Raw genomic sequence first — 66517 nt, forward strand, 5'->3', positions numbered from 1 at the left:
AATAGGTTAGGAACAGTAGCAGGAGACTATGTAGCAAGAATCAACATGATCCAATGGTCACATTGAAAACCCCCAATTTGAAGCCTTAGGTTCAAACTTGCAAGACTCATGTTCATTAATGAAATCGATTGCAATTGCAAAAGAACTTAGGAATTCAATTAAGGGAATGATGGGCAGTAGATTAGAGATATATACTAACATATAATCAGACCTAATTGAAAGAGAAAATCAGATTAAGAGATGAATTCATGTTGTAAAGAAGAGAAAAATCAAAATAAGAAAGCAAGAACATCATGTATGAGAATCATAGCATGGAAAGGGTGAAGAGAGGTTTAATCAAAGCAAAAGAGCTTGTAGAAGAGGTGGTTGCAAGGTTGCAGCACCTTGTTCACGAACTCAGTAGCAAGAACAAGATGAGGTAGAAGTAGATTAGAGAGAGAGTGAGAGATTACATACCTTGGAGAAGAGATTAGAGAAGAGAGACAATGATTTTTGTAGAAGATCATCACCCAAGCCAAGGAGGAGCCTAAGAGGAGCCTTCCCACGTTCTCAGGTGTTGAAATGAGTAAAATATCGTTCTAGGTTCGAGGTTTCACTTAAATAGATGAAGGAATATCCAAAAAGCATCTTTTTCTCGATTCTGGGCAACTTTGGTCGATGGTCCTTGGTTGATGGCATCAACCAAAGAGCATCGACCAAAACAGGTAACAAGTTTCAGCAGAAAATCCAGAAATAGTTCAGTAACTTCGAACAGGGATTCGGAGGTCTATACAAGGTCAAATTGAGTGAGGTTTTCTCCTACAAGTCAATCAAGAAGTCTAGTTTCCAGAAATACCTTTGGATCAAGCATGGGAGGTCATTAGGTCCACAAAATAATCTCACCTTCTTTGATGCGCAAGCAGGATTTGCCAGACACAGTTCAGCAACTTCGGACAGGGATTTGGAGGGCTATATGGGGTCAAATTGAGTGGGGTTTTCTCCTACAAGTCCATCAAGAAGTCTAGTTTCAGGAAATATATTCGGATTGAGCACAGGAGTTCATTTGGTATTTCAACTAATTCACCCCTCTTCGGTGCGCAGATTCAAAACTAACACTGACAATGCTCTCAAGTGAGGGGCATCATTGTCAATGTCCAAGGGCTTGGGTTCCGACACCAAATCAACAACCAAAAGGGCCCACAAGTATATTTTCCCCCACTTTGGGTCTTTGGACCTATAAACATAACAGGTCCCGGGCCGGGTCAAGGTTAGGATAAGGCCAGACAGTACAGGTCTACCCTAAGGGAAAGGTCTGGCATGGCTTCCTAAGGTTTTCAAAGATAATAATATTGAAATTAAAGTCCAAATTTTAAGGTCTAACATTGAACCAGTCTTTCTTTATCCCAAAATAAATAGGGTGTCCGGGCTAGGTTTTGGCTGGATGTTACAATCTCTGGCTCGAATATGCTTGGGATATCAAGTTCCTCAATATATACAGCCTGCGGTAAAGAAGTAGATTTTGCAGATGCTAATTTCGCCAGAGAATCTGCCATCGTATTTTGATTTCGGGATATTCTCATGATCGAGAATTGTGAAAACCATCCTTTACACTCCAACACCTTCTTAAGTTAAGTGATCATCCGATCATCTTTCGCATCATAAACTCCTGTAACTTGACTGACCACCAACTCAGAATCACTTTTTACTTCAATGTTCTGCACACAGAGGGATCTGTCCAGTCGTAAGCCCGCAATGAGAGCTTCATACTCTGCTTCGTTGTTTGAAGCGTGAAAATTAAATCGAAGTGCATTTTGAATTATAAATCCGAACGGACTTTGTAAAATCACGCCTGCTCCTAATCCCTGAGAATGACTTGATCCGTCCACATGTAGAGTCCACCCAATAGATATTTATTTGGAATCTTTTTCTTCCTCTGGTGGTGAAATACTCTCAGCAATAAAATCAGCCAACACTTGTGCCTTTATCGCAATTCTAGGTTTATAATCTATATCATGTTCTGTCAACTCTACTGCCCATGATACCATTCTCCCCGCAAGATCAGGCTTATGCAATATTTTCTTTAGAGGCCAGTTAGTAAGAACAATAATTGGATGAGCCTGAAAATAGGGCCTATGCTTCCTGGTCGCTATTATCAAAGCTAAAGCCTGTTTTTCAAATTCCGGATATCTAGACTCTGCATTTAACAATGTATGACTTACAAAGTAGATAGGATTTTGGATAGTACCTTCTTCTCGAATCAATACCGCACTCACTGCCGCTTTCGAAGAAGATAAATATATCTGCAAGACTTCTCCTGGCTTTGATAGAACTGGTGGACTGGTCAACCTCCTTTTTAATTCTTCAAACGAACTTTGACAGTCTTCTGACCACCTGAATTCATTAAGTGCATTTAAATTCTTTAATGCCTTGAAGAATGGTGCGCATTTATCTCCTAATTTTGATATAAATCTGCTCAATGCCACAACTCTTCCTGTTAGACTTTGGATTTCCTTCATACTACTAGGTGCTGTCATATTCAAAATGGCCCTGATTTTTTATGGATTCGCCTCAATACCCCTCTGTTTGACCATATAACCAAGGAATTTACCAGATGAAACTCCAAATGCACATTTTTCAGGATTGAGTCTCATCCCATTCCTTCTGAGTACATCAAAGCACTCCCTTAGATCAGTGAGATGATCAGATCTAAATTGACTTTTTACGAGAAGATCATCTACATAAACCTCCATATTTTTTCCAATCTGGTCAGCAAACAATTTATTCATTGCCCTTTGATATGTTGCACCAGCATTTTTTAATTCGAAAGGGCATAACCTTATAACAATAGCTTTCCTGATTTGTCATGAATGTTGTATGGGGTTGGTCCTCCTTCTTCATAAGTATTTGATTATAACCAAAATAAGCATCCATAAAGCTTAACATTTGCTGACCTGATGTGGCATCGATCAACTGATCAATTCGTGGCAGAGGATAACAATCCTTAGGAGATGCCTTGTTCAAATCAGTATATTCCATGCACATTCGCCATTTTCCATTATGCTTCTTCACCATTACAACATTCGCCAGCCATTTGGGACATTCAATTTGCTCAATAAATTTAGATTTTCTGAGCTTTTCCACTTCAACCTTGATCGCATCATGCTTTTCTGATGAGAAATTCCTTCGCCTTTGTTTCACCGGTTTGATAGATTTATCTATCCAGAGACAATGTTTTGCTACCTCCCTGCTTAAACCTGGCATATCCTGTGCTGACCAGGCAAAGACATCTGCATTTTGCTGAAGAAATTCTTTTAACTGGTCCTTGTCTTGATTGGTTTGATCAGCCCCAATCATGGTTCCGCTGTCTGGATTTTCAAGACCAAAACAATTTTTTTTCCAGCTTTTCTATTGGTTCTCCTCTTTGAATTTTTTCTTCATCCCTAATATCCATGACCTACACAGTAAGAGCAAGAGCTTTACCTTGTGATTTTGAATCTTTCAAAAAAGTTGTATAGCTTTGCCTCAAAGTTCTTTGATCAGATTTGCATTCTCCAATGCCTCCTTCAATTGGAAATTTTACTTTCAGATGTCTCGTTGAAACTACAACTCCAATAGCATTCAGTGTTGGTCTTCCCAAAATTATATTGTAGGCTGATAGATTCTTTATCAACAAGAATTTAGTAACCGAAGTTACTGTTTGTGGATGTGTTCTCAATGTGATTGTTAACTCCACAGTTCCCTCCACCGAAGTAGATTCTCCAGAAAATCCAAATAATCTTGTCCCGCAAGGCTTTATCTTGACCGTATCCATCTTCAACCGTTGAAAGGCTTCATAAGACATAATGTCTACAGAAGACCCCGTATCAACTAAAACCCTGTGAATATCCCTGTTTGCCACCTCAATGACTACCACAATGGCATCATCATGTGGCTCTTGAATTCCATCCATCTCCTCTTCTGTGAAGACTATCTCTTTCATCTTCTTGATTCTTTTAGGAATAACATGAGATTCGACAGCATTGACATACCTGGCATGTGCCTTAGACTTTGAAATTGAATTCAAATCTAAACTCCCCAGGATGGTCATGACAGGAGACTGCTTCTGTTGAACCTGCTGGTTTTCCTGATGTTTAGCATTTTCATCTGGAGAGTTAGATTGAAAATCTCCTTTTGCCTGGTCCTCCCTTACTTGTCCCCGGTTATCCCATCTTCTCGGTTGATCAGCAACATTTCTCCGGTTACCTCCATTTCTCCTTTGAACATAGTGATCCAGTCTCCCTTGACTGATTAATCGTTCAATTACATTTTTCAAGATTCTGCAATCATCAGTATCATGACCATGATCCCTATGATATCTACAAAATCTGTTTGGATTCCTCTCATCTGCCTTTTCTATCATTGGTAATGGCCATTTTACAATTCCCTGATGTTGAATTCTCATCAGAATCTCCGACCTTCTAGTATTAAGAGGAGTGTAATTTTCTTGAAATAGCCTCGGAATATCCCTTCTGAATTGACGATCAGGACCATTTCTTGGGAAATTTCTATTATTCCTTCAATCCCTTTGATCAAATCTCATGACTCCATCTTCTTTCCTTTTGCCTCCTTCGCCATCAGTCTCCTTCCTCGCCTGAAGGATATCTTTCATATTAGCATACTGATTACAGCGAGTTGTCAACTCTACAATGTTTGCTGGCTTCATGATCAAGAATTCTAACAAATGATCATCCGTCAGACCTCTAAACATAGCATCATACGCTACTACTTCATTCAAGTTCTATATCTAAATTGATTCTTGATTAAATCTTTTCATATAACTTCGAACTAATTCTCCTGATTTTTGGCGAATTGCAACCAAATTATCCACAGTTTTACAACTCTTCCTACTACTTTGGAATCTCGACAAGAATATTTTTGTCAGATCTCTGAAATCTCTAATAGAATCCGATAATAAACTAAAGAACCAAGTTGTTGCAGGACCTTTCAATGAAGATGGAAAGGATCGACACTTTAAAACATCAGAATTACCTGCCAACATCATAACGAAATTGAATTGAGCCATATGTTCCATCGGATCTGTGCTTCCATCATACATCGTGAATACTGGAAGCTTAAAATTGTGTGGCAATGGCGCTGACATGATATCTTTAGAAAATGGATTTTGATTCATCGCTTCTTCCACTTTTTCTCCATTATCTTTGTTCGTCAATCGTTGAATTTGATCGTCCAGGATACGAAATCTTTACTGATTTATGATCCGTGAACTTCAGATCTGCTACTTTCTGACCTCCTTGTTTCTCTTTTATCTCCTCAATCTCCAAGACTTCTGCTCTTTTTACTTTGAATGTGGCTTAATCGATCGTCTTTGGATGATCCTTGATCTTCAGATTCTAGAGGAATATAATTCGGATCCGCACTTTCTCCCAATCCTTCCCTGAGAATTGATCTTCTTTGGCCTTCCCTTGACCTTTGGATCCGAGGATCCGGAACAGAAATTGTCTCAGCTCAAGAAAGAGTTCGAGATCTTCTAACTGGCGAGATTGGAACTCTTCCTTCTGGTTGAATTCCAACCTGCTTGATGAATGTCCTCATCAAATTTTGAGTTTCCAGTATTTGATGTTGCATACTTTCGAATCGCTCAGTAATTTGATTTGGATCTAGCTCCAGATGTGATGCCGTCATCATTTCTGCCAGTTGCTTCTCCTGTCTTTCGAACATCTCAGCAGGATGAGGCGAGCGATCTTCAGTCATCCTTTGTCTTTGTCGAGTCTGCATAGTCGGAATTTGCAGTGCTGGAACCATTTCTCTTGTTCTCCTTTTCGGAATTACTCTCCTTGGTTCCCTCTGGCTTGTTTCTGCCATTTCAACTGGTAATACCTCCTCTCACTCAGGTGATTAAGCCATAACCTCCATTTTGAACTTGTTCAAACTACGTTTACAACAGACGACGCCAAAATGTTGGTGCTAATTTTGCCTATAGCCTTGAACTGCCACCTTCGCACCGAACTCCTTAGATCTAGATTGATCTGGTTGGTTTGATTCCTTTGTCAGTCTCTCGTTCACTGGAAAAATGAAACACACCGGTTAGAAACGGAGCCGATCGTCTTGATCGGCGTCGCGTCTCCGATGGTCTAGTCAGGTATGAGAAGATAATTCCTTCCGAGCTCGAAGGAGATCTTGAGGTGTTTTAATGGAGTAAAACCAGGAAAGAATCCAGTGTTTTGATTGATCTGAGAGACTTACCCTTTACGAATCCTTCTTCCCCTTTCATATAGATTTTCCCGCTCATAATACTTTCAATCATGACCGTCGGATCATTGCTTCTGATTGGATGGTGTTGATCATCCTTTCTTTATAATCTTGGGCGGACCCATAGGTTCTTTCATCTCATTAGCTGAATCCGGTTATACCTGATTAGATCGGTATAAACCGGAAATGGATATTTTAGTCACAACAGATACTAACTATTTGTAGACACATAAGTATGTATATAGTTTGTTTCTACTGTTGATTCATGTTCTTTATGTTTTTTGGCTGGAATTTGGTAAGTACACCCACAACAATAAGATCCTAGTTTGGTTGGAGATCCCTATGAGATACCGAGATCCGTAGTGAGTATCTCAATGTTACACCTTATCTGGGGAGTCCGGATCAGGGGTATAACAAAAGAAATAAAAAATAATATAAAACCAAGTGTAAAAAAAAAACTCACCGGATCATAATGACTTAGGGTCAAAATGAGGACTTGAATCAAGGCTAATATGATGATCAATATTAGAAATAAATCCGTGGTTAAAGTCAAGGTTAGGGTCTAAGGACAAAATTAAAGTCAAGATCAAGACAAGAATCAAGGCCAAAATTAGGAATACTTTAGGACAAACAGGGTGGCCCTAATTCAAGACCAGAATATTTTGGCCCTAGCCTGCCTTAAGGGCCAGAATCTTGAACATAAGCCCTGCTTGGGCTCAGGGCGAGTCAAGGCTACTAGGGGTGTAAATGGATAGCCAAAATCAGCTTCCGAATTCGTATCCGCATCCGTTTAGGGTATCCGAATCCGTCCAATTACTAATAAGATGCAGATATGGTGTGCCCCTTTCTTAACGATTATTATCCGTCCGTTAAAATTATCCAATTAAGTTACTTATTTAGATTTATTTTTTCTTATTTTAATAATTTTTTTACCTGTGATGTGTGACTATTTTTTTAGATTTTCTACTAAAATAGCTACCAAAGTTGCTAAATTCTTAATTTTCAAACCTAGTTCTCACAAATAAAATGGTAAAGATGTAAATAGGTAGTCGAAAACTTGTATTCAATCTGTATTCATTATCATTTAGAAGAATCTACTTAAGAAAATAACTATTAGAAGAATCTACTTAAGAAAATAACTATTCGATTATCATCCGAATCCGACTGAATCCATCTGAAAACCGATAGGATATTATCCGAATGCGTCCGAATATAATAGGATGCAGATATAGTATTACCACTATCCGATCCATATCTGGTTCGTTAACACCCCTAAAGGCTACTAGGGCCAAACTTGTGCCACTACACACACACAAAATGTGAAATCCAGCCCTATCCTAACCCTGACCTTGACCCGGAAACCCGGTTGTTTGTAGGTTCGAAGACTTGGAGTAAAGGAAGTAGCCAACTATGGGCCATCTCTATCACACCCCACCTGCCGGTCTCGGTTATCCGCCCGACAACCCGTGGGAGTGAACCATCACAGGATCCACGGTCTTACCCATCAATAATAATAAACACAAGTATTGACAATCAAGAGCAAGAATAAATGCAATAATCAATAAAAAGGTTATAAGAGTCCAAATACTCCAATAAATATCCAAGAAAGAATTAAAGGAAAGAATCAAGAATCAAATATAATATCGAGTTCAGCGGAAGAAAAATAAATAATCTTCTTTCCGGTTTTCTTTTCTAAATCTTAAAAACTGGTTTTTCTAAATTAGCAAGTAAAAGAGGTCCTCCAATCTTTCTCCATACGATCATCAGAATCCTGGCAATCTGCCTCCGTTGGCCATCAATGGGTGCTATAAGCGCACACCAAGCATCTTCAGGAGGCTTCGCTGCTCTGCAAGTTCATGAACCATTGTCTGTGCCACATCCGCTTCATACAAGAAGGCTCTTTCATACGAATCATCTCCAACTTCCGATGTTGTGCCACCATCTGTACAACTCATATAATATATACAATGAAAGGAATGAGTTCTGACGAACTCAATAAGGAACAAGCAATTCTCATATATATGTCAACACAATCCACGAATGCACATATGAAATGATATGGATGGTATGCAAAAATATGAATGCTACTAAGATCTAACTATGCAAGTCTCTAAAAGCTGACATGCTTTAAGATATACACCAGCCCTCCTTTGGGTAGGTCTAGTCACTCTGATCCGGCAAGGACTGGTTAACTCTGTAGGGATCCTGGGCAAAGGGGTAAGTCCACACCTGGCTCTCAAACCATGGCTGGGGATAAGTCAACACTCTCTCACCACGACCATTGGCAATGAGTATTAGCGCATGTCGGGGTTTCTAATCCAATGCAAGTCATAATGGTAACATACTATATGAAGTCCAGAAACTTCCCTTATGGCACCAACCAACTCGGTTCAGTATCATTTGCAACCTAGGAGTGAGAACCCTCATAGACTAGCTACCGTTGTTGCACTCCACTCCTTAACCCTATGGTCATCCACATATTATTGGGGCGGATGCTCTCATGACTCCTCACGACACCCGGTCCGCTCCTTGGACGTCCATGAGCCCAACCCTAACATATGCAACCCTACCATTGCATGACCAATAGTGGATCACTGAGTCTCCGCACGGGACTGGTTATCGCTGTAGGATGAAACAAAGTCACGTCACCATTGTCACGGGTCACCCGGCTTCAATTCCCCTGCCGAAAGGGTAATAGCATGTGGGGTACCTAGCCATGCAATTCTAGACTCTCCTAGGTATGTCATCTAGTAATCATGATAGTGCTAAAGGCATCAGTGAGCATGTGTCCCATACCACAGCCCTCTGATATCTCTAGCCAAGATATCCCAATGGAATACCCCTTCCATCACAACTACACTACATCACTCTTTATCATACCATGAACAGTTGTGCAATATCATAAAAGATGAAGTACATCAAAGAACACCACTAACAGCAAATATACAATAAGATTCACATGCTTTATACAATTACAGCAAGTTACATGATCAAAGAATAGTAAATAGAACAGCTGAATCATCATGTATATGTAATTGCATATAAATAAGAATGCATGTCCTTACCTGTAATTTAGTAGAAGCCCTTTAAATTGCAATCCAAACACAATTATAAAACTTTAAGTATAAACAGAGGACACCTATATACAGGGTTACAAGAATGTATAAGAGTCAACAAATCAAAAATCAAACCTACAAAGTCATTGGAAACCAGTTGGTTGCTTGTGCCGATTGCTTAGGTTAAGCGACCTCCACAAGCGACCGCCCCTATTTCAGACAGTTTCGAACTCCAAAAATCAGACTTTTGATCATCCGATTTAAATCCGTTTTAGGATGATCTTAGTCCGAATTTCAATCTTAAAAGCTCTAGAACAAAGGGGTGAAATGAAACCCTAAAATTAGCAAAGATCTAATACCCAAATCATTCCCCTTGATTAGATCCATCCATTAACAAATGCAAGGATTCGTTTCTAGATAGGATCTCATCAAGAACATTGGAAAGAGAGCTACAACTGATCATTGGGTAACCACTAACAAAATAGGGATGGGCTCATATCAATCAGAGGTTAAAAGAAGAGAATAGCAGATGGATATTCATTACCTTATCCAAAATCACCAAGAATAGAAGGGAAGAGGTTCTAGATCATTAACAACACTTCGCCCACCTTCCAGCACGTTTCCACTACCGCCTAATCGCCCAAAATAGCACTCTCGAACATAATAATGCGTTAATAGGGCGAGGGATGCTATTTATAATGAATAGGGGGCAAATAGGGCATTTTCCCGCAAGCAGAACCGGGCGGTCGCTTGGTTTAATCAACCGCCACTAGCAACCGCCCCCAAGTATATTGCTATACAAGGGTGCTTTGCTCAGGGGGTTGAAACCCAAACACAACCTAATCCAAAACAACACACGGGGGAGGTCTTACCTTCATTCCAAACATCTCCAAACACCACTTGCCTTCTACCAGAGATCCAACTTCTCAGTAAGGCAGATTCTTCAACAAGAGAATCCAGATCCATGGGTTATGGATATGGATCATGGACTTCTATCTAGACATTCCACAAAATTAATCCAACTAGACCTTCGGGTTCTCAGACCTGCAATACGGATTCCGGGTTAGAAAAACGGGGGTTGTTACAATCTCAATGGAAGACATGGTGTTTGACCCAGAACCCATGGAAGTTGATGATGGAGTTCCATACTTGGAAGTCTATGCTAATCTGGAAAGGAAGATGCAGCTTGTTGAAGATGAGTCAAGTTGATGGACTTAAAGTATAGTTGGACATGATTCGAAGGCATTTCTTTATACTAGGTAAGTCATATGTTGTGTTGGGAGAAGCCCATGAGGTTTGGACTTGAGTTGGGCCTCCAATTCCCTGTCTGGGCCTTGCTGACCAGCTTGGTCGACTACTTGGTCGATTGGGCCAGAAATCCGAGAAAATCCTCTGTTTAGGGTTTTCACTTTCTATTAAAGTAAACTTCGTGTTTCTTAGTATCCTCTGCCTCCAAAACTCTTAGAGAACGTGGGAAGACTCTTTCAAAGCTCTCTTTGGTGATTTCGAAGGATCTTTGCAAGATCTGAAGCTTCTCATCTCCGATCTGTCAATCCAAGGTTAGTGATCTCTTCTGTGTTGTGATTTATTCTTCTATGATCTTATTCTTGATTGAGACTATGAAGAAGATGCTGCATCCTTGCAACCATCTCTTTCATAATCTCCTTCCATTCTCAAGGTTTAATGACATTTACATTGATCTTCGCCACGATCCTTGTAAAACCCTCATAAAACCATGATCTCCCTTTTTGATTCACTTTCTTAACATGATTGGATCTAATTTTCATGATGGACTTGTGTATGATATCTGATTATCTTCTACTAGGATGAGATCTGATCATCTCTAGTCTTTCCCATGGATTCATAGTATATTTTTCATCAAAAACTAGGGTTTTCACCAAATTTGGGGAATCATGATTTCAAATTGGAAGGTAGTGTTTTTAATCATTGTTAATGCCTAATCTATACTCCTTTAGTGTTAGAATACTATTCTAAAGGTTTCCTCCAAGTTTCATAGAGTTTCGAATCAAAATCCATGTTTTTTGCTTCGTACTGACTCAGTTGGTCGACTGGGTCAGTAGACCAACCAATCGACCAAGCAAGTCAGTAGCTCTGTTTTTCGCTCGGTTTGATTCATTTGATCTCCAATCTTTTAGGCATCTTTCCTAATGTTGTATCTATGATTGCTTAGGGTTTATTTGCTAGGTTTGGAACCTCTCTCTTTGATCTTTGGATAATCATCAACGCTATTTAAAGTAAGGACAGTTATTTCCATAATAACATAGATTGTGTGTATTTTAGTTTCTAATTTCGAAAACTCTTAGATTCGCTACTGATATTGTACTTTCTAATTATGATGTACTGCTGTAAGTACAGTAGCACCTTACTTATGTTTTCTCTTTCATTATTCAAGTATATATGTATGCTTACTCATGTGTGTTGTTTAATGAATTGATCATGCTTTTACATATTATTTTATATGATGAGATGTCGGTTATGTATGATGTGACTGATCTGAGAATGTGATTGATTAGGTATGATTTGGGATTGGGAAGTGTCCTTTTGACATTTCTGTCCTTGGATATCAGTGGAAATAGTATGGGATATTTCCAATGATGCCCTCTGACACTTTCCCGAATTATTGATTGTCATACCTAGGGCTGTCTAGCTGTGTTTGGTTAGAAATACCCCGTTATATCAGACCCGATTCAGAAAGGGTATTGAGACCGAACGACCCATGGTAGCAATGGGGATTCATAGGCGCTCAAGACCAGTAACCAATCTGTGAGAGGACATGAATCACATTGTGGATACTCATGAGAAGCCATTTACTAGTAGGGTTGCAAATAGTAGACTTTGGCTCATGGGCACTCAAGACCGGTAACCAACCCTTAAGGGGACATGAGAGCTTCCCGTTTGTTATTTGTGGATGACCAGTAGGGTTGATGAGTCCGTAGTCAGGGACTATGCTGACTCTAGTGTGAAGGATATCAGAAAGGATCGCCAGGGGCGAGGAATTGACGTATCTGGATCTGAGTTGATATGACTAAATAGATGACTTGTATTGGACTAGGTTTTACCTTGACATGCGCCAGTACTTAGACCAATGGTGATGTGAGAGAGTTGTGACCTATACCCCAGCCATGGATTGTCTTGAGGGATGAAGGACCCACTACCAAACGGCATTGTGTGACGAGACCTTCCTAAAGAAGTATGATGCTATGACTTAAAGCATGTCTGCCTATAGAGACCAGCATACATAGAGTTAGATTTATACATTCACTGTCTGTTTCATATCGCATTGCATCATGTTATGTTCTGAAATCATGTTATTTATGTTGTTGTGATTTAACTTGCCTTGCTGAGTTCATTCGAACTCACTCCTTTTTGTGCAATCTCTTTTGTTAGATTACTCTACAGGTACTGAATACTATGAAGGCCAATATGAAGAAGCACCAGTTGAAGAAGCGTACTACACGCAAGGTGCTGGCTGTCACGTCCTCCCAGCCGGTACCCTATCTGGCATACCCGAGAGTGTGATCCACAGCCCGAAGATCAGGTATCGAGTGATCAACCTCCCACATTCACAATAACATAATCATAAACAATCATAATAAAAGTGCGGAAGATAAACCATAAATCCAATAAGGAAAGAATGAATCATAAATAAATCAGAATGATAGATATAATCAGAGTATCAAACAGATAAGTAAAGTGAGGCAAAAATCCCACTTTACAACCAGCGGAAAAGTAGCTCTAAAAGATAATAAACTAGACAAAATCTAATCCCAGTAGCAAGTACATTGGGTAACTAAATTGTTCTCCACTTTATAGACAACATCCTTATAAGTGTAAATCTCATAAATGGCACAAGGACGCTTCCACTCAATGGTCGAACTAAGCATCGTACGGAGCATAACCACTCGCGGGATCTTCAGTGTAATTGTGGTAACCGCAATCACCTTCCTGGAGATATGCCTCCTCGCCTTGCGCATCTTCATAGGGACCGTCATAGTATTCAAGACTGCAGGGATAGTCTAACAAACATTGTACAATAAAGGAATGAGTTTCAAAGAAACTCAGTAAGGCAGTTAAATCCATAATATCATAAATGGCATGATTTCAGAACAACCATAAATGCAATATGATATGAGACAAGCAATGAATGAATGAATCTAACTCTATGTATACTGGTCTCTATTGGCAGACATGCTTTAAGTCATAGCACCGTACTTCTTTAGGAAGGTCCGCTCACATCCTCAACCATTTAAGATATCTTGGATTCTCTCATGGATCATTTCACCGGTCTTGAGCAGCCGATTGGTAATGGGTCCTTCATCCCTCAGGACAAACCATGGCAGGGGGTTAAGTCAACACACTCTCTCACAACCATTTGGCATAAGTACCGGCGCATGTCAGGGTAAAACCTAGCCAAATGCAAGTCTTCTACTTAGTTACATCAAGTCGATCCAGATACGTCCATTCCTCGTCCCCGACGATCCTTTCCGGTATCCTTCACACTAGAGTCCTCATAGTCCCTGACTACGGACTCATCAACCCTATTGATCATCCACATATGGTAAACGGGAAGCTCTCACGTCCTCTCACGGGTTGGTTACCGGTCTTAAGCGCCCGTGAGCCCAAGTCTAACCATATGCAACCCTACCAATAAATGGCCCCCACAATGTGATTCCTGTCCTCTCACGGGTTGGTTACCGGTCTTGAGCGCCCATGAATCCCCATTGCTACCACGGGTCGTTCGGTCTCAATACCCCTCCGATTAGGGTCTGACATAACAGGACATCCTAGCCAAACACTACTAGACAATCCTAGATATGTCATCCAACAGTTTAGGAAGGTGTCCGAGAGGGCATCTCCGGAAACATCCCATAATATTCCCGTAGTAGTCCAAGGACAGAAGTGTCAAAAGGACACCTCTCCTTTCCAAACCATACTTAAGCATACACATGCATCAATTCATATCATCACATATATGGTAACTTCATATATGGAAAGAAATCAATAATTACAATCACTTGCATATAATTGGTAAGTAAATCATACATGAATCGATTTAAGCAATGCTACTGTAATCAAGGTTATGTAACAGTAGTATATCATTGTAGGAATCTAATTTAGGAAACATATCAATGATATTCAAATATAGAAACTAGATTCATGCTATCTATGTAATTAAGGAAATAACCATCCTTACCTTTTATAACTCGCAAAGGAATCCTAAGAAGTCAAGTAAGATCTTGGCAAACTTGAGAAGAAGGTCCTAAACAAGTATATACAACATATTAGGAAAGATCCCTAACAGAAAAGATACCAAAACATCCAACACAGACCAATTCTGGAGTTGCTGAACTCATTGGTCGAGTGGATTGGTCGACTGGTCCAATCGACCAATCGCGACCAATGCATAAAGAGCCTAAAAAAAACAGAGTTTTAAGATATGAAATCCGAATTTGGTGGTTCAAAAGGGTACTAATCAAGGGGTAAACTACATCAGTAGTATTCTAACATATAGGGGACCTCAAAACATTAATTCAAACAAGACATCAAGATCCAAATTAGGAAACAAAAAGTTACCATAATTAGATCAACCATGGATTTTGATGAATTCGAAATAGAAATCAAAGACAAGAACAATAGGAGGGATGGATCATTGCTTCAGGTAAAGGTATCATGAAAAGCATACTTAGATCTTCAAGGAATTAGGCTTAAAAGCATAAATCTAAATAAGGAAATAAAACCTACCATATATGTAACTACCATGATTCATGAAGAACACATAGTATGGTAGAAGAGAACAACTAAAGATTGATAGATCATGGATCATGAAAAGAAAACATAGTAATTAACTACTCACATGATCAAAATAGAAGATCCAAGGAGATCAGAATTCAAATCAGAAGTTTAACAAGATTAGATCATGGTTTGATCATGATTCCCTCAAAAGCTTGCAATGATCATGGTTAAGATCATTGTTCTAGCCTCTAATCCTTAGGATGATCATGAGAACAAGTCCAGAGATGCTTGCAACAGAGAATGCATCATCTCTTCAACTGTCTCAACTCAGAAAGGAAAGAAAAACAAAGATGGAGGAGAAGAAGAGAGTGTAGACATACCTTTTGATGCAAAAGGAAGAGTTTCGACGAAGATCCGTCAAGAAAATCACCAAGGATGCAAGGGAGATGACTTGCAGAGGTCTTTGGTTCGTTCCAAGGAGTTTGGAGGCAGCAAATACGAAGTGGACTCGAGATTGGACTTAAATAGAGCAAGAAAAACCTAATTGCCAAAGACAAGACTCATTGGTCGAGTGGATTGGTCGACTGCCCAATCGACCAATGCTGACAGCAAAAACCAAAACAGGGAATTGAAGGCCCAGATCAAATCCAATCCTAAAGGGGTTTTGCACACAAGTCAAGTGACTTACCTAATAGGTAGAAATGCCTTCAAACCAAGATAGAAAGCACTCCAAGTCCATCAACTAATCCGATCTTCATCAAGATTCAGTTTCCATAAATAGAACTTCATCATCAACTTTCATGGATTCAAAGCCAGACACCAAGTCCACCACCGGGATGGCCCAAAGCTGACTTCTTACTTTACTTCGGGTCATCGGACCTACAAATAACAAGGTTTCCGGGTCAAGGTTAGGGCTGGGTTTTACATTCTCCCCCCTTAAAGAAATTTCGTCCTCGAAATTGAAAGCGTACCTGTGCTTCCAAAGAGGTAAGGAAACTTCTCCTTCATGTCTTCTTCCTTCTCCCAAGAAGCTTCTTCAGGGGTATGGTTCTTCCACCGAATCTTCACCAAAGGGATGGTGCGATTCCGCAGCTGCTTGTCCTTCCTATCCAAGATTTCGGCCGGTTCTTCATCGTAGGTCAAATCAGCACTAAGTCCTTCGTGTGCTTGCTGCAAAATGTGTTCCGGATTCTCTATGTATTTTCGGAGCATCGAAATATGAAACACATTGTGAACACCAGCAAGAGGCGGAGGTAATGCTAATCGATACGCAACAGGTCCAACCTTTTCCAAAATCTCGAAAGGTCCAATGTAACGAGGGCTAAGCTTTCCCTTAACATTGAATCTCATCACACCCTTCATTGGTGAAACTTTCAGAAATACTTTCTCTCCAACTTGAAATTCCAAATCGGTCCTTCTCTTATCAAGATAAGATTTCTGTCTTGACCAAGCGGACTTAATCCTTTCTCTTATCATATCTACCATAGCACTCGTAGCTTCAATCATTTCAGGACCTAAGACTTTTCTTTCACTTGTCTCGATTCAAGACAAAGGTGTCCTACAAGTACTACCATACAAAGCCTTGAATGGAGCCATGCCTATTGTTGCTTGATAATTGTTGTTATAGGCAAACTCAACCAAAGCTAGGTGTTCATCCCAATTACCACCCATATCCACCACACAAGATCCGAGCATGTCTTCCAATGTCCGAATTGTCCGCTCGGATTGTCCATCGACCGTGGATGATGAGCTGTACTCAAGTTCAATTGGGTTCCCAAGGCCTTCCGCAAACTATTCCAAAACCTTGAGGTGAACCTAGGATCACGATCCGAAACAATACTCAATGGCACACCATGCAGACGAACCACATTATCCACATAAAGCCTTGCTAGCTTATCCAGAGTATGAGTGATCTTCATAGGAAGGAAGTGGACTGATTTGGTCAACCTATCAACAATCACCCACACAGTGTCATTGCCTTTACTTGTCCGAGGCAAGCTAGTCACAAAGTCCATAGAGATATCCTCCCACTTCCAACTAGGAATAGGAAGAGGTTGAAGTAATCCAGATGGAGGTTGTCGAACAGCTTTCACACGTTGGCAAGTCTCACACTTGGCAACAAAATCATCAACATCAGCCTTCAGACCAATCCACCAAAAATGTTCCTTCAAGTCCGTGTACATCTTGGTGCTTCCCGGGTGTATAGTAAAGACTGACTGGTGTGCTTCCTTCAATATTTCTTTCTTAATTTCTTCATTTGCAGGCACACACAGTCTTCCTCTAAACAACAAAGCACCATCCATGGATATACCAAAGTCGGGGTCCGACTCAAGATTCGAAGAAATCTTCTCCACTTTGATCAAAAGCTCCTGATCAGAACTCTGCAGAGCAACAATCTTATCTCTAAGACCAGATCTTGCCGTCATGGCAGAAAGAATAAAATCAGAATTCTCAGGGATGATTTCCAAATCAAAACTCTCAATAGAAGACCACAATGGTAAACTCAAAGCATTCAAATCCAAAGTCTTCTTCTGGTTCTTCCTACTAAGAGCATCAAGCAACAACGTTTGCTTTCCCAGGGGTGATACCGAATATCACAATCATAATCGAAGACTAGTTCCAACCATCTCCTTTGTCTCATGTTCAACTCCTTTTGGGTAAAGAAGTATTTCAAACTCTTATGATCCGTGAAAATGGCAATCTTCTCACCGTAAAGGTAATGTCTCCAAATCTTCAAAGCAAAGACAACGGCGGCAAGTTCTAGATCGTGAGTGGGGTAATTCCGCTCATAATCTTTCAATTGCCGAGAAGCATAGGCTACGACCTTGCCATGTTGCATCGATACGCAACCCAAACCAATCTTTGACGCATCGGTATAAATCGTCATACCACCGGAACTATCGGGTATAGTCAAAACCGGGGCACTTGTCAATCTATCTTTCAACTCTTGGAAATTCTTCTCACAAAGCGTCGGACCAAACAAACTTTTCTTCTTTCCTAGTCAACTTAGTCATAGGAGCAGCCAACCGAGAAAAGTTCTCAATAAACCTTCGGTAGTAACCCGCCAATCCAAGAAAACTTCTTATTTCCGTTACTGACTTCGGTCTTTCCCAATCAGCCACAGCTTGAACCTTTTCAGGATCGACACGAATACCTTCGGCTGAAACTACATGACCAAGGAATACCACTCTCTTAAGCCGTAAATCACACTTGCTAAACTTAGCGAACAACTTCTTTTCTCGCAACCTTTGCAAAGTGAAACTTAGATGACTCGCATGCTCTTCTTCGCTCTTCGAATAGATCAAGATGTCATCAATGAAAACAATCACAAATTTATCAAGCACATCGTGAAATACTCGGTTCATGAGGTCCATGAACACCGCAGGAGCATTGGTCAATCCGAAGGGCATGACTCTAAACTCGTAGTGACCATACCGCGTTCGGAAAGCTGTCTTGAAGATATCACTAGACTTCACTTTCAATTGGTGATATCCGGACCTTAAGTCAATCTTTGAGAACACAATCTGCACCCTTCAACCGATCGAAGAGATCATCAATTCGGGCAGCGGATATCTATTCTTGATAGTCAGCTTATTCAACTCACGGTAGTCGATGCATAAGCGCATACTACCATCTTTCTTCTTGACAAACAAGACCGGAGCTCCCCAAGGTGACACACTAGGCTGTACGAAACCTCTATCAATGAGCTCATTCAACTGATTTTGCAACTCTTTCAACTCGGTAGGAGCCATCCTATACGGAGCTTTAGATACCGGAGCGGCACCGTGGACGAGATCAATAGAAAACTCGACATCCCTGTCTCGGAGGCACTCCCGATAGATCATCGGGAAGACATCAACAAAGTCGCAGACAACTTTGACTTCATCGACTCTTTTCTCCACTTTACCCTTGCCTTCGGATGAAGCATCATCCACTAGGGCATAGACTTGCATCGGTGCGGACAAGACACCTTCTTACAAACCCTTCTCTTTTCACCCCGAAATTCTAAGACCGGACTTCCACAAATATGGAACTGAATCTTCTTTGAGGAACAAAGGAACACAGCTTTGTGGGCTGTCAACCAATCGATTCCCAAAATAATATCAAAGTCCTTCATGTCAAGAATTACAAAATTGGCTTCCAAGTTCTTCTCACCAATCAACACAGGACATTTAGATAACCCCTTATCTAGTTTCACAACAGACCAGTAGGTGTACTAATCAATAAACAACTAGACAACTTCTCGGGGATTAGGTTAGTCTTCTTGATGAATGCGAGATGACATGAACGAATGAGATGCACCCGTATCAAATAAGACAAATGCAGAAATAGAAGCAACTAACAATGTACCTGTAATCACTTCATGGCTTGGATCCTGCTCAAGACTGAAATACCGAAAACTCTACCGGAGGGAGGAGCAGGAGCACTCTTCACCACCGGGCAGAGCTGTCAAGGCGTGCCGCCGGGACAGGCACGAGCAAAATGACCAGCTTGCTTGCAGAGAAGCAAACAGGATTGCTTGGATCCAACAGGGTGGCTGCAACAGAGGGCTTCCGAACAAAAGGCCTTGCACTTGCACTTGCACTTGCACTTGCTGGTGGTCGGTTTCCGCCATACTGTCTAAACTGGCCGGGCTGCTGAAAACCCGTGTTCTGACCTACACTCTTAGCTTGAAAGGTAGGAGTGGGGTAGGGTGTAGGTCTCACAAAACGACGGTCATTACGATCCACCAAACCAGAATTCCTTGACCGACAGGGGCTTTTGCACACGAGCACTTTCCTTCTCTCGTTTCTTCCAACTTCTTCGACTTCTGCACCACTTGAGCATAGCTCACTATAGGCCGGACTCGTGAGGTAAGCTTTAATGGCAGGCGCAGTCCTTTGAAGAACTTCTTTGCTTTCGCGAGGTCATCCTTCGAGAATCTGGAGCAAAGAAATGAAGCTCCTCAAACTTCGTTGGTACTCCAACACGATAGAGATCCTTGAGTAAGAACCATGAACTCAACTTCCTTCGCATCTTTCACCGCCTCGGGAAAGTAGTTCATACAAAAAGCCTCTTTAAACAACTCCCAAGTTACAACTCCTGCATGCAAACCTTCCAAAACAGGCCGAGTGGAGATCCACCATGCATCAGCTTCTTGTTGTAACTTCTGCTCAAAGAACAGAATCTTCCGAGCTTCCGAGCATTGCAGATGTCGGAAAGCCTTCTCCAACTCATGAAGCCACTTGTTAGGAAACAAGGGGTCCTTGGTAACTCCGGTGAAAGTGGGTACTTGCATTTTCGTAAAACTCTCCATCAAAGTAGTATGAGGAGTTCCAACTAAACCTCCCGCATTCAGGATCAGCGGCATGAGGATTCACATTAGCACCAGCCCCGGTCTCATTATGCAGAGTCATGAAACCCACCAACATCTAGTTGAACTGAGCTGCTTGCTGCTGCATCATATTGCCCATAATATTGGCAATATCTCGGAAACTTCCAACATTCGGGGCACAAGGTATCTCATGGGTACCCTGATCAACATTAGGTATCTCACCACCTCCATGAGATATCTCCCCACCACCATGAGGTATCTCACCACCACCATAAGGTATTTCACCACCTCCTTGACCACTGGATTCACCACGCCCACTTCTCAGAGTAACCATTCTGCAAAACCGAGAACATCAAAATACCGAATTTCGAAGTTTCAACATAAACCACAAGTCCAAATGATTTTAAAACTTAAATCATGCTCAAATATATCCATATAGTCATCAAACAATAATCCATAAGGCAAAAATCACATTTTCCAAAAATTCAACAGCAAATGAGGTCTCTGTGACCATTGGTCGAGTGATTGGTCGACCGACCCGATCGACCAATGCGACCATGTGAATGCGAAAATTCGCATTATAAGCCTCATTTTCACATTCCAACCTCATTCTAACTTCTTCCAAAGGTGAGAGAGCTCTAGGGAAAGTCTCCAAGAGTCCTCACAAGTGTTCTTGAGGTGATTTGGTGCTTCAACAACAACACAACAACCCACAATCTTCACAAACAAGGTAAATCTCTCATTCTTTCTTCCATTTTCATCTTCTCATGCTTGCATTTCAAACAAAACCATGCTTTGCTTGTATCCAATGCTAGAAATCATGCTTAGGAATGCTTAGAAACATATTCCCTAGGTTTTAAACACAATGCCATGCATAGACAACAAGTTTTAACATATTGGTGTTCATCTCGCAATGTTTTTATACCGAAATCGATATCTTTAGAAAAATCTTGTTTTCTCTCAAACCGCTTGAAATTTTCGCACGAGATCAAATGCTACATGCTCAAGATGACATTGTAGATAGGTCCATACAATTTGATTAAACCAATTTCAACTTTTCAAAAATCCAATTTTGACCTAAATTGCAAAATCCCCAAATTTCTTTCTTGCTGAATTTTTTGCTTTAATCCAAGTTTTCGATCGATTTTCATCAAACAGACTTCATAGACATGAAATTCCAAGTATTGCGCACATGCTAGTATGTTCAAATCAAATTTCCCCCAAATTTGAAATTTTCCGAAAAATTACGAAAATACCCTTTTGGCTCAAATCTTAAGGTGGCACTAACTGGAATTGTCTCTTGTCTCTTTCACAGATACACTATGCAAAGGGGAGGGCGAGGACGAGGTAGAGGTCATGGTCGCATTGTAGGTGCTCTTAGGGGCGAGGTCGGGTTCCTTCGAGCCTAGACAGGAGGTTAGGAGACCGGACATGTTTGACACACCTCGGGCCGAGTTCTCGTACGAGGCCTACTTCGATTCTTGCAATATCGAGATGGGACGTCTACTTCACTTACGCCAGCTCGTAGCCTTTAGGATCCGGCAGAGATTCGACACATTGCGGTGGACTCATCTCTTCACCGAGGATCCGCCGGCATACCCGGAACTAGTGAGGTTGTTCTTCAACGAACCTTACCTACACAGAGGAGGCTCGAGGCCAAGGACATCCACTTAGACTTGTCCTCGGGAGCGTGGTCTTCCGGACTCGGATTCGCTTCTCTACTCGGACACCGGCTGAGATCTTGCGGGTTCCTTACTATCCACAAGCGGTGTGTGTGGATACCTGCAGGAGCAGATTTGGACAGCCCATCCGATGCCGTACGAGCTACGCGAGATATGCTCTACGCTATGGGATAGCCGTCGATGCTTCACTCCGTGGACCAGCGGACGGATGACGGACTCTGCACGGATTATCGGTCGCATAGTCGGCCGAAACATCATGCCGAAAGCCGGACATCACCATCGGGTCACGGTGATGGAGGCCTTAGTCATCTACCGCATCTACATGGGCTTCGAGATCGATCTCTCCTACATCATTTAGCAGGTCATGCTGGACTTAGTTCTGCGGCCTAGTATGCGGAACCTTTGCTATGGGAGGCTACCGACTTTGATCTTCGGGCATTTCGGGGTGAGCTTCGAGGATACACCGGTGGACACCGGTTCACGGGATACTCTATTGGGACTCGGACCATTCGTCGATGAGACTACAGCGATCGGAGAGATCTCCCGGTCCGGAGGGTGAGGATGATGAGGAATCGGAGGATGAGGATCGGGGGTCGGAGGATGGAGGAGAGGATATCGGTCCCGATAGTGATGATCAGGCCGGAGATGATGCAGATATGCACGAGGGCCGAGCCTCGTGCATCACGAGTTTCCTTCATCACACTTCGAGGCGGTGGCCCTTCACATGCGGTTCCGGAGACTTCGGATCTTGGAGCACAGATGAGATCGATGACTTCCATGCTAGAGAGGATGGAGGTCGGACAGGAGCAGATGTACGAGAGGATGGAGTCACGACGGATAGGATAGAGCATCGGGTGACTCAGCTAGCGGAGGAGTTCGGAGCATACGAGAGATCGGAGAAGATCACCTAGATAGACTGTACCCTAGGATTTCCATTTATGCATTTCAGATGTAATCATTGTAAAAACTTTTGAAATTAATGATGTTCATTTTGTTTCACTTAATTATTGTATATTATGCACCTTTCTTTTCCTTGCATTAGTGACATTTGTCCAAGTATAATTATGGTATGTTATTCTGAAATGTTTTGTTATGCCTCTAAGGTTAAGTTTCTAATTCAGTGTTCTATTATTCACTTCTAAGAGTAGAAGAGTCATTTCAGATCCATGACTCAGGAATGTTCAGTTATTGTCTTTTGTGGTTAGGATCTCCTCGAACCTTGGACTCGATACCAATCATGTCATGTCCTCCTAGCCGGTACCCTATCTGGCATACCCGAGAGTGTGATCCACAGCCCGAAGATCAGGTATCGAGTGATCAGCCTCCCACATTCACAATAACATAATCATGAACAATCATAATAAAAGTGCTGAAGATAAACCATAAATCCAATAAGGAAAGAATGAATCATAAATAAATCAGAATGATAGATATAATCAGAGTATCAAACAGATAAGTAAAGTGAGGCAAAAATCCCACTTTACAACCAGCGGAAAAGTAGCTCTAAAAGATAATAAACTAGACAAAATCTAATCCCAAGAGCAAGTACATTGGGTAACTAAATTGTTCTCCACTTTATAGACAACATCCTTATAAGTGTAAATCTCATAAATGGCACAAGGACGCTTCCACTCAATGGTCGGACTAAGCATCGTACGGAGCATAACCACTCGCGGGATCTTCACCGTAATTGTGGTAACCGCAATCACCTTCCCGGAGATATGCCTCCTCGCCTTGCGCTTCTTCATAGGGACCGTCATAGTATTCAAGACTGCAGGATAGTCTAACAAACATTGTACAATAAAGGAATGAGTTTCAAAGAAACTCGGTAAAGGCGATTAAATCCATAATATCATAAATGGCATGATTTCAGAACAACCATAAATGCAATATGATATGAGACAAGCAATGAATGAATGAATCTAACTCTATGTATGCTGGTCTCTATTGGCGGACATGCTTTAAGTCATAGCACCGTACTTCTTTAGGAAGGTCCGCTCACATCCTCAACCATTTAAGATATCTTGGATTCTCTCACGGATCATTTCACCGGTCTTGAGCAGCCGATTGGTAATGGGTCCTTCATCCCTCGGGACAAACCATGGCAGGGGGTTAAGTCAACACACTCTCTCACAACCATTTGGCATAAGTACCGGCGCATGTCGGGGTAAAACCTAGCCAAATGCAAGTCTTCTACTTAGTTACATCAAGTCGATCCAGATACGTCCATTCCTCGTCCCCGACGATCCTTTCCGGTATCCTTCACACTAGAGTCCTCATAGTCCCCGACTACGGACTCATCAACCCTATTGATCATCCACATATGGTAAACGGGAAGCTCTCACGTCCTCTCACGGGTTGGTTACCGGTCTTAAGCGCCCGTGAGCCCAAGTCTAACCATATGCAACCCTACCAATAAATGGCCCCCACAATGTGATTCCTGTCCTCTCACGGGTTGGTTACCGGTCTTGAGCGCCCATGAATCCCCATTGCTACCACGGGTCGTTCGGTCTCAATACCCCTCCGATTAGGGTCGACATAACAGGACATCCTAGCCAAACACTACTAGACAATCCTAGATATGTCATCCAACAGTTTAGGAAGGTGTCCAGAGGGCATCTCCGGAAACATCCCATAATATTCCCGTAGTAGTCCAAGGACAGAAGTGTCAAAAGGACACCTCTCCTTTCCAAACCATACTTAAGCATACACATGCATCAATTCATATCATCACATATATGGTAACTTCATATATGGAAAGAAATCAATAATTACAATCACTTGCATATAATTGGTAAGTAAATCATACATGAATCGATTTAAGCAATGCTACTGTAATCAAGGTTATGTAACAGTAGTATATCATTGTAGGAATCTAATTTAGGAAACATATCAATGATATTCAAATATAGAAACTAGATTCATGCTATCTATGTAATTAAGGAAATAACCATCCTTACCTTTTATAACTCGCAAAGGAATCCTAAGAAGTCAAGTAAGATCTTGGCAAACTTGAGAAGAAGGTCCTAAACAAGTATATACAACATATTAGGAAAGATCCCTAACAGAAAAGATACCAAAACATCCAACACGGACCAATTCCGGAGTTGCTTGAACTCATTGGTCGAGTGGATTGGTCGACGGTCTAGTCGACCAATGCGATAAAGATAGCCTAAAAAAAACAGAGTTTTAAGATATGAAATCCGAATTTGGTGGTTCAAAAGGGTACTAATCAAGGGGTAAACTACATCAGTAGTATTCTAACATATAGGGGACCTCAAAACATTAATTCAAACAAGACATCAAGATCCAAATTAGGAAACAAAAAGTTACCATAATTAGATCAACCATGGATTTTGATGAATTCGAAATAGAAATCAAAGACAAGAACAATAGGAGGGATAGATCATTGCTTCAGGTAAAGGTATCATGAAAAGCATACTTAGATCTTCAAGGAATTAGGATTAAAAGCATAAATCTAAATAAGGAAATAAAACCTACCATATATGTAACTACCATGATTCATGAAGAACACATAGTATGGTAGAAGAGAACAACTAGAGATTAATAGATCATGGATCATGAAAAGAAAACATAGTAATTAACTACTCACATGATCAAAATAGAAGATCCAAGGAGATCGGAATTCAAATCGAAGTTTAACAAGATTAGATCATGGTTTGATCATGATTCCCTCAAAAGCTTGCACTGATCATGGTTAAGATCATTGTTCTAGCCTCTAATCCTTAGGATGATCATGAGAACAAGTCCAGAGATGTTTGCAACAGAGAATGCAGCATCTCTTCAACTGTCTCAACTCAAAAAGGAAAGAAAAACAAAGATGGAGGAGAAGAAGAGAGTGTAGACATACCTTTTGATGCAAAAGGAAGAGTTTCGACGAAGATCCGTCAAGAAAATCACCAAGGATGCAAGGGAGATGACTTGCAGAGGTCTTTGGTTCGTTCCAAGGAGTTTGGAGGCAGCAAATACGAAGTGGACTCGAGATTGGACTTAAATAGAGCAAGAAAAACCTAATTGCCAAAGACAGCACTCATTGGTCGAGTGGATTGGTCGACTGGCCTAGTCGACCAATGCCGACAAAGAAACCAAAACACAGGGAATTGAAGGCCCAGATCAAATCCAATCCTAAAGGGGTTTTGCACACAAGTCAAGTGACTTACCTAATAGGTAGAAATGCCTTCAAACCAAGATAGAGAGCACTCCAAGTCCATCAACTAATCCGATCTTCATCAAGATTCAGTTTCCATAAATAGAACTTCATCATCAACTTTCATGGATTCAAAGCCAGACACCAAGTCCACCACTGGGATGGCCCAAAGCTGACTTCTTACTTTACTTCGGGTCATCGGACCTACAAATAACAAGGTTTCCGGGTCAAGGTTAGGGCTGGGTTTTACACTGGCAACAATAAAAATCACATTGATGATCCCACAAATGATTACGTTTGCGTACTATGATTAGACCTAATGTGGAGTGGGAACGTCTGAGTTGGATTGATGAAGTCTATACTTATGAAGACGTTATCTATAGAGTAGAAGACTATTAGTTTAGTTGATTTCCATTTGTTTATTTTTCCTTTAAGAACATTTATATATCTTTTTAGACTTACGTGCTACATTTCCGCTATAACTGTGGAGTGAGATTCTGCCTCACTCTACTCCTTTTTTATGTTTACATCTGGTATCATTTTTTCCGCACTCTGATTATATTGTCATTCATTTCTTTATTTGGATATTTTATTTATAACATTTACACATTGATTATATCTGTTCATGATTATGTTATTGCCTATGTGGGAGGATGATTTCCTCGATACTTGATCTTCGGGGTTGTGGATCACACACTCGGATATGCCAGATAGGGTACCGGCTGGGTGGATGTGACACGAAAAAGGAAAAAAAAACACAAACTTAAATAAAAAATAAAAAAACAAAAAAAACACAGCTGACCGGATTTATCTAGTACTGTAAGCCTCCATCAAAATAAGGTTCTTGCATTTGTCTTTAATAGACTACAAAAGTAACAAAACACATTGGGATTAATTGATTAATTTTATTCACTTACAATACCTTGTTTGTCAAAAAATCTCCTAAAAGATCATATAGAATACCAAACCAAGAACAAGGAGCATTGCCAGCACCATCAACTCGATTGGACATTATGAAACAACATTGAGATTCCCAATTATCATCAAGAACATGGCAAATTCAAGTACCATAGCCCCAAAAGTAGAAGCCCACCCACAATTACATATGTGATCGATCAATTCAATCAACTCTCAAAATGTCTCGAGTCACAACAGAAATTTGTGTAGTTTCACCATCCTTTACAGTTATGAACAGCGATGTTGAGCCAAGGAATACACAAATTATGAGGAGATCGCTCAGACCAAGCATCTCTAGCAATTTGAGCTCACTATATATGATATTTACACTACCCACCTATTTATGATCAGTAGCTACTGGTCAGGACCCAAAAGAGAGAGAAGAAAGGTCCTATAATGACCTGAAGTGTCAGAGTGAATTGCATCGAACAAAGTCTTTCCACGTTTCTTCTGGTACTCTACCTTTATAGACTGCATGTCAATTTCAGCCCTTCTAACAACTATCCTCGTTAGTGTTTTTTCATCTGTTCCAAGGCCTTTCATCGCCTTGTACAATAACTGAAAAGTATCATGGCATAAGAGCATTCTCATATTGGCTGACTAACAACCATATAAAAGGATAAATAAACAAAATTCAACAAATGTTCAAGAGTAGGAAAAAAATTCCCTGGAATCGTTTGAAGCATTTTAACCGTCTACAAATGAAACTCATATATCATTTATCAATAAAAGTTTTGCACGAAGGAAAACTGGGCAAGATACCTTTGCGAAGTATTTGGAAGGATTCTCCGCACATCGTATGATTGTCAAAAGAGCAGACTGAAATTTTCCAGATGTTTCCTTCTTTATTGCCTGCAGTAGACTAAACCAGTTTAATTCTCAAAATAAGTACTTCAAACTGCTACGCTTAAGGATATTTACCTGTTTCAGGGAGTTCCCATACATCCTATGGTAAATCAGATTAGTAGCAGCCAACTGTGGTCTAGGGCGTTCAGTGAAAATTTGGATGAAGGGCTTTTTATCTATTCCCCGTTCCTTCTCTCCAGCATAAAAAAGAGACTTAGCATCTTTCTCTGCTAACATTTGATCAACTTCTGGACCTTCATAGCATGTCTTCCTTGTATATGCAAGCAGTAGCTGCAGGATAGTAAGAGGCCTTCATTGCTCACATATGTAATACTAATGAAAAATAAAAATAAAAATACAAAAAAGAATAAAAATAAAGGTGGTAAATAGCATATGCCCCTTGTTACATCGGTTAAATCAACGACATTGTGTTTATCACTGACCTCCCCTAGCTTTATGCTTAAATTACACATTAGTCCATCTGTTACTCCTGTAGTTCAGTCATTGCTTATTATTTCATATTCCCAAAACTACCCTTCAGTATCTTGTGTCCTAAATACATTCAGAACTTCCAAAATAAGACTGGATCTCACTGTGAAAGAACTCTCTTGTTCATTGAGCTTCACAGGATACCAAATCTAACAAATCTAATTGACGGAAACCCAGTTTTAGGGTTAGGGAGTCTCTGGATTTTCCCTACAACTAAGGGCTGCCCAGAATCTTCCAGCAAATAAGACTGATTAAATGAAGTCTTTTGGACTAGTCTTGGGGCTCACAAGGTTTAGGTCAAGGCCTAAAGGGGTTGGGCCAAGCTTGGGGTAAGGGACTGCATTTTAGACTTAGAACCTTGCTGTCAAATAGTTTCAGATCTGGAAATTAACAAGAGGCTTTGGAAACTAGGATATTGGTTTCGATTAAGTGGGCGAATGAGACTGTTGTTGCTGTTTTTGTAATTTCCAATTTAGTTCTAATGGTTGTAGAGTGTGGGTGAGGGTTTAGGTCTAGAGATTGAAGATGAATTGCAGAACTTTTAGTGAAGAAGATGAGGTGCAGAATTTACTTGAAGTGTAAGGGTTTTAGGTTTTAGATGGAATTAGGGGTAGGGATGGGATGAGGGGTGACATGTGATCCAGTTTGGAGGAAAAGGGGAGGCAAGGGGGTGGGGATTAGTGACCTAACAGGGTAGCGATGCCACTGCTGTCACAAGGAAGAAGAAAGAGAGAGAGGGACTGAGAGGGTTGGAGAAGGGAGGGGAGGGGCTGGGGAAGAATTAGGGTGTCGTATGGATGAGGGGAGGTGGCTGGAATGTCTACAGGGGGTGGGGAGGCTGCTACCAGGTCGCGGCAGCAAGGGGGAAGGGTAGAGGAGGGGCTACCTAGGGTTGGGAGGTGAGGATGGGGGTGGGGCTCTTGTACTTACTTGATGAAGGCTGCTGTGGTTGTAACGACTGCTGGAATTATTGAAGGCTGCAGAGAGATGCTTGAAGAACACTTGCTGGAAATTCTGAATGTGCTGAATATTGATGAAGAACTTCACTTAAATCCGCCGAGGCCCCCTCAACAGGAACCCCTGTCCAACTCAATAAATTTTCATCCAATAATCAGACCTAACTTGCAAAGAAAGATTAGGCTCTTATTATAGCCTACTAAAAGACTAACTCTAAGCGAAATCCAATATAGATTAAGATCCCACCACATAATCTCAACCATTGAAATAAAATTAAACATCTAAGGGACACATGCTAAAATAAAAGTTTAAATAACTTAAAACTATAATAAGCACAACTAAATTCATATTTAACTAAAACTCCAAAGAGTTTCAAGGGACTAAGGACTCAACTTCTAAATCAACTACCAACTCAAAACAAACTTCCTAACCAAACACGACTCTGTAATTAAACTGGAATTAAATTCAGCAACCAAATAGGTCTGAAAATGCCCAAAATACCTCTCCTAGAGGGTTCAGCCAGCCTAAGGAGGCTTTTTAGGGGCATCTTGTGGGCCCCACTTAGTGTTTCGGCCAAGGAAAGCAATTTTGTGTTCACATCACTAGGGTTTTATAAGTAGACTCAAGACATCCTTGCTATAGGTTTTGAAATGAGAGTTTCCCACAACCTTGGGACCGACCATATGAGTATACAAACCTTCCATCTCATCTTGTTCTGGTTCAAGCTCTACCTTAGCTTCAAGAGTTTCTTCTTCTTTCTTTCGGCCTCTCCACCTTCATTCTGAAATAGGTCAAGGTGAAGGTTTTTTCATTCTCCGATAAGTTCAGGTACAGGTTCTATTCTTCATCAGCTCATCTTTGCCTTCTTCAATACACAATCTCGCTTGTAACTCATCCCTCCTATAAGCATCCACTTCCTTTCAATCCCACACCTGCCCCACCTTGGAATTCAGATGCAGTCCACGAGTTCGCTGGAATCAAAATTTCACACCCACCCTGATAGGTCTGGGGCTCCATTCATGAACCAATGTTGACCGACACTGACATCCCTTCCCGGATCAATGATGTAGTACAATAACCATACATCTACTCATGGTGTGAATCATAGGCAATGACATGAGGAATATAATATAATAATGAGATATTTAAAAGAAGTCCAAAGTTAATTACAAACTCACGATAATTATTTCACTAAAAGAAACTACTGGTCAACATTTTATTCCTAGTTTTCACATCATTATTTATTTACATATACCGAATTCCAGAATAAATAAGACTCCTATCTCATCCCACTAGTATATGTACCATTCTACGTATCCAAGTGTATTACGTACGAGAATGAGTAGCACACATACAGGGCATCATGTCCGGCGTCTAACGGCTTAGTGGTCTCCATACCACCAGCCCCTTTACAAGTAGGTACCTCCTACTCCATAGGAAACTCTGTACCTCTCCCAACATCTAAAAAGAAGAATCTCACGGGGTGAATTCCACCGAACTCATAAGGAGAAACACACAACAAATAACGAATGCTTACTCAAAATCTACATGCCATACAAGGTGCAAGTCTTCTAGCTACAGTGCCACACAAATAAAACTTGAGCCAACCCCATAGAACTATCCCCGACAGCCCTATTGAACTGCCAAATGCACCTCACAAATTCACCCCTTGCTTTGGTAGTATACAATGCCACGGTTCAATGAATGGGGTATTATTGTTGACTTGCAGCCCTCACAAACTTGGCCCCTGCTTTCAAACCACAATCAACAAGGCAAGTGCTCTCTCCTTAATACCCACCGTGGGTTCCCAACACCTTTACCCCTGTTGGGAAGGGCGTGAGATGGGAATTACCTAGCCATGCATAAGGCAGCTCCTCTTTGTGCCACTCAAGGCTAGAGGCCACTAACATGCACAGGTTCGGCCCTTACTTTAGATTAGCACCCTACAACCCTATTGACATACCTTGGAACCCCCTCAGTGATTCGGCCCTTGATTTAGAAAGCCCCTTGGTATGCCACGATCGGTAGGCTAGTGTTACCTTGTGGTACCTCACAGATTCGACCCTTGCTTTGTGAACCCCACAAGTAAAACAGGACTCAACATTTGATGTCACTTGTCACTCAGTGCTTTTCCTTTGCTCGTATAACTCATAAGAGAACAGACTTTATAGCAGAAAGAGAAATCCACACCGCAGCTTGCCCAACCCTCAATGCCCCTACTGGTAGGGAGGTTGCACTTTCTAGAATTTCCTAACCATGCATTCTACATGATGCATGTAAGCATTATATTATGTACAGATAATGTGTATGTTAAGACCAATGCCAACACATCCCCATAATCATACTTCACATATGCCATTCATCTTTACAGAAATTAACGTATTCACATGCCGAATTAGTATCCCATCTGCTAAACCTGAATCAATGTAAAAATGAAATACAAGTCTTAAGAATATAACATAGTTCTCAATTTCAACCCCATGCTTTAAACCCCAATGAATGCATAACATGTCAACAAATATTAAGGTGCACAATCGGCTAAATTCACATGTGAATCATCATAATAAGAAAGGGGAACAATATCCTATGATCTAGGATTTGATTCCCCTCACCTGGACGCAGGAAGGAACTTGCTTGATTTGAATTCAAACCCCTGAAATATTCCCCAACTCATTGTGTCAATCCCTAAAATGGTATTCAAGTGTTAGTACACGTGCTTAGGCTTTCCCCACTGTTTAAGACCTCAATTCCTCCTTCGGATAGCGTCGGTTGATTGACTGGGAGGCCAGCAGGTAGACTGGCAACTAACCGGCCAATCGACTAGCTTGCATTTTGCTCTCCAGAATTAAATCCAGATTTTGGGATCTTAAATTCCCAAGCCTTTAGTGAGTTAAAAATCCATCATATAATTAGTTTATAAGCATACTTAACCTTATTAATTTGATATAATTTCATTAGCATGCATAACTAATCACAAATCCTACATTAGTGTCACCCCTCCGGGTGTGCTGGGTCTACCCAAGTAACCTAGAGTCCCACAATACGGATCCCCTGTCAGACCATCAGATACAATACCATAATCGAGCATCATTTATAATATCATGCCATGAAGTGAAAGAATAACAAATTCTAATGTTGTTAGCTCTATACTTTATCAATGTGGGAATGATAACAATGCTCCTTATCCGTACAATTATCCATGTGAAGTATCTAATGAAGTGTATCCAAAGTAAATGAATATGTCAACACATAACAAGAGCATGTCCCACCCCAAAGATAAATGTGAGTCATAAAAACAAGTATAGCAGCAACATAATGCGCCATGTAGAGGCACAAAAGGTTGCTCAGACTCCACAATTCCCGCCTTTGCAGGTGAGGCATCTCCTATACTAGCACTAGCTCACGTCCTGAAACATCATCTAAAAGAAGGATTTCTTGAGGGATGAGTTCCACCAAACTCGTGAGGGGAACACAATCACATCGATTATACATATGATGCAATTCTATATACCATACATAAACATGTATCGTTATGCAAGTCTTTAACTACAGCATCATGCTTTCAAGTAAATAACAATTTTCTATGGGAGGGCCACACTCAATTCACTAAAAAGGAAATGCACAACATGGGGTTTACAGTAAGGACCACACTTCATACCACGACCGGGATCAAAGGTCTCTCGATTTGCTCGTATCATATGTCATCTCTGTGAAATCCCGCACCAACCTTAATCTGGAAATCTGTGTTGTAGGTCCGAAGACCCAAAGTCAAGGTAGAAGACAGTTGTGGACCCTCTCTGTTGAATGCTCTGAACTAGAACCAATGGAGATTGATAGTGAAGATCCCATTTGGAAACCTAGTGTGATTTTGGAAGAAGATGTAGTCTAAATGGAGAAGGACTTGGAAGATGGACCTTAAGTACAGTGTTGACAACTTCGGAAGGTCCTATGGAGTCAGGTAAGACATTTTCTTAAGTTGGTTGAGGACCCAAGTAGTTGTTTTGGCTTTTGGGAACCAAAATTCAGCAATATGCAAGGAGGGAACCCTTTGGTTGGATTGACCAAGACAGCCTCAAGACAGAATTGCTTATTTTTGGAAGTTTTAGGTTTTGGAATCCTATTTATATGTAACTTTGGACTAAACCAAAACACTTTGCCTCTTACTTTGGAGAACATGGGAAGAACCCTAAAGCCTCCTCTTCAAGTCCAAGGTTGATTCCAAGCATCCAAGAGAAGTTCCTCTGGTGATTCTTCTTCTAAAACATTAGTATTCAATCCTATACTTCATTGACCTACTCTCTCTACTGTTGTGAGCCTGTGAGGAAGGTCTTACACTACTGTAATGATCTAATCTCTGATCCTCATAGTCTTAGAGTGAATCCCGATTCACTTTATGTTTTCCTTAAGCCATATGGTGTTATTCAGTTATTTGATTTAGTATGAGACCATGATTTATTCTTACTGTAGTTATTTGATTTTAACTTATGTTAGATCCATTCCTAAGTTGTTTTCTATGCATGATCTACTGTTCTCTTACCTTTAGAAAGAATCCCCATTCATTATAGCCTTTCCGTGAGAATATGCGGATTAAGCCTATTAGGTGATTTATTGGAATTCTATTCCAAAGGCTTTATTTGATGTTTAGATCATCATAGATGTCTCTCTATGTTGTTTTAAAATTTTCCTATTAATTTCGGAATGTTCCGATGTGATTCGATGAGTTTCCAACCAAAGTTGGAAGATCCTGTCCATACACAGTATGCTTGGTCGATCCCCTTGGTCAATCCAATCGACCAAGGGTGTGCCTGACAGCAACTTGTCTCTGTTTGAACTCCATTTCGTCTCCGATCATTAGATTTTGTTCCTTGTACTCTTAACATCTTTGTTTAGGGTTATTTTGCTGATTTTGGACTTGCTCTCTGATTTCTTTTTCGAAGTTTACAAAGTTGGATATAAGGTGAGTACGTTCACTAACAATATGCACAAATACATGCTTTGATATGTTAGGGCTTATATGCATGTGTTAGCTACTGTAGTTTTACTCTTTCTATAATGTCTTACTTTTGTAATTACAGTGTAATCTACTCATGATATGATTTATATACTGTTATTGATTATGAATGATGTGATTGTGAGTTGGACTATATTGTGATATCTATGAAATCATGATATAATGTGATTGCCTAAGTTGTGATTGGGGAATGGGGAATGGGGAATGCCCTTTTGGCATTTCTGTCATTGAACATCAGTGGAGGTGGTATGGGACGCTTTCCTATGGTGCCCCTTGGCGCTTTCCCTGATTACTTGTTGACATCCCTAGGATGTGGTCTAGATGAGATTGGCTAGGAAAACCCTGTCATATCCAACCCTATCGAAAGGGGAATTGAGACTGAGTGACCCGTGGCAACAATGTGGATTCTCAAAAGACGTGCATAAGAGCCGTGAGAGAACATAATTCACATTGTGGGGGTCATTCATTAGTAGGGTTGCACATGATAAGCATGTGCTTATAGGCGCTCAAGACCGGTACCCAACCCGTGAGAGGACATGAGAGCTTCCGTTTATCATATGTGGAAGACCAATAGGGTTAAGAGTTTACATGGTAGATGGTGACTCTAGGGAGGGAGATATCAGAATGGACTGCATAGACATGGAAGGGAGGTTATCATACGGAAACGGACTGTCTAGTGCATGGAAGGGAGATATTCAACTCTGACTAAATGTGACTCAGTAGATGACTTGCATTGGGCTAGGTATTTACCCTAACACGCGCCAATACTCAGACCAATGGTGGTGAGCGATAGTATTGACCTAAACCCCAACCATGGAATGTCCGAGAAGGATGCAGGACCCAATTACCATCAAAGAACCCAAAAGACGTGCATCAGAGCCATGAGGGAGAGTGATTTAAGACCTACCCAGAGGAGTATGGTGTTTGATCTTAATGCATGTTTGCCTATAGAAACCAGCATACTTAGAGTTAGAAGCATACTTGTATTCATTGTCTCATATCACTGCATTATGTTTGCTTTGAACTGCTTGTAGTTGTTTATTGTGAATTGAACTACTTGCTGAGTTCTTTTGATCTCACCCTTTGGGAGATATGGTTTTAGATTCTGTTGCAGGTACTGATGATTTCGAGAACCAAGACTAAGAAGCCACGGCGAGTGACCAATACTTTATGCAAGGTGTTAACTATTACGAAGATAACAGTGAAGGTTCCTTGTGTGATTATGAAGCGTACCAAGATAGCCCTATCTTGGAGTGGGAGCGTCCATTTTTTTTTACAAGAGTTAACGAATTTGATCATACTTATAGAGTTGACAGAGTTGTATGAATAGAACAGTTTTCCCTATGTTCTTAGTTTATTCCGATTGTAATAGCTTTAGACTTACTTGATCTACTCTTCCGAATTTGGACCTGTAGAGTTATTTTCCACTACACTTCATAGTTGTTTTCTTTGATGATATTTCAAGATTATTTCCTTTAATTGATTAATAAAGGTAAACATTGATTATTCCTTGCTCATGATTGTGGTAGTGCATTATGTGGTTATGTGGTTTCCCTAGACTTTACCATGGGACTTGTGGAATCACACCTCCGGATATAGCGGTTAGGGTATTGGCTGGGGGGATGTGACAATCTCATCTCATTCCCTCATCCTCTCACCATTCTCTAATCTTCCTCATAATCCACTTATCATCATCACTCATTGGAAAATAAAAATGCACAACATTGGTATAGGGAATGGCTCATGTCAAGGACTTGCCTAGCCTAAATGCAAGGTCTATAATTGAAGTGCATATCATGGTTATGATACCATCCTCAAGTATGTCACTCTATTGGACCAGTATCCCCCCAATTTTAGGAGTATAGATCCTCAAGTACGCCGCTCTATTGGATGTACACCCCAAAAACCTATGCCAATCCATTAAGTATGACGTTATCTTTGTATGACATGAATGGTACACTAGTGTACTCAGTGTTTCCTCACAATCTTCCCACCACAGTTTGGGCGCCCACTAGTACCACCACTACATACAACGGATTGCCAACCTCAATACCCCTGTTGCTAGGGTGGTCGCACTTTAAGGTTTAATCCTAATCCAATGCAACTACATGGTTATAGGCTTATGTAATGAGGCATGATCATGGGAGGCGCATGAATTGGAGGCAATAACCATAGCTACCACCCCCTATATATCCTATAGGATGCCATTTCCCAATCCCACATATAATTTCTATTCCATTATATCAAAAGAACAAGAAACAAGTATAGTTTTCGTAATGCAATATATATCATAACACAACTACCCGCACGAATGCATGCCCTACTGTATTTACATCATACAATTCTGGAGCAATTCATAGATTTCAATGTAAGTAAATCAATTGCATAATTAAACCTAAACTAGCATCCAAATTCCCTCACCTTGTTTTGGTGTTCAATCCAATCTGAATGATGTTCTAAGCGTAAGGTTGTGAATTCTATCATTGGCCAATTCCCCAATTTACAATGTGCACAAGTTAGTGGTCATGTGGTGTAAGTCATTTAGGCAAAACTGCCCCCAATTCCTGCCTTTCAACATGACATGGTTGATACCCAAGAAACAGCCGGTGGTTACAGCATTGACCCGCTGTATCGGCTGCCTATGTTGCTGAAAGAAATCCCGATCCAGATTTCAGGGCTTTTCTTCCCCAGTCCCAGTGGGATTCCCATCGAAGGTAATTAGTCTCTAACCCATCCCTTTAAGGTTCCTAAACACCCATTCTTGGGTTAAATCCCAATTGGGATCCATTCCCTACTATAATTACAGCATTTAGGAGTCACTTAGCTTCCCCTGATGCCAAAAATGCTAAGATCTAATCCAAATCAAGAAAACCCTTTGATTAACCCGAATTCCTAACTTCAATCAATTCGTTAATATCTCTAATTTTAACTGAAGTCAACAAAATACATAAGTGGATATATAGGGAAAAAAGCTTTACCTGATTTTTAACATTTATTGTAGGGTTCCAACAATTCTTGGATCCCATCTCCAAGGACTTCAACCTCCTTGCCTCTAACTTCTCTTTCCCCTTTCTTCAAGCTTCCAAATGCCCCTAAAAACAAATGAAACATGGGGACATATAGGTCCTTTTGGGTCAATTTTCAGGCAGAACCATTAAGTCAGTAACAAGCCTGTTGGTACCCATCGACCGCCTTATATCAGCCACCTTCAGCAGCAGAAATTGACCTTTGCTCACTGTTTGGGCCATAACTTTCTCAAGACTGATTTAATTGAATTGAGTCTTTTTGCATTGTTTTCTAGTCTCAAAGGGCTCATTTAATGTGAGGAACACTTGGTCAAATTCCCCCTCTAAACTTCCCTAATATGGGTTGGAAGTCAGCTGTTATGTTGTCAGCAGGTTGTTTGAGTGTCTAGCATCAACGAGTCTTCGGTCTGGAACCTACATCACCCCAACAGGTTAGGATTTTGGGGAGGGAAATTACAATTAGCACACTATTGGTGCCCTTAGCTAACCTTACCGTAATTACGGCATTTAGGGTTTATTAAGCTTTCTCAAACTCCAAATAGTAGATTACTCTGCAATACTTCATTTTCATAGGCCTTGTGGATACCTCCTATTTCTAGGCCTAGCCAAGGGAATCCACTTCTAAAATCCTACAAATTAATCAAAGTAATATGTATAGCTAGAGAACAGCAAGGTTTATCTGAAATTGTTTATTGCGAGATTCCAGCAGCTCTTGGAACCTCAAATGGCAAGATTCCAACTCCCTTTACTTCCAGTCTCCTCTTTCCCCTTTCCTAGCTCCCAATATTTCTAAAATAGGCTAAGGGTTTTATGTAGGGCTTCAGAATAGCCTTTAAGGACATTTAGATCCTTTTGGGTCTGTTTCGACGCATTAAATTCAATCAACCAGGTCATTGGGCAGTTGATTGGCAATCGACCACCCTTTCACTGTCAGGACCATAACTCCCTTGATAATGACCAACTGACTTGATTTTTTTGCATTATTTTCTAGACTTAAAGAGCTTCATTTCATGTGAAGTACATTTGGTTTAATTTCATTTGTAACCTTCCCTAATCTGGGTTGGAACTCGACTGTTGTGCTGCCAGCAGGGTAATTGGGTGTTCTCTGCTAACAGGTCTTCCGATCTGGGTACTACGTCAAACCAAAGGGGTTTACGGGTATTACACAAAACCTAGCTGTAACCAGCCTGACGACACCAGGAAGCTCAGTCAGCTTCTTGCAAACTTGAATCAGTAGATCCCTCAAAACTTACAGGAGGTAGATAACAAAAGAACCAGATCTCCTGCTTCCTGGGTTGGTGCATGGGAGGGGAGAAGTTAAGGGCAGAATGGGGATGCAGCAGACTGTAGGATGATGGAAGAGCTTGAGGATGTTGTAGATATCTCCTCTGCAAGTCTGTATTGTGTAGGGAACTGACGCCTATGCAGATACTTCTTTTCCTGCAGAAAATACTCCTTTTCAATGGCTCTTTCTCTATCAGCTGTGTAACCCTTCTTCCAGGAGAGCACAAAAACAGAAAAGGAAGAGGAACTCATGGAGGAGTCTGAATGAAGAGCCACAGCAATGTGGTTAACAGTCTAAAACTTCAGCCAACCTCATAGGGTATCACCATTGCTGAGGGAAAAGCTTCAACATTAAGCACAAGAGAAGGAACCACAGCTGGAAGTGAAGCTTTTAAAGAAAACCCATGAAACAAGGAGCATCAGGAGTTTATAGGAATGGAAGGCAGATGCTTCTTGGGCTCTTAGTTCTGGGACAGGTTTGTGCCTGAATTGGTTCTAGCATGCAAAACAAAATGAAGTTTTCAAAGAAAACACAATAAAGGACAAAGGACAAAGGGCTTAGACTGAGGAAGAACACAGATAAAGACAACCTTGAATCTTGAACACAAGGGAAAAGTCAAAAAGGGAAGTTGCTCTTAAAGACAGTAAATGGTCTTCTCAACCATGTACTTAAAACAGTTCTAACAGTTGTGGGGACACTTGATACATGATGTCTCTGAATTAGGCCAATGTAACTGGTTTTTTACCCCTAAAAATAAAAAATACACCACAATACATTGACAATTCTTGACAGGATGCAATTTGGCTTTGTACACTGGAATTATTTGGAAATTTGAAAGGGGTTCTTAACGATAAGGTAGACCTGAATGACCTAGATGGATAAATAACCATTCAAGCCATTCTGCATGGTCATTTTCTCTCTTTCCCTATGTAAGATTACAGTTAATGACTCTGAAAGACAGGAGGAGCCCAATCAGTATTCATAATTCGATATGTTCCAAACATCAAATTATTAGAAAGACACACAACACAAACAACACTAACATGCAATAAACAGAGCAACATAACCATGACTAAGCCTAAAATTGATGTAAAATGATGTCAAACATACTGCAAACACGGACTAAGGAATACAAGTCTCTCTAGGTGATTACTACTCCCAGTAGTCATCACATACTTGAAAACCAAAGTATATAAAATCATGTGTCTATCAATCTGCAAATAGTCAATCCAGCCGAATATGATAGAGTTCTTATCCCTGCCAACCTCTTGGTATTTCCAAAAAGTATTATGCAGATAAAACACACCTCCATTATGACCAGCTAATCCTGACATACATCCCAATGCAAAGATCCACTAATCCCACTGATGGCTTCCTACTTAGATGCCTCCACAATTCACAAACTTGGTAAATACTCATCAATTACCAGGTTTCTGGCTTTAGCAGGTCTCTTTAGATGCCGAAATGGATTTAGTACTGTCTGCTACTATCTCTGCAAAGCCAGTTCAACCTTATGAAACTAAATATTCAAAATGAAAATTATATAGGATGGTATTTTTTTTTTAATGACCCAAGTATCTGGGCTAACTCACCGGGTCAAATCAAACGATGTGACACCCTCAAGCGGCACCAAGTGGCACAACACATAATGCAAACCCCTCACACTTTCCAGCAGAACCAAGTGGCACAACGCATATAACCTATTATCATTTGAAACCCAAGCTAAAGATCTAGCAGCGTATGTTTTTCTAGCAGAATTGGATAACAAGGTGTAAAAACACACACTCCAATCTTGTTTCTTTGAGATATTACAAGTAAACTAAATAATGCAATATCAAGTTGTAACATTAGTTACCAGAGTATTCCCTGAAAATATTGACTTTGAAGAAAATGTGCTCATACTAACCTTATCCAGTTAATCATAAGATTATACAACTATAAATCTTTACAATGATCACATGACTCACATTTCAGAATTGCAGAACCAGACCAGAATGATGGTCGGTTTATGAACATTAAACCTTAGTTAAGGAAATGTTTAGGTTTAGGTTTAGGTTTATTGATTTGACGCATCACACTCATGAAGTCACATGCCGATGTCAAGCTAACCCACCACAAAAATTGATATTACCACAAGATGCTACTTAAATAGATTATTATTCTGGAGCATAGAAGTAGAACCCAGCCTAGTAGGCAACATGGTAATGTGTAGTAGCAAGAATAGAACTCCCTTTAGCACTGAACAGATCCCTTGCAAACCACCACAATGGACAGCTTGTTAGAACTCCAGAATCTGTGATTAGGTTAAGAACAGAGAAGAAAAAGAGAAGAAGAGATGGAGGGATGAGAGTGTGTGTGTTCTCCCCCTGTCAAGACTCAACATAGCTTTATTTCTAAATTCTGGGGATTGAGGAAAGTCTCCTAATTCTGATTACATAAAGTTTCCTAAAACTGATCACATATTAAGTGAAAAAAATTAAGTAAAACAGAAAGCCAATATTGAGCCCATGATGGATCCATGACATCCAAGTAACTAAAACTAAAATGTAAGCTAAAATAGAAAGTGAAATAGTAACACTTCCCCTCAAGCTAGAGTATGCATATCAAAGGCTCGAGCTTGGAATAACAAGAACATATATTGTAAACTTCAGCAATCTTGAGTGCAAGTAGCATCAGCCGACGATAAACAACAAGAGAACTTCACCCAGGAGACAATCAACTACAACTTAAGAAACAATCTTCATATCGAACGAATCATCCGACAATGAGAAGAATAGGCAGTGTTGAACATGAACCATATCCATAAATATAGCAGCATCAAAGGCACTATCCAAATAATGCTAATAGGGAGGAATCTCCACACAAGAAGATAAAATGTGCAGCCCAATGTCATATATAAACACTTCACAAGAAGACAAGTAGTAAGTAAAAGTATGGGCAGGCAAAAGATAGTAGGACTGGACCAATAAGTACGTAAAGGACAATGAAGGTTGTGGACTATGTAGTTAGGTAAAAGGTAATATGGGTTACTACATACCATGGAAAAAATTTTGTTCATAATTGTCGAGCATTTTTTCAAATCAAAACAAAATCACAATTATTTCATTGGAATTAATTGTTTCAACCGAAACGGTATGAAATTTCGTACCATGTCGAAACGATACATTCCAGGTTATAAACATAACCTGTTTTGATCGGAACCTGCATAATTTCGCAGCTTTTGACAATTTCGAGCAAAACTTCCGCTAGTGCAAATTTTGACCCTAAATCTAGTTTTTCCTCATTTCTCTTGGATTTCTACCCCATTTCGCCTCATTTTAGCAACTCCTTTGCATTCCTACTCCACTCTTGCTCCTTAGTTGGGTTTTTGAGAATCAAACAAGGTGAGTTAACAAAGTTCTCCATCTTTTATTTTTATTTTTGTTTATGGCTCAAATCATTTTAAGATTACTTTCAAATTAAATTATGTTTAGTATAGAGTGTTGATCTATGATTATGTGAAGTTAAATTTAATTTTTGCATATTGCTATCATTTTTTTATTTTTCTGTATTTAAAAATTATTTTCTAAAATATGTATATTCCAAAAATACACATGTAATCATGTATGAGATTCAAATTGATGAATGTGAGACACCATCACTTCATCTATGCTGTGACGAAGTTAAATCAGATTCTTTGGTGCTAATTATTAATTTTAATTGTTTGAAAAATATTAAAATATGTTCAAAAAATATTAAAATATTAAAAAAATATTTTAAATATTAAAAAAATACTAATTAATTTCTGTTATATATTTAAAAATAGGAGATTATATATAGTAGCATGTATGTAATTTTTTGAGCTTATTGTAATGCTCTATAAGATACTTAGTGTGTAATTTTTGTATCAAACACTCTCTTTGAAAGATGTCAAACATAGTCTAGAAACACGGGAAGCCACTAATAGCCGATAGAAAGAAGAGTGAGTGCAATTATTGCAGGAATAAATAGAAGAAGGCAGGGCCACTAGACTGAAGGTGTGTCTAGCTGGGGGAAGTAGAGATGTAGTAGGATGCCAAAGGGTGCCCGCAGAAGTCAAAAAGGAAATGGCCTCTTACTTAGCTGTGGAAAAGCAAAAGAGGAAAGAGAAGAGAACACGAGGGAAGGAGTTCGAGGATGCATGCCTAGATGACTTTCCATAGCCAGTATGGATGTGACCTTGACCAAAAGTCCACATAGATGAGGAGAGTGATGATGATAAGTAGGGAGCAGGCGAGGATTGATGACATGAGGAGGCAACAGAGGGCTATGGGTTGTGAGTCCTCCAGAGAACCAACAAGTATGGGAGGCACATGCAGCTCCTAAGTCCCTATGAGGAGTCAAAGTGTGAGGGAGGAGATTCCTATCCCACGAGCCCTAAGGGGTTGAGCTTTATTAGCACATCCTACTGATTCAGATTTTGAGATTCTTCGCAATGATCTGGCCCTATTTAGGAGGCCTAAGAAAAAGCAGAGAAAGTTAAAGCACTTGTGGGTGTGAAGGAGAAAGTGGGGATGACTTTCTCTAAATGGGCTATGTACCATAGTATTCCAGCCCAACGGCCCTACTATAGGGATATGATTTAGGAGATAGGCAGGGTTAGGAGTGGTGTATAGGGGCCCACCCCACATGAGATATATAATGTCTAGTTGCCTAAGCATAAAGAGGACTTGAATGAGTACATTAATGGATTAAAGCCCATGTGGGCTCATTATAGAGTGACTGTGATAGTTAATAGTTGGACTGGTCTCACTAAACAATCCATCATCAATTTCACGATGAATTTTGATGGGAGGACAGTGCTCCTCAAGTCAGTAGATGCATCTAGTGAGAAGAAAGATGCAAAATACATTACAAATTACTAAAGCAAATGGTGAAGGACGTTGGAGTGGAGAATGTGATCCAAATCGTGGCTGATAATGGCTCCCACTACAAAAAAGCTGGGTTAAAGACGATGGAGAACTCCAGGTATCAAAACATGCTCCTACTTCTAGAACTAATTTTAATTTTTAACTACATATACACTTTATTACTTTATATTAATGCCTTCATACTCTTACATAGGTTAGGTTATAGGATTGCTTCTGTTGTTGATAAGAAGACCGGTGCTTTAGGTTATGAAACTAAGGCACGAGTTACGCGCATCTAAGGCTCGAATAATGCGCTCATCCCATCGCAAGTTCTCTGATTCCGCATAAGATCCTCCTTCTGATTCAACATCATTGCTTAGTTCGAACATCTCCAGGTTTTCCTGAACCAACATATCATCTTGTTTTTACCGAACCATAACCATCCTCTCTGCTTTCTCCCACAAAATAAACAAAAGAAAAAGTAAGTGGATCTGACCCATTAAATCATCCCTGTTTCCACTATTGTGATAATAAATATGAAAATTGAATGGAGAGATATAGGCTCTTTTGAACTCCATGTGCCGCTTATTGCATTGACCTAATGCTAAAGGACATAGGAAAGGTTTAGCTTGTGAAGAAGACCATGGAGTAAGCCCAACAAGTTACACCTTCATCTATAACCACAACTATGCATTAAAGATGATGAGGGACAAGTGTCAGGGTCACTTAGTGAGGCTAGGCATAACCAGATTTGCTACTAATTAGATAGAACTATAGAGCTTTGAGAGTAGGAAGACTGGCCTTAAGAGCATGTTTGCATCAGATTTAACTAGGAGAATTCTTCATCCGTAAGAGGAAGGAGAGCTAGGGATGTAAACGAATAGTCAAAAGTTCAAGTATTCGTATTCGTTTAAGAGCATCCGAATTCAATTTTTCCGGATTCGGATTCGAACTCAGATGATCCTATTAATAATGGGATTTGAATTCGGATATGCCAATTTTAAGTCAGATATTATCAAATTTGATTAGGACTATCCATATCCGATATCTGTATCCGATTAAAGTTTAATTTTGCAGAATACATCATTATCCTTTCATTAATATTCATTAATAGTAACTAATTACATTAAACTACTAATAAACATTACATTAATTGGGCCCAACACTCAAAAATGAGTTTAATTAAAGCTTGGGGAATGGACATTATCGGACCGAGAAATCCGCCCTCATCAAATGGACACCGGTTCATCCTGACCATGACAGACTACTTCTCCAAATGGGCCGAAGCCATTGCCTTGGCGGAAGTAAAAACTTTCTTGCTGGAGATAACTTTCAAAAATCATTCCTGGGATGGGAATGGGCAGCATAAAATAGTTCATGAGCTATTGATTAACGAAGCTCTTGCCAAGCCTCGGAAGGAGAAGTGAACGGAGGAATAGAGATGGAATGGAGTTTGTGTTTGCTCTTGATCTAAGGCCGGGGCAGGAGTCAACAGCAAGGGCTAGGGAGAAGGGAGGGAGGAATAATCGGAGGGCCAGCTCGTCTGAAAAAAAAAAAGGTCCCTTCATTGGATAGAGGCCAGAGCTGCAAAACCTCTTCCTCTACTTAGAATGAATCTATATCTGTCTCAATTAGTTGTTTGTGATTTGTGTTGTAATAAGAAAGATGTTGCTATTCAACGATGTGGCAAATCGTCTGTTCCAGGAATACTCACTTAACACTTTCTCATTCACACCGACCAGCTACAGCTAGTGCGAAATGAAGACCAAAGCAAGGCCTCGAGCATCGTATTAAGATGCAGGAGTGATCCTATACAGAAAAAAGATTTTCTACCCTATTCAGATTCGGATATTTTTATCCATCCGATTACTTTGAATTTGGATCGGACATTATTTGAAAATCTGGTTAACTAAACAAATTCGAATTCGATCATAAGTTTATATATCCAACAGATATCGGATTCAAATTCAGATAATGCATTTAATAATCGGAGAATTCAGATAATGCGTTTAATAATCGGATGTGAATTCGGATATTGTCATATCTGAGCCAAATTCAATTTGTTTACATCCCTAAGGAGAGCACAATTGACCATACTCAATGACAGTTTCTGGAATGATGTGAGGATAGTAGTAAAGATGCTTGAGCCTATGGTGCATGTGTTAAGGATGGTAAATCAGCAAAAAAGACCCACTCTACCACATATATGGGCTGCAATAAATAGGATGAAGCAGCAAGTTGCTCAGGTCTACCCACAGCAATAAGAGAATCCTTGACATCATCCAAATTAAACAGGAGTCTACATTGCAGCATCCACCACATAAGGCTGGTGAGTTCTAGTAATCAATTATATTATCATACTAATAAGTATTGACTATTCCCTCTTATTTATGCTTTTTCTTATATAGCATACTATCTAAATCCATAGTATCATTACAAAGACATGCTTGGGATGAGGCAAGATTTGATAGATGTCGTCCATTGTAGTGGAGAGGTTGGAACCGGATCCATCTAAACAGACAACCATCCTTATGGAGGTGAGATTGAGATTTGATATTCACAATTCATAGTTTTATACTAAGTTATTAAGTATTAACTTAGTTTATTGGGACGGGAATCCGCCTCTAGGGGTAAATTAATTCATTATATATTTAATTACTTATATTCTATCTTTCGGTTAGTTACTTAAGTATTGAAATGACTTGGAGTCTATTTGATGCTGATTAGTGGTTGCAATTTGGCGGTGACTCGCCCCCACTTGAGTACGATTGCATACAAAGTGCTCTCTTAAACATGTTCTGCCACAAGTTGTGAGTGAAATTGGAGCACCTTTAGCCTCATCAACTTAAAGAGGTGCAACCGATTAGGTGTGAAGCGTCTAGAGGACCTTGTCTCCTTACACTATAATATGAGACTGAGGGAGTTAGACATGGGATGGACAGAGAGAGTAATGGTATTGAGTTGGCCGACATATTTGAGATGGATGATGATGATAACCCAATAGTTGACTGAATCAGGGACAGTGGAGAGCCCTTGTTAAATGAGGAGGGAGGTCGTCCCAGTAGACACATTGCAAAGGAGATGAGGGCTAATGCGGCTGACTTCATGACCCAAGAGGGGAGTGCACATGTAGCATCAGCGTGTCCCTTTGCGCCACACCCTAATGCAGCCACCCACAATAAGGATTTGACTGCCTAGTCCGACACCGAGGATGATGCAACTCAGGCATCTCCCAACAACGACAATGACGATGATAATGATGGAGTGGATGAGGAGGGTGTTGGACCTCATGATCAGGATTTAGCTGATCCTAGGGACAGACCACCACCACCACCACCATTAGTACGTGAGAGTCAGGGAGGGGGAGGACGACCACTAAGATTCACAGGTGAAAGTCAGTTCACCCATGTGACACAGGATACAAACCATAGTGGAGCTACGTCTCAACCCAAAAATGTTACGTCGACATATTTGAGGAAGGGGAAGGGAAGACAGCACGAATATGGCACAAAGGACACACCATCATATAGGTTTTACCGTGTGGTTGATGCGGAGAGCTTGGTGGGCTCTATAAGATCGATGAGCATAAATAATTCCAATGAGTCAACCTTTAGAGGATCCGGATGGCATAAGCCCGTAGAGTGCTCATATGACATTGTTGTGGAGAGTGTTGGTTCTACTAGGTTGACTTATGTAGATTATGGTTATGGACCTTATGGTGTCCCTCCTGTCTATCAAACCCAAAGTCAGCCACCAGTGGAGCCTTATGGTCACTGAGCGTATGGATCTTATGGTGTCCCTCCCACTATTACCTATCAGGTCAGCCACTGGAACCTTACTATGGTTATGGTCCTTATGGAGCTTATAGTGTTCATACCCCTGTCGACAACTAGGGTGGTTCCTCATTTGTCGAGCAGATCTTTAACTCTATACCACAGCCACCACCAGCCCTCCCATCAACTTGTTATCTAGATATTTCCAACTTCCCACAATCAGGATATCTTAGCCATGTGGATGAGGCCACCTATAGAGTTGCAGTTGTCAACAACTATATGGAGCAAACATCATGGGACGTGTATTGTCATTTATATGGGGTGCAAAGAGAAGATGGAGAAATGCATTAGGCAAACTTGTAATTGGAAATACTCTCTATTCTTCTCATATATACTATATACTTGATGTTACATTTTCAATAGTTTTTTGATAACTAGTAGTTTTATTGTGTTTGTTACGCTTGAAATAGGTAGCATGCAAGAATCCAAATCATTTTGAGTCCATATAAGGCTCAAAATTGAAAGTCGTAACTTACAGGAAAAAAAAATCACTAGTTTCGACCGAAATTCCAGTCAAAACCTGCAAATCTCACACTTTCCCTGGGTCGAAACTTTAGTTTCGATCGAAATTCATTCTTTGCTACAGACCAAGTGATATGAAGCCCGATCTTAGGGTTAGGGGTTTCAATGGATTCTTTAAAATGAAGGATTCACCTAGGGTAATCTTCTTTTGAACCAACAAAATATTTATCAAATCTAGATAGGATGGATAATTTTGTTGAATATGGTGGGATGGACAAGGGGCATAAAATTGGGATCTAATGGGATAGGGGTGGGTAAGATTTGGCTTAACAAAACTAAATGGGATAATAAGGAAAAGTTAGGCTTTTAACAAATTCCCACAAAATGATTTTAGGAGACCAAAATTTATCCTAGGGTTGGTAGAAAAGAAGGATGAAATAATTTGGATCAATATGGGTTAGTTTTTGGTTTGTTTAAAGTTAACTAAGGGTTATTAGCTGTGGCATTTGGGTAACAGAAAGCATAAGGACTGTTAGGGAAATTCAAGGGTTCTAACAAATCAAAATAGAAGTGAATTTGAGAATAGATCTTAGCGGAGCAAAGAGCTGGTCAAACCATCAGAAGGGCAATTTGGTCATTTCCCATCCCCTTGAACACCAAAAGGGTCCAATAAATTCTAGAATATTGTTAGGATCCAATATCTACTTTTTTTTTTTTTTTAATTAGTGATGTAAACCAAAATTCTAAGAGTTGCCTTGTAATGATGTGGCCCTATATTAGGTTCACTCTTGTATCCTCTTCATTAAAATCAGCAGTCTGTAAGGTTTAGAATACCATGCGGTTGAAGGGAATGGGTTAGTTGTGGGTTCTAGGGTTAGGTTCGGCCATGGAACAAAATTCGATTGAAACCCTCAAAATTTCGAGCAAAATTTCGCATTTCTACGAGGTCAAAATGAAACCATAAGAAAACGAGAAAAAAAAGTTCCAAGTTGAGAAACTGAGAAAATTCCCTAACCAGGTCGAAACCTGGTTCTGCCAATTCTACAAAACCTTGAGAAACTATGAAAATTCCCTAACCAAGTCGAAACCTGGTTTCTACCAATTCTACGAAACCTTGAGAAACTATGAAAATTCCCTAACCAAGTCGAAACCTAGTTTCTACCAATTCTACGAAACCTTGAGAAACTGCGAAAATTCCCTAACCAAGTCGAAACCTAGTTCTACCCTGCTGGACCAGCCAGTTCATAACTTAAAACTTCTTTTATTCGCACGAAACTCTGCACTTCACAAAGTTTCTTGTGCGAAACAAAGGCAGAACTGGATTGTTTCCACCTCCCCCCCCCCCCCAATTTTTTACCTTTTTTGCATATTTTGGACCATTTCAAGCAGTTTAATTCACTCCTTTATTGCTTTTGGCTCTTCTTGAGGGATTATTTCAAGAGTTTTCAAGCTTTGTTGCAAGGTAACCAAAGTTTCTAGGAAAAAAAATTCCCAATGTTTGTGAGTAGGTAATGTGTGTTTAGGGTCCTTAGGCTAATTAGAGTGGTGGTTTTGTGTTTCAAGGATGATTATTATGCATGTTTGTATCAAGCACTCACTTTTGAGTCAAAAACTACTATATTAGACATAGTTTGGTAGCATGGTAGGCCTCTGACGGATAAAAAGATGAAGTCAAGAGTATAAACATCATTTGAAAAATATTGGATCAGGTGGGGCCACTCGACTAAAGGTCCATCTAGCGAGAGGGACCGCAATGTGCTTGGATGCCCTAATGTTCCTCATGAAGTTAAAGTCGCAATGGCAAAATATGTGAAAGGAGTGCAAGAGAAGAGGACAAAAAATAGGGGAAAAATGGATTAGTTTCACGTAGCATGGTTAGAGGAGCTGGAAGAGCATGACCTGGATCCAGATGAGCCAAACCCTAATGCATCATCCCTAGAGACAGATATGGAGAGAGTACTGAGGATAAGTAGAGTCTCATAGACTTGATAAGGTCCAGAGGACACAAAGCCATGCATGCAAGGTCATCTAGAGATCCAGATTTTAAGGGAAGGGGGAGGCAGCTTCAGTATAAGGAGAAGCCAAAGTGTCAAAGAGTCAACTCCCTTGAAATGGGCCCTATAGTCACAACCTAATGCTACATTTGTTGCACCTAGACCCAATGCTACAGATCCCAATGTCCACATATTATGCTCAAATCCTAACTTGTTTAGGAAGCCATAGACAAAACTGAAGAAATTAAAGCATTTGTGGGGTGATGTGAAGGAGAAGGTGGGGATGGCCTTCCCTAAGTGGGCATTGTATCACAATGTTCCTGCACACGCTGCACAAGGGCCTTATTACAAGGCTATGGTGGATGAGATCACTGGTGTTGAACATGGGGTGGTTGGGCAAATACCATTTGAGATATATAATGTATATCTCCTACAGCATAATAATGACTTACAAACCTACATTGATAGTCTTAAGCCAATGTGAAGGCATTATCGGGTGACAATGATGTGTGATGATTGAACTAGTCCTACTAGACAACCTATCATCAATTTTACGTTGAATTCCAATGGGAGGATGGTGTTCCTCAAGTCTATTGAAAGGATGCAAAATAAATTTATCGGTTGCTAAAGAATGTGGTGAAAGAGGTTAGAGTTGAGCACGTGTGCGACACATTGTATTGATTTGATGCTAAGGACATAGGGCAAATCAAATTTGTGAAGAAGGTTCATCAGGCTCAACATGTGACCACCTTCGTGTATAACCGTGGATATGCATTGGATATATTGAGGAGGATATGTCATGGTGACTTGGTGAGCCCTAGGGTCACCAAATTTGCTACAAATTGGATAGCTTTGAAGAGTTTTAAGAAGAAGAAAAACCAATTGCATATGATGTTTGCATCACAAGAGTGGTTCGATTAGCCACAATCAAATTCACCAACAAGGAGAGCAGCATGGGCCACCATATCTATTGATCTCTTTTGGGCAAATCTGAAAGTTGTTGTGAAGCTTTTAGACCCTATAGTGACAGTCTTGAAGTCAGTAAATCAACAAAGGAAACCAACTTTACCATATATCTGGGATGCAGTAAAGACAACGAAGGAGACGGTTAAGAAGGTATATCCTAAGGGTGATCAGAAATTCCTTAACATCATCTAGGAGAGGTGGGAGAGGCAATTGCAACATCCACTACATTTGGCTAGTGAATTGAAAATTATTAATTTTTCCAAATTATTACTTAATATTTATTATGTTGTTGTGTAGTTTCTTACCATCTCATTCATTGGTTTGACTGATAGCCTATTATTTGAATCTCGTGTACCATTACAGTAAAGAACTTGGGATGAAGGCAGACTCCTCAGGGAGAACAGTAGAATCTGATTCAGAGCAAGAAATTGAAGTGGTAACATGTCATCTTTCTTCACCTGCTTTGACCAATTGTAATTCTTCCTCTAATAAATTTGAACCTCCTTATTCTAGTCAATCTTGTTTTGAAAGACCTCAATGGTATGCCTCACAGGAGTGGTATCCCTCTGACCAGGTTCTTCACATGGTTCAAAAAAACAGTGGGGGAGAATTAGAGTCCTCCAATATACTTGGCCAAAGTCTCCCCCTAATCAAACTCTTCCTGAGCTCGTAAGTTATACTGTGGTGGTGTGAGAGTCTATGTGTGGTAGGAAGGTCCAGGGTTGGAAAGAACACCTCTCCTCTATGACTCTCCCCCTGAAGAGGTGTAGGGCAAGACTTATGAAAAATTATATCCATAGACACAATGGTTTTCCTAGGAGGATGATAACATTTGTACCCCTTCTGAGTAGCAGAATACCCAAAAAGTATGCAGCATAGACTGTAGGGAGCTAGGTTACTCTGGTGGGCTATGATTCTGGCATAACACACACATCCAAAAACCTTTAGGGGAATAGAAAAGAAATTTGTGCCCCTAGAGAATCTTATTAGGACATTTAAAACCAAGTATCCTATTGGGCATCATATTTATAAGGTAAGAGGCAGTGAATATAGCATCACTCCAGTATTGGTCAGGGACAATCACAGCAATCATAATAGAGCGGGCTATCTCTAATTGATGCCAATTTTTCCTTTCAGCAACCCCATTCTTAGCAGCCCTATCAATACAACTAGTCTGGTGTATTATGCCAAAGTTAGAAAGATATCTCTGAAATTCACGATCAATATCCTTCATGCCCTTGTCACTACAAAGGATCTTCACAGTGCCATTATACTAAGTTTAATCATATTATGAAAATCATGAAAACATCAAAAAACTTCATTTTTTTTTTAAAGATAAATCCACGTAGAACAAGAGTGGCGATCAATATAAGTAACAAAGTATCTATAGCCAATAATAAACACACGTCAACAGAGGCCCCACACATCGGTATGAATTAACATAAAAGGAATAGATTTTCTATTATAAAGAGAAGGTAAATAAGTAAAACGAGTCTACTTCCAAAAATGTTAGCTTTACAAAAAAAAATTATCCTTATTACAAGAAGAAACTAAATCAGGAAATACTTTCTTAAGAGTTCCAAGAGGGGGGTGACCTAGCTTAAGATGTCACTGTTGAAGGTGTGACATTACTGAATGGACTTGATGAGAAGATGCAGCAAAAGAAGAAGTAGATCCTCGAATTGGTTCCAGCAGATAAAGTCCATTGTTCAGTGTACCACGTCCAATCTCCTTCCCCCTTACCAGATCCTGGAAGACATAGTAAAATGAAAAAAAGGTCACTTTACAATTCAAGTCACGTGTAAAATACGAATAGATAGCAAGTTAGTAAAGAAAGAAGAAACATATCAAAAATTAAACAAAGAAAGTGATAGAAAATGCTGAATGGTCCATTTCAAGCACTGGAAGAATAAGAGTCATCAGCAATTCGAACTTTATCTTTCCTAAACGTTGGAGAATAATATAAGAAAAAAGATGATGAACTTGTCATATGATCTATGGCTTTTGTATCAATAAACCAACGAGTAGAAACCAAACAAACATGGAAACCTGTAAAAGTTTTACCTGAAGTTACCAGATAAAAGTTGGTATGGGTAGTAGAGTTAGCAGTAGTAGAGGCTGCACCAATAGTAAAAGACTGCAAAATATGTCGCAGAGTAGCTAATTCCTCCTGTGAAAAACCTATGTCTGTAGAGGGTGTTATGGGAACAGCCTCAGAAAGATTAGCCTTTGGTTTTCCCTTCTTTGTGCCCTTTTATGTTTAAAATCAGTAGGCTTCCTATGGAGCTTCCAATAGTTAGCCTTAGTGTGATATGGTTTGTGACAATGCTCACACTTGACAATCTCCTTGGTCAAATAAGATTTGAGCTAACAGACTATAAGGTTAATTTCTCCAAAATAAGAGCATGAAGCATGGCTAATTGATGGCTTTCCTCACACTGAACAAAGGCATAAGACTTTTCCAGTGTAGGAAAGGGAGAACAACTCAATTCGTGTATCCTCATCTAATCATACTCCACATTCAAACCCGCCAACAAGTCATATACCCGAATCTTATCAACATGCTTCTTATAAATAGCCACATCATCTTGATTAGTGGGGTGATAATCCCCATAACGATCCACCTCCTGCCAAAAAGATCCGCAACTCAGCATAATATCGTGCCATAGTCAGTTCTTTTTGGGTAGTCTTATAAAGCTTCTTCCGTAGCTCATAAATCAGTGCATCATTCCCCAACTGTTCATATGTTTCTATAGTAGCCTTCCAAATCTGAGCTGCAGTATCAAGTAATAGGTATCCATAGGAAATATTTGGATTCATAGAATTCAAAAGGAACAACATGATAAGAGAGTTATTTGAGATTCATTTATCTTCTGACACACTTGTAGTGGTAGGTTTGATAGTGGTGCCCATAATGTGTCCAACAAGTCCTATTCTGACAATAATCAGGAATGCAGATTGAGACCATATCAAATAATTTGTTACATCAAATCTTACCGGAAGAGGAGGAAGAGTTCGGTAATGTTCGAAGCCAATGGGAGCAGTAGTACCATTGGTGATTGCTCTGTTAAAAAAATTGTCTGTAGTTCTTCAGTCTTCACCCTTTCGAAACAATTGAAACGTCGCAAAATGGAATAACCAGACCACCCAAACAAATCTAGGGAGTTATAGGATTCATAGGATAAAGGACAGCATCACCCTTTTGAGACCCTTGGATATATGGGAAAATCACAAATAGACCCCTACATATATGGGAAATCACAAATAAAACCCCTATATATATAGAAAATCACAAATAAACCCTTGTAATATGGGAAATCACAAATAAATCCCTAAATATATGCAAATTTACAAAAGAGACCTTTTAAACTTGTAAAGAATCAATGGTAGAAGGAAAGAAAAATTGTAACAATGATCTTTTAAACTTCGACAGAGGACATAGGCAATAGGTGATAGATCATGGTGGAAGAAAAAATTGCAACTATGGTCTTTTAAGAAGCCGTAGGTAGTGGCGATGGGTTTTTTTAACAAAAAAGATCTAGGTCTGGTTTCAGGTTTGGAGTTGGCAAAAGTTGCAGGTCTGGTTGCAGAGGTTAACGAAGAAAAAGGAGAAGCAATGGGGAAGTTAGGTCTGGTTGCAATGGTGATGCAGGGACTGAACTTGCAGGTGCTGGATTGAAGGTGCTGGAATGGGTTTTTTTTCCTTTTTTTGTTTCTTCTGTTTTGCATGGATGATGGCTATTCCTGTTTTGCAGGGACGATGGCTGAAAGATGGATTGCAGGTGACAGCGACAGTGGTTGTAGATGGCGGAGGATATGGAGGCAGCGGCAGCGACAGTGACAGAAATCAAGAGAAAGAATGGCTCTCTCTCTCTTTCTCTCTCTCTCTCTCTCTCTCTCTCTCTCTCTCTCTCTCTCTCTCTCTCTCTCTCTCTCTCTCTCTCTTTCCCCCTAATTCGGAAAGAAGACTATTACATAAATATCCTGACTTGGATAACAAAAAATAGAAAATTACATGAACTAAAACTCCTAGAATTGAACTTCTAATAGAACTCAACCAACACTAGAGGACTTCTTTCTAATTTGTTTTATTAAGTTGTTGAGTTGTAAAGAGATAGCCCAATCCAAAGTGAATCCCCTAGTTTGAATCCAATTATGTTTCCTAGAATGAGTCTTAGTCTGTTTCCCTCAAGTGTAAGGTTATATAAAGCCCCCACCTCATTGTAATCAAATCAGCTGAAGAATTAATAGAAATCAGAGACTTGGAGTGACAAGCTAGCCCACGACCTGGGTTTGAGGGATTAAGGGTGAATTCTGTGGTTTGAGCATTGATCTTCATCTTCTTCAAGCCTGCAGCAACCCTAGGAGCATCTTCAATTCAGCCTTCATTTCACAGCCCTCTTACTACCCAAGTGTGATCTCCAGCACATTCCCCACCCCCGTTTCGCTCTCCCAACCCCTGGCTTCCCCCTTCTCCCTACACCTTGCAGCACGCTCCCCCCTCTCACCAAACCCTAATTCTAGGAATCTCCAACCACTAATTCAATTGCAGCCCCTCTCCCCTTCCCTAGGACCCACGGTTAGGTCTTACCCCTTCGCCAACGCCCTCCCTTTCATTCCCCTCACTCCTGAGACCCTTTTCCTTCTTTCTCTTCTTCTTTTTCTTCTTTTCCCCTTGCAGCAGAATCTGGAATTTCAGAATTCTGCAATTTTCCCAAAGTCTAAATCATCCATAAACCGTTATCCCCTATACATTCACCCTCAGGACTAGCACCCTCATCCCCTACCCTACCTTCGACTTCTATCTTAACCCTATCCCTTACCCTAGAAACCCTAGAATCCTAAAAACCCTAAGAAATTACAAAACCCTAGCAGGAAAAGTTCTGCAATTATGATCTTATTGGGAACAGAATATTTCCTCTTAATTTTAAACTTAATCCTACCCTAAACATAATCCTAAGCCTCTCCTCTCAATACCCAAGGATTGGCAATAAACCTAACCCTAGCCACAGGACCTTCAGAGTGAACTAAGTAAAGTTTAGCTGCTTGCCATCAAAGCCAGACCTGAACAGCAAAGTTACAATCTCTACACAGCTGCTGTCCTTCGAGAATTAGACGCAACCAAGAAGGCAATAAACCCTAGATTGCCCACTACTTTCTTAGAAACATGGTTATCAAAGCGTCCGCCTAGGCGGCAAAGCAGTTTTTGAACTGCTTAAATTGTTGCCGCTTAACTAACGGGCTGATTTCTTGTCGCTTTTTTTCTTAGGCACTACCGCTTTGCCGCCTTTTGCACCATATTGCCGCCTAAATGCTAAAGTAACCGCTTTTTTTACATTTTGTAATTTGTGAATATTATTTTTTTTAAATCATAATTTATTCTACAATGCCGTATATAAATTTAAATATGTGAGCCATTTCGGAATCGAGGCCCGATTTGCAAATGAACTTCGAGACCCAAAGTGCCTGTCGGCAACAGAATATGAAGCATGAACCATATTCAACATTGATAATCAATGAATCATTAAATAAACAATGACTTGGAAATCGGAATAATGAGATCTATTAATTTATCATGTCAGCACTGTTTGGTTAAAAAAAAGGAAAAATGGATACATCAATTCTGATTACTGATCTATGCACAAGAGTACAAGACACTTATTTGGCGTCACACTATCATAGAGGTAAGTAAGAATGTAAAATTATTACTTTCATTTTCATTTTTCACATTGATTACTGATATAGTACATACTACATAATTATTGTTATGAATCTTATGATGCTTGATGAGATGAGATGAAGTTATGTTTTTAATATTTTTTTGGATAATTTTTCATAATTATGATTCTTGAATTTTATTTTTTTTATTATTTTTATGAATTTGATTGTTGAATGTTTGTTTAGTACTTTAGTTTATTATAAAAAATATTTGTATTAAAAAATAGTTTAAAAGTAGTTATATTAAAAATATTGACTAAACTGCTTTGATCGCTTTATTGCCGCCTAAGTGCCGCTTAATTGCCTAAACGCCAAGATGGAGCCCCAATCGCTTTGCCGCTTTAATAACCTTGCTTAGAAAAGATCATACTACAGGCTTGTAATCAAGGGTTACATCACAAGCTCTTCCAATAAGTAGTACAACAGGTCTTTAACATCCTAGCACCCTCACGAGACTTGAAGACACCACACAGATTTGCGAATAAATCACAAGACATGCTATCACAAGCATGAATTAGATGCAGACCTAGACCTTGAAGTTTCGATTCTTCATTTATTATGTTGTCTGATTCAGCAGCAACCAAAGTAAGCAGCAACTATTGTGATAGGTGGAGAAGGTAGAGAAGAGACACGACGGTGGACTCCCAAAACTGCACGGGAAAATCAACAACGCAAGCCTAAAAAATGCTCTGATACCATGTTAGAATTCCATAATCTTTGTTCTTTGATTAGGTTAAGAATAGAGAAGAAGAAGAGAGCAGAGAATAAAAAGACAAGAAGAGACGGAGCAATGAGAATTCGTGTGTGTTCTCCCCCTGTCAAGATAGCTTTATTTATAAATTCTGGGATTATGAAGTCTCCTAATCCTGCTTACATAAAGTTACCTAAAACTGATTACAAATTATGGGGGGGAAACAAAGTAAAACAAAAGGCCAATATTAAGTCCATGATGGATCCTCGTCATCAAAGTAACCAAAAATAGAAAGTGAAATATTAACATAAAATTCAGGTTATTCAGGGCTTACAGTACTTGACAGAAATAAGTGTCAGATTATCAGATGGACGAAAAAGCTTACCTAAGACTTTTTGGCCAGTGAGTTTCCCAACAAATTTGCAGGAACTTGTTTACTATTAATAAAACTAATAACTTACAAGAATGGTTGTATATTGATTCAAAAGTACACTGATAACGAATCAGGTCTCTAATGTTCTTAGGTAAATTATTCATGCCTACACAATAAGCGTCATCGAATATAATTCCACATTTTTATAAATAAGAACCCTAAGAGTTTAGTAACAAGAACAAGATATATGGTGAAGTTTAAAGGGTAGCTAAAAGAATTCATCTAGTTGCTGATATCAGGAAAAGTCAAATCAGTGTTAGTCCTGTAGCACATAAAAGCATCTCTCTCAATATAATAATCTAAGTATTCATTAATTTGGGAACCCAATTCAACTAATCTATCTAATAGAAACAACAATTATGAAGGGGGAGAGACATAGAGATAGAGAGAGGGATTACTTCTTTTAATGCTCCAGAGGCTTTAGATTCGATATCCTCCTCAAGGTCACCAAACTTCAGATGGTAAATTTGTCTTAATTGCTGCATCTCTGATGGGGCATGAGAACATATCACTTCAATCACGGCTTGCATATCAATTAAACCACTCAACGCTTCTCTAAGAATTTCTGCATCACGTACAATTGGATCGTGCATCCAGAGTATAACTGCTTTCTGAAAAAGGCAAAAGTTCAATTAGAGGAATACTAAAAAAGTAGAAAAGCCAAATTACTGGACTCTGATGCATTGATAGCTAACAAGTAACTTCTTCTTAAAGGCTAGAAAGTATTAGCAGACTTCACTGCAAGGAATTAACGAATACCAGCATCATTCCATTCAAGATAGCAAAAAAGGCATTCAGGTACCATAGTGATACCTTGAAATCACCCCATAGTTTTACAGATAACCGCTCCATCAAGTCATCAGTATAGGTGATCATGTACTCTTGCTGGATGAGAGCACGCTGTGTTGCATCACGATGAGCAAGGGTGTGGATGACTTCATCCTTATCACAGCCCAATCCTGAAGACACCAAGGCACAAATTTCTCATACACATAACCAGGTTTTAGTTTGCACTAGATTAATGATATCTTTGTGGAGATTTCCATAGAAAAGTGTACAGTTTTCACATCAGTCATAAATTTTCAATAACTCTTGGGACATCTCACCTCCCTAAATATTTGGAAGTGCTAGAAGGATCCCGAAAGAATCTCTTATTGTGGTTCACTCGTTAAGATGTGTTCCTGTTAAAAAATTGTTCGAAGTTATAAACGGAGGAATTCTGCTTGGCTTGTGAACTGGGCATAACCCACATTTTAGCAGAATCAGAGCAGTTTCAGACACTACTGCAGTTCTCCACATCCAAATAGTTGAGCACATCCACATGTTTTCTTTTTCTTGTTTTTTTCCCTTTTTGAATTGATGTTTGTTTTGCAAATTTGGTAAAACCATATGTCCATATGATCTTGTTTCCATTTTTGGTTTGTCAAGCATCTTCTTTATAATTCTAGGTGCTCAACACTGTACAGAAGAATATTTATGTTCCAAATATTTAAGAAAACAGGACAAAAACCTCAGAAACCATGTTTGGCAGATGGCTGATCCATGTCCATATGATTTTGTTCCAGCTTTGGTTTTTCAAGCATTTTCTTTGCTAATCCTAAGTGACTTACATTGTACAGAAGAAGATTTAGGTTAAAAAGATTTTAATATAAAATAGGACATAAACCTCGTAAACCTTCTTTGGCGGATGGCTGATCCATAAACTCATTTTGAATTAAAACTGATAAGAAGGAGATTTCAGGTGCAACATGTTTGAGATATTCCAAACTGACCTTCACAGTTATGGGAATGATGTCCAGTATTTCATATGTGTAGTAGTGGGTTGATTCCAAATTGCTGTTCAGAGGCCATTCGAGCCAAATAAATATTAAAATAAAAGTCTTGTACATATTTTGCCAAAAAGATTTATAGCAAGGGTTCTTTGTCTATAACGCAATCTGAGAAAAGTATGAAGATGCAGCCATAAACTTATCAACTCACCATTGAATGAAATTTTGCCAAACCACAACAAATCTTTGTGTGTTGTGTGCGATGCGTTTGCAGTTTCCAATTTTTCTTTTTTAACATCATAATAGGCTTTGCATTCTACACTAAACCATTGCTAAAATACTGAAGTGCAAAGCGCAAAACAATGTATGCGAGCTTCTAGCATGCAAAATTTGTAGATACTGAAAACTCTGTTGTTACACGCTTTAGAGGGTGCAAATTGTGCTGTAATTAAATTTCAAATGATTTCAAACACTGCAAGCTTAGTACGGGAAGATCGATAGTGTCTTTAAATTAATTTAACCTTTTGAAAAAATGTATATAAATAGGGATAAGCAAAACGATAAGGTCATTTTCTCATAAATTAACAGGAAACATGGTTCAGGTACCCAAAGCAAATAAGTATCTTTCACTGAAGAAGGAGAAAAGAAATAAGCTCACAGTAAAGTACCCTTGAGAGCTTGGTGAAGTTTGTTGGCGTCTTCGAGGGGAGAAGGAGACACTGCTGGAATAATCAGAGTGGACATCTCCTTCTTGTGCTCAACTCGCTTCAAGTACTTTCGGAATCTCTGAAAGAGAATAATGATTATTTTTTTAAAGGAAAAGGAAAACTTGATTAATGATTTTTTTTTTAAAAAGGAAAAGGAAAAAATGATTTGAAAGCACTTTTGAGTAGCGTAGCGAAGCCCAATTCTGCAGTAAAATGTCAAGACAAAGCTCCGATTTCTCTCTTTTGTCTTCCCAGGGAAAAAGACACTCTCTTTCTCTGAAAAAGATAATAGACGCTTCCAATGTGCACCTTATTCTTATTTATCTCACCTCTTGTTTTACCAAAAACAAATTGATCTCACTTTTTTTTTTTTATTGGAGAAACGGAGACTTTATATTAGATAAAAATTAGAGTGTACGGTGTATAATAGTATAAGGTTAAGTTCTGAAGAAGCGGCGACCCTGACGCTCCTCGTTAACAAATTTAAAGAGCTCATCAGGCAAGACAAGAGGACCAAGCATAACCTCACATTCCACGATTGCCAAACCTGCCCGATAGTATCACAGAATTTCACTTTTTCAGGGTGGAGGGAAGACTAATCGTTATGAGGCGAATAACGCGTAGCATTCGGAACATTCTCCTTCAGCCATGTAAAGAACCTGAAATGGCAGGGTTTTCCCAACCGCCCCAAGTCTCCCAACAACGTGGGCGTCTCTAGGAACATGTGAGCACAATAAATTCCTTCATGCACTTCAGCCAGGGCCGACTCTGATCCTTCAAGACCCAATCATCTCAGGAGGGGTCCAAAGTAAGATCTTCTGTACAACCTCCCATTTTGCATAATGAATCGTGTCGACCGTAGTTTGATTAATCTTGCCTCTTTCGGATCCTCTGGTAATTTATCATCTCTTAGATATTCAATTATGGGATCCATTCAACAACGCTCCGCCTCAATGTAGGAAATTTCCTTCTTGTGATAACTTGGGAATGTTATCTCTTCGATGTAGACCGAAGGGTCTAAATTTTTTTCTTTGGCATTGGCTAATCGAGATAGCTCATCTGCCATTGTATTTTATTTTCTCGAGATCTGACATACTTTCAGATTCCTAAACTCTTTTTGCAATACTTGCACAATTTCTTGATACTTCTGTAACCGGGGCTCCTTAACACCATACTCCCCCTGTACTTGGTTGACAATAAGCTTAAAGTCACTATAAATAGTTACGTCTGCTATTGCCAAAGCTTTTGATAATCTAAGTGTCACATCCACCCAGCCGGTACCCCATTTGAATACCAGAGAATGTGATCCACAGTCCAAGGATCAAGATTCGTAGGTCCATGCCTCCCACATACACAATGACATAATCATGAACAAAGATAATCAAAGTAAAAACATTTAATACTAAGTATCATGAATAAGATAAGATTAAATAAATCAGAGTGCGGAAGACAATAACAGTAAAGTATGAACATAATCATAAAGGTGAGAGAAGATATGATAACCACTCTCTCAGAGAAGCAGAAAAGAAGTGTGATAACGTCAATTACATGTCCAAGTATCAAAAGATAATCCCAAAGATAAGTTAGTTACATGACCAAAAGTTTCAAAAATACACCAGAGAATGGGGCACTAAGCTAGGGTTTCCTCTACTCTAATAACGGTCTCCTCAATAATACGGATGAAGTAAACCCAACTTTGCCGCTCCCTCACAATCGTGGGGCTAACCCTTGTGCGGATAGTAATCCTCCTCGGCACAAACACTCGGATCTTCACAGATGCCACTACCCGAAGGGTAGTATGCAGAATCATAGTCCGTCTCGAAGGGGGTGCCATCGTAGTCTTCGGTACCTGTAGGATAATCTAAAAACATTTGTACAAAAGGAATGAGTTCGAAGAACTCAGCAAGGCAGTTATTCCATAATTAGAAATCATACACATACAAAACATACATAATGCAATGTGATATGGAATATATGATGTAGTATGATTCTAACTCTATAAATGCTAGTCTCTAGGGTAGACATGCTTTAAGTCATAGCACCATACTTCTTTGGTTGGTCACTCACTCCCCCTCAATCATACAAGATATTTTGGGTCTGCCAGGGAAGTTCGATAAAGTCATCTCAAAAACCATGGTAAGGGAATAGGTCACCACTCTCTCACATCACCATTTGGTATAAGTATTGGCGCATGTCACAGTAAAGCCTAGCCCAATACAAGTCATCTACTCAGTCGGTCAAGTCAAATCCAGATACGTCCATTCCTCGCCCCCGGCGATCCTTTCCTGTATCCTTCACACTAGAGTCATCGAAATCCCGGATTTTGGACTCATCAACCCTATTGGTCATCTACAAAATGTAAACGGGAAGCTCTCACGTCCTCTCACGGATTGGTTACCGGTCTTGAGCGCCCGTGAACCCAAGTCTAACCATTTGCAACCCTACCAATAAATGGCCCCTTTCGGGTATCCGTAGCATGGTTTATGTCCCCTACCGGATTGGTTACCGGCATAGAGTGTCCATCCAACCATACACTACCACGGGTTGTTCGGTCTCAATGCCCTTCCGATTTGGGTCTGACACGACAAGGATAAACCTAGCCAACCAACTAGACAGTCCTATGTATGTCAACCAATTACCCGGGAAAGTGTCTATAGGCACCATCGGAGAACATCCCATACTATTCCCTCTGATGCCTAAGGACAGAAGTGTCAATAGAACACTCCCCAATCCCAAGTCAATACGTAAGCAATCACATATTCAAGTTCATCATCTTTCATGCATCCAATGCATCTTATTATAAAATTTAAATCATGATATTGAAATGAATTATCATAGACATAAGTAAACAAGAATAGTAAGGTAACATGACAAAAGTATGAAGATGTCAATACTACTGTTCTAACACATATATAACAGTCTTATAAAGATTTAAAAGAAATCAAAAGGTTCTATTCATAAACAAGAACATAAATCATAAGTTGGTGATCTATATATTTATGGAGATAACCATCCTTACCTTGGGTTGAATTGATGATAAATTGAGAGTACCAAGAAATAGTCCAAAATAATTGTTAAGGCCCTAAACAAACATCAATAATAAGTTAGAGAAGAAATTAGGAAGATTGGATATCAATCGGATCAAAACTGGCCAAGGTTGCTGTCAGCAACAACTTTGGTCGATGGTATCGACCAAAAGGATCGACCAAAATTTCCTTCGGGACAGAATGATGGATTTTGGGTGTTTTCATCCTAAATTGGTTTTTCGGTGTTCGGATCAATCTGAAACTTGGAGGAACACTTAACAACAGTAGTAGGACACTATAGGTCAAGAAATTTACCCAATCCAATGGTCCAAACAAAAAGCCCCAAATTGAGCTAACAAGTTCAAGTGACAAACATCATGGCATGAGTTGGGATTGATTGCATTGTCATGGAAATGGCATGTAATAGCCAGGGGAACTAATAGGATTTCGATTGGAATCATATAGAAGTGATAAACATGAACATAGCATGCCCTACAACTCAGTTTAGTACAAAATGACATGATGTTAAAAGAAAAATAGAGGAATACATATGCTAGGCATGAGGTGGAGGCATAGCATCAATGGATGGCTAAGAAACTCATAGGTTAATCATGTGTAGACACTTGGAGTGGTGGTTGCAAGGTTGCAGCACCATTTCCAATGTCTCACCGGCAAGAAAGGAAAAGAAAAGAATAGAAAATGGTAGGATAGAGAGTGGAATGGTGATTCATACCTTAGTTTGGAAGAAGTAGACAAGAATCAAAAGTAAACAATGAATTTTTGATGAGGTTCCCTTCACATTAGCCAAGGAGGTGCCTTGGGAAGCTCTCCCCACGATTTCAGGTGAGAAAATGATTGCACAAGGCTCAAGGCTCGAGGTCATAATAAATAGAATAGGAATATTCCATGGAATCTTTAACTTGGTAGATTGGGAAACTTTGGTCGATGGTTTTGATCGATGGCATCGACCAAAAGGATTGACCAAAATTGTCACCCCCCCCCCCCCGCCCCCAACAGCAGACAGACCGCCACCCCGACCCAGAGCAGCAGACCACCCACAAAAAAAAAACAAAAAAAAAAAAAAAAAAAAAGAGGGGGGAAAAAAAAAAAAAAGAAAAAAAAGAAAGAATAAAAAAAAAAGAAAGGGAAATAAAAGAAAAAAGGAAGGAAAAACAGGGAGAGTAAGGAGAAGCAAAATCCCACAAAACCACGGCAAGAAGCGAAACGAGAGAAAATGAAAAAAGGAAAAACCACACCCTGCAGCGGCTACTTTGGGTGTTTTTCTTTCTTTTCCTTTTGCACCCCCTTCCTTTGGGTGGTTGTTTTCATAACAGCCCGCGCCCCCCCCCCCTCAATGGTCGGACTAAGCATCGTACGGAGCATAACCACCCGTGGGATCTTCGAGTAATTGTGGTAACCGCAATCACCTTCCCGGAGATATGTCTCTTCGCCTTGCGCTTCCTCATAGGGACCGTCATAGTATTCCGTACCTGCAGGATAGTCTAACAACATTGTACAATAAAGGAATGAGTTTCAAAGAAACTCGGTAAAGCGATTAAAATCCATAATAACATAAATGGCAGGATTCCCGGAACAATCATAAATGCAATATGATATGAGACAAACAATGAATGAATGAATCTAACTCTAAGTATGCTGGTCTCTATTGGCGAGACATGCTTTAAGTCATAGCACCGTACTTCTTTAGGAAAGTCCACTCACATCCTCAACCATTTAAGATATCTTGGATTCTCTCACGGATCATTTCACCGGTCTTGAGCAGCCCGATTGGTAATGGGTCCTTCATCCCTCGGGACAAACCTTGGCGGGGGTTAAGTCAACACACTCTCTCACAACCATTTGGTATAAGTACTGGCGCATGTCGTGGGTAAAACCCTAGCCAAATGCAAGTCTTCTACTTGGTTACATCAAGTCGAGATCCGAGATACTTCCATTCCTCGTCCCCGACGATCCTTTCCGGTATCCTTCACACTAGAGTCGGCGTATCCTATGGCACCGACCAACTCGGACTACGGACTCATCAACCCTATTGGTTATCCACATATGGTAAACGGGAAGCTCTCACGTCCTCTCACGGGTTGGTTACCGGTCTTAAGCGCCCGTGAGCCCAAGTCTAACCATATGCAACCCTACCAACAAATGGCCCCCACAATGTGATTCCCGTCCTCTCACGGGTTGGTTACCGGTCTTGAGCGCCCATGAATCCCCATTGCTACCACGGGTCGTTCGGTCTCAATACCCCTCCGATTAGGGTCCGACATAACAGGACATCCTAGCCAAACACTACTAGACAATCCTATATGTGTCATCCAACGGTTTAGGAAGGTGTCCAGAGGGCATCTCCGGAAACATCCCATAATATTCCCGTAGTAGTCCAAGGACAGAAGTGTCGAAAGGACACCTCTCCTTTCCAAACCATACGTAAGCATACACATGCATCAATTCATATCATCACATATATGGTAACTCCATATATGGAAAGAAATCAGTATAACAATCACTTGTATAACATTGGTAAGTAAATCATACATGAATCAATTCAATATGAATAAGTAATGCTACCGTAATCAAAGTTATGCAACAAGAGAATATCATTGTAAGAATCTAATTTAGGAAACATATTAATGATATTCAAATATAGAAACTAGATTCATGCTATCTATGTAATTAAGGAAATAACCATCCTTACCTTTTATAACTCGCAAAGAATCCTAAGAAATCAAGTAAGATCTTGGCAAACTTGAGAAGAAGGTCCTAAACAAGTATATACAACATATTAGGAAAGATCCCTAGCAGAATATATATCAAAATATCCGAAACAGACCAATTCGGAGTTGTGTACCCATTGGTCGAGTGGATTGGTCGAGTGGTCCAGTCGACCAATCAGTCGACCAATGCAGACAGTAGCTTAGAAAATCAGAGTTTTGAGATATGAAATCCGAATTTGGTGGTTCAAAAGGGTACTAATCAAGGGGTAGACTACATCAGTAGTATTCTAACATATAGGGGACCTCAAAACACTAATCAAATCAAGGTATCAAGATCCAAATTAGGAAACAAAAAGTTACCATAAATAAATCAAACATGGATCTTGATGAATTTTGAAATAGAAAACAAAGACAAGAACTATAGGAGGATGGATCATTGCTTTCGTAATGAAAACATGAAAACATGCATAGGTCTTCATGGAATAAGGCTTAGAAGCATAAATCTAAATAAGGAAATAAAACCTACCATATATATAACTATCATGCAT

The 66517-nt window shown here is 39.9% G+C and overlaps 1 protein-coding gene across 2 annotated transcripts; it reads right to left on the minus strand.

Annotated features, from left to right (window-relative positions):
- Nucleotides 1-26452: 26452 nt before the first annotated feature.
- On the minus strand, nt 26453-60482 carry LOC149010905 (annexin D5-like). 2 transcript variants are annotated; one of them, XM_089163543.1, is made up of 7 exons: nt 60391-60482; nt 60176-60293; nt 58552-58697; nt 58137-58349; nt 28081-28296; nt 27922-28011; nt 26457-27717 (listed from the first exon to the last, which is right to left on the minus strand). In XM_089163543.1, the coding sequence occupies exons 2-7, from the start codon at nt 60249-60251 to the stop codon at nt 27514-27516; spliced, it is 945 nt and encodes a 314-aa protein (XP_089019669.1). In that variant the 5' UTR covers nt 60252-60293; nt 60391-60482; the 3' UTR covers nt 26457-27513. The 2 variants fall into 2 exon arrangements, with proteins under 2 accessions (XP_089019670.1, XP_089019669.1); XM_089163544.1 differs by lacking the exon at nt 60391-60482 and having other exon boundaries at nt 26453-27717; nt 60166-60240.
- Between the last annotated feature and the right edge of the window lie 6035 nt (nt 60483-66517).

This window comes from Hakea prostrata, chromosome 7 (assembly GCF_041222555.1).
Source record: "Hakea prostrata isolate BN-2017 chromosome 7, UWA_Hpros_2, whole genome shotgun sequence".
Classification (NCBI taxonomy): Eukaryota; Viridiplantae; Streptophyta; class Magnoliopsida; order Proteales; family Proteaceae; genus Hakea; species Hakea prostrata.

What these genes read in the sequence shown, in the direction of transcription:
- LOC149010905 (XM_089163543.1), bottom strand. Translation starts at nt 60,251, where the DNA reads ATGTCCACTCTGATTATTCCAGCAGTGTCTCCTTCTCCCCTCGAAGAC. An exon ending in ACTTCACCAAGCTCTCAAGG is followed by an intron (nt 58,698 to 60,175) that starts GTACTTTACTGT and finishes TGGTGTCTTCAG; the next exon opens with GATTGGGCTGTGATAAGGAT. An exon ending in CTTCCAAATACTTCGCAAAG is followed by an intron (nt 27,718 to 27,921) that starts GTATCTTGCCCA and finishes GATACTTTTCAG; the next exon opens with TTATTGTACAAGGCGATGAA.